Source organism: Megascapheus bottae, chromosome 32, assembly GCF_031878675.1.
Source record: "Megascapheus bottae isolate mThoBot1 chromosome 32, mThoBot2.hap1, whole genome shotgun sequence".
Lineage (NCBI taxonomy): Eukaryota > Metazoa > Chordata > Mammalia > Rodentia > Geomyidae > Megascapheus > Megascapheus bottae.
In genome coordinates, this window is record NC_143540.1 from 9,092,920 (window position 1) to 9,158,880 (window position 65,961).

Sequence of the window (65,961 nt, forward strand, 5' to 3'; positions counted from 1 at the left end):
AGGCATGAGTCACCGTGCCGGGCTGGAAACTTCTTAGATCTTCTCTAAACTTAATTCTGAATCTGCCCTTATAACACCTGGTAGAATCTCCCCTTTTGTATTTCCCATTTGTGTCCCCCCTTTTTTTTCCCCCAGGGGGCACACAGGAGACTTTACAGACCTGGCCCCTTTGCCAGGCCTCAAAGAATTCACATTTCCCTCCTCTTCCTGCCTTGCCCATGAAAAGGGAGGATTAAACTTGCTTAGAAAAGTGTGTGACCCCGTCCCTGCCCCAGCCTCACCTCTGCCCTCGCTTTTAATGGCGGGCAATGAAGTGTGACTTGCTGGATTGCCAAGAGGCCAGGGGACAAGACAGACTGGATTGCCGGGTCTTCCTTCTTAATCGGATGCTTGGCTTGAAACATGGGGTCCTGTTTGATTAAGAAAAAATAGAAAGGAAAAGAAAAAGCCAGTCAGTCCCCCTAAATCCCTCCCCAATCTGGGGCCACCTCTCCAAGGAAGGGGGACAAAATGGAAGCCAGATGGAAGGTAAGTGGTCGGAACCTCAGTTTTTTCCTTCGTCACTTTTTCCTCCCCATCTTTCTCCTGCCTTCTTGCAAGCCTGGAGCTCCTGAGTTCAAGTACAGGTGGCTGTTAGTGTATCCCTCAACCCCAGGCAGGCTGAATCTTTCTTCCCTCCCGCCTCGGCCTGCCCCTCTTTCCATCCATCCCACAGAGAGCAGGAGATCTATCCCCTCCCTTGAAATTTCAGCCACACTCATATCAGCTCTTATCACAGGAGAACCCTCACGATGGATGCCAGCCGGGCGTTGTAGCTCACGCCTGTAATCCCAGTTTCTGAGCTGGAGGCGCTGAGATCCATCTCTTGGGGATGCCAGTTTGGAGCCAGCCCCAAAGTTAGGGAAATTAGTGAGAGGCATAGGGAGGGGAGGGATTCTTCTTTTCTCTTTAATGATTCACCACCGCAAAGCTGGAAGGGAGGTATGATTCAAGTGGTAGAGCGCCAGTCTTGAGTGTGGGGGGGAGGGCAAAACTAAATTAAACTAAGGGATAGTGCCTGGGCCCTGAGTTCAAGTCTCAGTTCTGGCTTGCACACACACACATACTTGCAGAGGGATAAAATATACTTAAAACTATTGTCCCTGCCATTTGAAGTGTGTTATTTGGCCGTGAGTTTGAGGTTTTCCAGTGATGCTTTCTTTGAGCAGGCACCGCTTCCCTGTATCCATTTCCAGAACCTTCTCTTCCCCACATCCACCGTCCCCAGATGAAACTCTGGCCTTAGAGCTTCAGTCACCCCTTTTCTTTTTCCTCCAGCTCCTGGCAGCTGCCTTTCTTCCCCTCTCCGCCATTGTGAGAATGTGATCTGGTGACAAATCTCCTGGGAAAGTTGAATTGTGTGGCCTGTCCATCTGTCTATCCGTCAGTCTGTCTGTCGTTTTCTGGCATGGGGTCAAGTCAGGATTTCTTAGGTGTACCCCCCCCCCCGCCATGTCTTTCATTCTTTTATGCAGTACTAGGGCTTGAACTCAGGGCCTGGCCTCTAGCTTTGATCTTTTTCAGTCAAGGCTGGCGCTCTATTGCTTTCAGCCACAGCTCTCCCCTTCCAACTTTTTTTTTTTGGGGGGGGGGGTTGGGCTGCCTGAGGCTGGCTTTGAACCTGGATCTCCCAGATCTCAGCCTCCTGAGTAGCTGGCAGTCCCTAGCACCCCGGCTTTATCAAGTGAGCCCCCCAAGTTGTCTTCCACGTATCCAGAGCCTTATTCCTATCTTTACATCTTACCACGCCCTCCCCCCGTCCTTTCACCTGCCTCCCCCCCCTTCCAAGGGTAGCATGGCTCAGCTGTGTTTCCAGGGATTAAAGAAGCAGTCATCAAACAACCCTTTCAGACAAACCTGTGATTCAGGACAAGGCAGCGGTTTGTCACCAGGCCGGGAAGAGGAAAAGGAGCAATTTGCTGTGTGGGTGACTCATGGTGGCCGGGCGGGGCTGGGGTGTGTAAGCAGCAGGCAATGGCGGCCTCTTGGCACAGGCTTTTTCCTGCCTCTGGCACTAGAGAAATCAAAATGTCCCCACCTCTATCCTGTACTCTTGTGGCTCTCCCAGCTCCTCAGGAGGCTGAGAACTGGAGGATCGGAGTTCAGAGCCAGCCCTAGGCAGCAAAGTCTGTGAGACTCGCAAATCCAAGCAACTCCCTGAAAAATGGACGTGGAGGTGTGGTTCGACTGGGAGAGTGGCAGCCTTATTAGGGAAAAAAAGTTGAGGGTCAGATGCCCAGGCTTGCTGACTTCACACTCCAGGATTCACACACACACACACACATTCATTTTTCTTCTTTTTTTTTTTTTCTGCCCATCCTGGGCCTTGAACTCAGTGCCTGAGCACTGTCCTTGGGCTTTCTCAAGGCTAGAGCTCTACCACTTGAGCCACAGCACCACTTCCGGCTTTTTCTGTGTATGTAGTACCAAGGAATCGAACCTGGATCTTCATGCATGCTAAGCAAGGACTCTACCACTAGGCCAAACTCCTGGCCCCTCATTTTTCTTTTCTTTCTTTGTCTTCTTTCTTTTGACAACAGGTCTTGTCTAGACCTGCCTGGAACTCACCATATGACTCAGCTGCCCTCCAGCCACAGTTCTCTGGCCCCTACCTCATAAGCGCTGGATTCCAGGCATGTCCCCCTCAAGCCTGGCTTCCAAACCTTCCTGTTGAACTAACAGTCACATCTGGGTGGATGAAATGTTCTCAGCATCCTGTAGACATATGTGTGTGTGTGTGTGTGTGTGTGTGTGAGAGAGAGAGAGAGAGAAAGAACCATTTATTTTGTCAGTCCTGGGGTTTGAACCCAGGCCCTGGGCATTGTCCCTGAACTTCTTAGCTTCTTTGGCTCAAGGCTAGAGCTCCACCACTTGAGCCACAGCACCACTTTCAGCTTTTTCTGTGTATGTGGTGTACTGAGGAACCGAACCCAGGGCTTCATGCATGCTAGGCAAGCACTTTACCACTAAGTCAATACCCCCAGCTCCACGCCTACCCTTTTTAGATCATTTCTACTATAATTAATTATCCTGGATTGAGTTAATTTATCCAGCTGGTGGCGGGATGTGCTCATTAAAGCCCCTCTGAGCTGTAAGGAATGTGTGTCACCAGGCCGGGAAGGGGGGGGATTGGAATGTGGCCTTCTTTGTCTATTTTGTTTTTAATTTTAATTTATTCATTTATGTATTTTTTTTTTTTTTTTTTGTAAACACAGTCCCATGTTTCGCCTCCATCTGGTTCTTGCTGGCACTCAGATTGTGTGTTTCCTGGCTTGGGAGAGGAACAACCCCCCCCCTCCCGCCCTCTCTCCCTCCCTATCTCCCAGCTGGGCTTCCCGTTGCTATGGTGACAGCATCCTGCTTGCTGGGCGGGGCTTATTGCCATGGTGAGGGAGGGGGTGGGGCTGGGGGCTTTCCCCTGAGAAACCCCCAGTCCTTCTTCTTTTTCTTTTTTGAGGGGGGGAGGGGGGTGTCACTCCTGGGATTTGAACTCAGGGTTGGGTTGTGCTGTTCCCTGGAATTCCTGCTCCAGGTTGGTGTTATACTACTTGAGCCACAGCTCCACTTCTGGCTTTTTTTGGGCGTGGGGTGGGGAGGGAAGGGTGCTGGTGTATTGGAGATAAAGGACCTCTGGTATTTTCCTTCCCAGGGCTGGCCTCGAACCACGATCCTCCACATCTCAGCCTCCCTGAGCCAGCTAGGCTTGAACAGGATGTGGTTTTCTGCCAGCCAGCGGCAGCAGCCAGGGAAAGGGGTGCAGGTGGCTTCTGCAGGGCAAATTGGGGGCCTGGGAGGAGAGGGGAGGGCGGAGGGCGGGGTAGCCTCCTGTCCTCAGAGGAACTCAGCCGGAAGGGGAGGAAGGAGGAGGACGTGCTGGTCCCGTGAGTGGGGCACATCTGGCACCCCATTCAGCTGTACTATTCTTAGGGCCTGATGTTGGGGGTCCCCATTTCCTAAGTCCCTGCTCTCGACCCCCCCCCCTTCACTCTGTCTCTCTGCCATCTGTTCCTGGAGTCTGTCTGTCCATCTCTTGTCTTGTCTTTGTTTGTCTGCATTTCTCCGTTTCCATGCTTCCCCTCTCCCCCTATTCTCTGTGCCTCGGTTTCCCTGTCTCCTCCCCTCCCCCCTGCTGGGAAGTTGCAATCCAGAGTAGTGACGTTGTGAGGGATGGAGTCCTGGGATTTGAACTCTGGGCCTGGGCGCTGTCCCTGAGCTCTTCAGCTCAAGGCTACCACCCTACCCCCTGAGCCACAGCCCCACTTCCGGTTTTCTGGTGGTTCACTGGAGATAAGAGTCTCGCGGACTTTGATGCCCTGGGCTGGCTTTGAACCTCCGATCCTCAGCTCTCAGCCTCCCGATTAGCCCGGATGGCAGGCGGTGCCAGGCGTGGTGGTGGTGTGCCTTTTGGCTGTGGCTTGCACAAGTGTGGCTGTGGCTTGCACAAGTGTGTCTCTGGGAGAAACAACACCAGCTGTGTTGTTTGCCCTTGTGGGAAGGAAGCCATGTTTCCTGTTCCTCCATGGCAGAAAAATAGCAGTCCCGCTCGTCCACTCGCGTTTCTTTTCCCTTTCTGGTTTTTTTTTCCCCTCTTGACTTTCGCTCCACTCCCAGCTTTTTGGCTGTTTCATTGGAGATCAGAGCCTCCCAGATTTCTTCCCTTTTCCTGGCCCGGGCTGGCTTTGAACCACGATCCTCTGGATCTCAGCGTGCTGGGTCACCAGGAAGCCAGGCGGAGCCGCAGGCCCAGGGCTTCTGATTAAGACGATGATTGCCATGCACAAGCGCACACGCCCAGAGTGCTTGTTAACGCGCTCTCGGTAATTACCACGGGGTCTGATCAGGGGAAAGCATTCAGGAGGGGACCCCCCCCCTCACCCCACTTCCCCTGAGCTCATTACCCGACACCCCCAGCCGCTGCCCTGTGAGACACAATTAATTCTCTCTTGCATGGACTACATGCTTGCTGGACCATGAATAACGTAATCTACACTGCCTGTCTTCCTCCCTCTCTCTCTCTCCCCTCTCATTCTTTCTCCCTTTCTCCTTCCCCTCTTCCTCCCTCCCAACCTCCCCGCCCTCTGTTCAGGGACCCAAGGGACTTCAGTCAGAGACCCAGAGCTTTTCCAGGTAAGTATCCACAAAAGCTGGAAGTTTTCTTTTTTTCTTTTTGTCAGCGGTGGGATTTGAACTCAGGGCCTGGGTGCTGTCCCTGAACTCTTCAGCTCAAGGCTACCGCCCCACCCCTTGAGCCACAGCGCCACTTCTGGTTTTCTGATGGTTCATTGGACATAAAAGTCTCATGGTCTTTCGTGGCTGGGCTGGGTTTGAACCACGATCCTCCGATCTCAGCCTCCTGAGTAGCTAGGATGACAGACGTGAGCCACTGCATCTGGCTTGGAAGTTTCTTGTATGAACTACACACGGCTTGGCCGTGTGTGTGTGTGTGTGTGTGTGTGTGTGTGTGTGTGTGTGCGCGCGCGCGCGTGTGCATCCATGTGCCAGTCCTGGGGCTCGAACTCAGGGCCTAGGCACTATCCCTGGGCTTCTTTGGCTCAAGGCTAACGCTCTACCTCTGGAGCCACAGCTCTGCTTCCTGCTTTTTGTGTGGATGTGGCACTGAGGAATCGAACCCAGGGCTTTGTGCGTGCTAGGCAAGCAGTCTACCACTAGGGCACTTCTCCCTGTCCCTGGGCTCCATTTCTGGAGACAGTTTTGCCTGTCTCCCCCTCACTCCGCTTGCCTGCCTGAGCCTGACCTGAAAGTCAGCCAGTGGACATTGTCCTTGGCCTGGCGAATCCATGCGTGTCAGCAGTTTCCGTGGCTGCTATTTTTTGTCCGTGGCTCCTGGAGGATCCAAGAGAAGAAGCCTTGGTGTCACCAGCCAGGGAGTGGCAGGTGGCTGAGCTGGCCTCAGGCCCTTCTTGCTTCCCTTTCAGTGGAGAGATAAGGAGTCTCACAGACTTCTCCTGACATGGCCTGGCTTTGAACCTCCATCCTCTGGATTTTGCCCACCAGTTGGGGAGGGGGGGGAATTTGGGGCTGCGTGTTGGAGGGGGCAAAGGGCTGTCACTTGGGTGGTTAACATCTTAACCAGTGAGGCACCTGAGGGCATTTGCAGCCCTTTCTCTCCTATAGCGGGAAGTCCCCCCTGGTATCCTCCCACACTCCCTCATGCTGTATCATTGGAATTGGGCCCAGCGAGTCGGGTTGGGTGGGAGAGATCCCTCCCCCCGCCTTGCGTTCCCCCTTCCCCCAGGGTGTCTCCATTTCTAGCACATTCTCAAGGTCCTGCCAACTGGTATATTTATTTATGACGCTTAGAAACAAACCTCTAGGGGCCTCTGATCTCTTTCGCATCTAAGGGGTTCACCGCCCCCGACCCAGTGTCTGGAATGTGAAGGAATCCTTTATATGAATGGCTGGAAGTCTCTGAAATCCCATTTAACAGACAAAGCCAGTCAGGGGCTTTGTCCAGTTGCCTTATGATAATGATTGTCATTTGTCGCCAGGATTACAGGCGTGCACTTCGGCGCTCTTTGGATGAAGGGGGAGGGGGGGGAGAGGGGCCGTGCTGGGTCCCAGGCCTTGATTTTTTTTCCCCCTGCCCAGCGGCCCAGCTTGGACGAAGCCAGCTCCTGAGTTTCCTTCCTCACAATGGCTCTCTTTGTCTGCTGTTGCCTCTCCCCTCTCCGTCCTGGGGCTGCGGGGCCCCAGACACAATGAGAGCCTTTCTCCCTGCGCGTGTGCCAGCTTTCCAGCCATACACCCTCCGTCTGTCTGCTCCACTTTCAGTTCATGTTTGCTACTAGTTTGGGGGATCGGGGGTGCCATGGCTGAGCCATCAGCCACTGCTAAACCTCCTACCCCCGAAGTGGCCCTGTGGCTCAAGTGGTAGAGCGTCAGCCTTGTGCACAGAGAAACTCTGGGACAGCGCCCAGGCCCTGAGTTCAAGACCCATGACTGACCAAAAAAAAAAAAAAAAAAAAGGAATGTGTTTTCCATGTCATATATTCGCTGACCTTGTGAGTGATTATGATCACTTAGGAAATTTACAGTCTTTATGATCACTGTTATTGTTATTTTTCCTCTCGGTGTCTGGATGATCACTGATTTTTTTGTTTGTTTGTTTGTTTCCCATGGGTCAAGTTTGGACTTTTGATTTTTCTCTCTCCTGTTGCAGGACACTGGGGTTTTTAAAATGAACCACACGTGCGTGTAATACGCCACGTTAAGTAGTGCATTGCTTGAGGGAGAGAAGAAGGAGTTGGGGGAAGGTGGGTTGTCTGGATTTGAACCAATGTGTAAGCAGAGCTGGGCTCCTTGGCTATTCATAACCCTGGCTCAGGCAGGTGGCATGGTGCCCGGGGAAGGGCCCAGAAACTCAGGTCCCGCTGTGTCTCTCCGTGTGTATCTTTTGTGCCAGTCCTGGGATTTGAACTCAGGACCTGGTGACAGGCCTTGAGCGTTTATTTATTTATTTATTTCTCCCCCAGGCGGGTTCTCTCCGCCTTGAGCCACACACACACACCTCTGCTGCTTCTGAGCTTGCAGACTTCCTTTTTTACCCTCCCCTCTCCCCCAGGCGGGGGGCGGGGGGTGGCTTTGAACCACTATCCTCCAGATCTCAACCTCCTGAGTCATTAGAGTGACAGGCCAGAGCCACTGGCGTACATGATAGATTCAGCACAAACCCCCTCTCCCCCTCCCCCCCACCCCCGTGCCCTGCTCCTGCCAGGTCTCTGGGGACACTGTATCTGCCCTGTGACCCCAGAAGAACTTGCTGGAAGACGGGCGGTTGATGAAAGTCCCCCCCCAGCCAAGAAGGAAGAGGTGAATTTCACCCCGGCTCCCCCACTACCTCCCATTCCCCCTCCTTGTGCCTCAAGATAATTAGAGAAACTGAGGCATATCCCATATATAGAAATTCTATATGTATATATGTCTCAATTTCCATATGGCATATATAAATTTATATATATATATATTTATAATTTTATACCTGACTTATTTTTTTGCCTGGCTTATGCCCTGTCTTTTTATTTCCTCCTTTTCTCTGTCCTCAGCGATGCCCTTTGCCCATGTTGGTTTCTTTATTACTAATTTTGCTCCAGTCCTGGGACTTGAACTCACGACCTGGGCTCTCTCCCTGAGCTTTTCCACCTCAAGGCTGGCGCTCTGCCATCTGAGCCACAGCTCCAGGTCTTTTCTGGAGTTATTGATTGATTTGGTGGTTCATTGGAGATAAGAGTCTCCCAGGGTTGGGGAGGGGAGAGCTTTTCCTGCAGATTTTCAGATCTCAGCCTCCTGAGCAGCTGGGATTACAGGCGTCTGCTACAACCCCTCGCTCTTCATCCTTAGCTGTTATCAACAGTGATGTGCTACACACACACACACACACACACACACACACATATATATATATATAAAGGCAGAGTACATGCACACCTGCACGCAGGCGCAGAGTTCAAGGCCCTGGGGCAACCCTGTTCCCTGCTGGGGCTTTAATACTACTTCGAGATGATTGCTCTTGTTCCAAAGCAAGAGATACTAATAATTAGCTGCGGGGGTCATGTGAACTCCATGCACTTGAACTTTATTTAGGAAAAGAGATTCTTAATTTAGAGCGCCCGGCTCTCATGTGAGAATTCCAGCCTGCTCAAGAATACACGCCAGGAATCTGGGAGTTGCCTGGTTAGAGTATGCTAAGTTATTTTATTCTGTTTGACTTTTATTTATTGTTCTTTTCACTCTACCACTTGAGCCACAGCACCACTGCTGGTTTTTTTTTGGGGGGGGGGGGATTCGTTGGAGATGAGAGGATGAGAATCTCTCAGATTTTCCTGCCTCCTCCCTGGCTGGCTTGGAAGCAGAATCCAGCTCCTCAGCCTTCTGAGTAGCCGGGGTCCCTTCCACCCCTGGGGAGTAGACACAGAGTTACCGTTACTGGAGGATGATGTCATGGTGGAAACAGCTGGCCGTTATAAACACTTAGGGAATGTTGTGCAGTGACAGTCTCTCTGCTGGACTTCCTGGAAATATCAGCTTCAGCTTCCTCTTCTTTATTTCCACCCTCCTTACCCTTTTCAGGTGGGTGCTGGGGCTTGAACTCTGCTTTTACTCCTCCTTGCCCCCTGGGGGGGCAAGGAAAAGTCCCCGGAGACTCTTATCAACCATGAAACCACCAGAAAAACCGGAAGTGGCACTGTGGCCCAAGTGGTAGAGTGCCAGCCTTTGAGCACACAAGCTCAGGGATGGTGCCTGGGCCCTGAGTTCGAATCCGGGGATCTGGCGTGCATAGCTCTTCTCTGTGGCCCATTTGGCAACCACAGCCAGCGCCTTGCCTGCTTTCCATCTGTCCTGTCCAACTGTCCACTGGCTCAGCCATCCGTGCGGCTATTTAAGGCGCTGGGCCTGCTCAGCCTTGTGCCAGGGAGGTCACACAAGGCCAGAGAGGGTGATAAGGCGGAAGGGGAGACAGACAGGCTAAGCATCCCACACAGACGCCTGTTGCCCCCCCCCTCAAATATTTGGCATCTTAAGTCTGGCTGGGCTAATGTTAATTTTTTTAAAAATGTGTGTGTGTGTGTGTGTGTTGGCACTGGAGCTTGCATTCAGGATCTGACCACCATCCTGTTCCTTAGCTTTTATGTATTTATTTTTTCCCATCCCACTCCCACGTGGGCTCTCGACCACTTGAGCCATGCCTCCGCTCCTGACTTTTGCTGGCTTGCTTGGAGATGGAGAGTCTCGTGGACTTTCCCCATCCCCATGGCTAGCTGGCAACCACAATTCTCCAAACCTCAGCCTTTCCGAGCAGCCGGGATGCCAGGATGATTATTAATATGAATTATCTTGCCCTGCTTCCTCAAGTAACCTGTATGTGTGTGTGTCTCTCTCTCCCCCCTTCCCCGCAGACGTGCTGTGTGGCACCCCAGACCCCACCGACTGCCCCAGACCCTGGCCGCGGGGTTTCCCATGGCAGTGGGCGCCTCCACGTGAAACCTGCCAAGCTGGACACCACAGCTGCCCTGCGCCAGGATGCTGCGGCCGAGCCGGCTGCCTGTCACTATGAGGAGTGCTATATAAGCGAGGCGGTTGAGGACCCCAGCCCCAGATTCTACCAGGATGCCTGCACCATTACCGGTACGGGGGGGGGAGGGCAGGGGGGGCACTGGTGCTCTGAGCCACATATATATGGCGCCACTTCCGGTTTCCTGGTGATTTATTGGAGATCAGAGTCTCATGGACTTTCCTGCCCAGGGCTGGCTTTGAACCTTGATCCTCACATCTCAGCCTCCTGGGTAGCTAGGATGGCAGGCGTGAGCCACCGCACCCCGGTTTGGTTTTGTTTTGTTTTTCCCTCCCTTGACTTAACCATGGCCTGAATGAGAGTTCATTGACTGAACTTTCTACTATCCTTACATAGAATAGCTTCCTGTAACGCTCTCCCTCCCCCCCAAAAAAATGCACCCCAATCTGCTGGAGATGTAAATTTCCCCCTCTCTGGCGTGGATGGGGTGGAAGCTGTGCAATGTCAAGCCCTTTGGGTCAAATCCTCAAGATCTCAAGTCCCAAAGGAGTGAAGTGTGGGTTTTGGGGTGGGGGGGCCAGCATTCCTGGTTTCCATCCTGGGCTGGGTTTGAACCTGGATCCTCTTAAGATGATCTCAGGGTGCCGGGCTGGGCTTCCCTGAGCTGTCAGGATCAAGTTGATAATCTAGGGGATTGGAGTCCAGACAGGGGAGGAGGGAGGGAGGGAGGGCGGGGGAGGAGGAGGGAGTCACAAGAAGCAAGCATAAAATCGAGGGGGGTGGTTTCTTGGGGCAACCCTCACTTGTCCCCTCAAAAATGCATCTTGGGTGATATTCACCAAGGACAATGGCTGGCATCCAGCCTTCTCCTGAGAACACTCCAACCTCCCCTCCCCCCTCATTGCACCCTCTCCTCCCATCCCTCCCCCCAAAAAAAGTTCTTGGGTAGTTCTGACCCCAACAGGGAAAGTTTTGTTCTGCCTTCAAACTTGGAGAAGAATACACACACACACACACACACACACACAAATTGCCCCCCCCCCCAAACTGGCCTGCACAATGTTCTCCATCATGGGGTTTTATTTTTTGGTCTTTTTTTGGGGGGGGACTGTCGTGTTGGGTCGGGGTGCTTTAACAAGATGGGGTGACAGGGTTACGTAAGCAGCGTGGGGTGATTCTCCCCACCCCTGGCCGCCTTGCCCCAACTTGCACAGCACAGTGAAAGCAAGCCGGGCCAAAGGCTCCGCCTCACACACACCCCGCTCTCATATTTTGGGGTATAGGGTTTTAGTCTTCTAGCTTCTTCCAGCCTCTTTAGGGTCACCTCCCTCCCGCTCTCTCCCCCCCTTCCCTCCCTCCCTCCCTCTTCTTCCTTTTTCTTTCCCCTCCCTCCCTCTTCTTTTTCTTTCCCCTCCCTCCCTCTTCTTTTTCTTTCCCCTCTCTCCCTCTTCTTTCTTCTTTCCTTCCATATTTTTTTGTGGCCCTTCTTTCTTCCTGTTTCTTTTCCTTCTTCCACCCTCCTCTCCCTGCCCCTCCCCCTCTCTTCCCTCCCTCCCTCCTTCCCTTCCTCCCTCCCTCCTTCCCTTTCCCGGGTGTCTTTCGCCATGGCGTTGGTGTTGGCATGGGGGCCACCGCCTGTGGCTGGATTCTGCTGCTCAGGTGAATTCCTTGGAGTAAACTCGAGTGGTGAGTTGTGTCTGCCGGGGTGGGGTCATGCTCTGTGGAAAGCTGCAGGAGACAGACAGACAGACAGACAAGAGAAGGAGAGATGGAGGGAGAGAGAGGGACAAAGAGAGACATATAGACAGACGCCCAGAGGAGGGCGGGAGGGAGAGGGCCCTCCTTGCCCTCTCGGTGGGGGCCGCAGAGCACAGGGGTCTGGGGTCTGGGGGACCCCCATCCCCTCCTCCTGAGGTACAGGGCAAGCATGAGGAGCAGGGGTGACCTCCCTCTCCCCTCCCCCCCTCTTTATTTATTTTCAGTTTGTTTGATCTTTCCTGGAGTTGATTTGGATAAATACTATTTTTTTTGTTGTTGTTGCGCCTGGGATTTGAACTCAGGGCCTGGGCGCTGTCCCTGAGCTCTTCAGATCAAAGCCAGCACTCTACCACATGAGTCACAGCACCACCTCCGGCTTTCTCTATGGATGTGGTTCTGTGGAATCGAACCATGGTCTTCGTGCGTGCTAGGCGAGCACTCTACCCCTGAGCCCCCCTCCCAACCCCCCCACCCCTCTGCTCCCCCTCCAGTTTCTTGAATGATAGTTTATTTTATAGAGTTTTCCTGGAATTTGATCATTGCTGTTGGAGGGGTTGTTTTTGTTTGGGGTGTGCGTGCATGCGTGTGTGTGTGTGTGTGTGTGTGTGTGTGTGTGTGTGTGTAAGTGTGTAAGTGGGAAGGGCACATCGGAGTTGTCCTAAAGCCTAGAAGTTTCCGGGCTCTGCGAACCTGGAGACCCTGGCTTGCCCAGCTGGGGTGGGGCGGGTGAGAACCCAGCGCCACCTGGTGGCTGGGAGGAGCGGCCGCAGCTGGAGCCCAGCACCTGCCCGACAGGACGGCCCCTCTGCCAGCCGCCCAGCCGAGCGCCTGCCATTCCATTCCCCATGAGAGGAGAGAGCCTTGGCGGCTTTCCTGCCCCAGGGCCCAGCTGCGAACCGAGATCCTTCCGACCCGAGTGGCTGGGATGACAGACAGGCTTGAGCCATAATTTCAGGGGCTATCTGAGAGGAGTAAACCGTTGTCTTTTTTCTTTTCGGTCAGTCATGGGGCTTGAACTCTGGACCTGGACACTGTCCCTGAGCTCTTTCAGCTCAAGGCTACCACCCTACCCCTTGAGCCACAGCACCACTTCTGGTTTTCTGGTAGTTCATTGCAGATAAGAATCTCAGTGTCTTTCATGCCCCGGCTGGTTTTGAACCGTGATCCTCAGATCTGAGCCTCCTGAGTAGCTAGGGTGACAGGTGTGAGCCCCCACGCCTGGCTACTATTGTCTGTTTCAAAACACTGTTTCCTGTCTAGGCAGAAACCACTCCCAGCATAACCCCGGCTGGCATTGTGTTTTATGACAATAAGGATCTATTAATAAAACCTTGCGTTCCTCGCTGGCCATGGCACACCCTGGTTCTGTAGAGGTCTCTGGCTGGGCCTTCCATCCCCCCCCACCCCAGGAAGGGTCTGGGGTTAAAGGTGTGTGCGTGGTGGAGGGAGCCCCAATCTCTGGCAGCCACTCAGACAGCCCCCCCCTCGCAAGCTGAGAGAGCAACCAGCGTCTTAGCACTTCAAAGGCTGAGGTCTGGGAATCAAGGTTCAAAGCCAACCTGGGGCAGAAAACAGTAGGTAAAGCAGCAAAAAGCCGGAAGTGGAGCTGTGGCTCAAGTGGTAGAGTGCCAGCCTTGAGAGAAAATGATAAGGGATATATATATATTAGTATATTATACAGTATACTTTATACATTATATGTTACACATTTCTATGTGCCTAGAAAGGGATTTTTTTTTTTTGGTCAGTCGTGGGGCTTGAACTCAGGGCCTAGGTGTTATCCCTGAGCTCTTTCAGCTCGAGGCTAGCACTCTCCTGTTTCAGCCACAGAGCCACTTCTGGCTTTTTTTTTTTTTTTTTTTTTTGCTGGTTCATGGGAGATTAAGAATCTGCCAAGCTTTTTCTTCCCCAGGCTGGCTTTGAACCAGGGTTCTGAGATCCCAGCCTCCTGATTGGCTAGGATAACGGGGTGGAACCCACCAGCGCTAGCCCTGCCCTCCCTCCTTGCACAACAAGCGGGCTGCTGCACCAGCAATTGCACAAGCTTGCCCTTCCACCTCCTGCTGCAGACCTCGTCCTTAAATGTGACGAGCTGGGTGGATTGGTCACCTTATAACCTGCTGCTCCTTCAGGGTATGTATGTCTTGCAGTTTGTGTGTGTGTGTGTGTGTGTGTGTGTGTGTGTGTGTGTGTGTGTGTGTCCATGTGTTTGGTTGTGTGATAATGTAATAACATGGACAGAAGTGTACTTTGGAAGGAAATGAGCCAGTGTGGTTGTGCATTTATTTATTTGTCAACTTTTTATTTATTTACTTATTTTGGGGGGACAGTGCCAGGCCTGGGGCTTGAACTCAGGGCCTGGGGTGCAGTCTGTGAGGTATTGTTTTTACCCTTCACTTGATGCTCTATCACTTGAGTCATAGCTCCACATCTCACTTTTTTTTTTTTCTCCCCCTGCTTGTCTGGGCTGGTTTTGAACCACGATCTTCAGATCTTAACTTCTTGAGCGATTTGGATGTCAGGTGGCTCAGGCCTGAGGCCTTGAGTTTAAGCCTCCTGTCAGCATAAAGAAAGGGAGAAGGAAAGACAGACAGACAGACAGACAGACAGGAAGGAAGGAAGGAAGGAAGGAAGGAAGGAAGGAAGATGGAATCCCATGAACTCTGGTGCTAGGCTGGCTTTGAACTGTGATCCTCAGAATCTCAGCCTGCCAAGTAACTGGAATTAGTCTATGCCTTTAAATCTTTATCACTTGAGGACAACGGCAGGCCTGTCCAGCTCCGCCCAGTGTGTGTGTCCTGTGGGCCAAGTGGGTGAGGAGTGTGTGACCTCCTCGCTGGGGGCCATCTCTCTGTCCCGGTCCCTTTCGTGGCTAAAGGGGTATCTTAGTAGGTAAATAAAAATGGTCTCGTCCGGAAGCAGGGAGAAAGAATAAAGATAGGTCTTTTCTTTCCTCTGGTGACCAGTTTTTTTTTTTTTTTTTCTTTTGTGTCAGTACTGGGGCTTGAACTCAGGATCTTGTGCTGTGCTGGTTTGTTTTTTTTTTAAGCTTTTCCCCCCTAAGGCTGGTGTTCTACCACTTGAGCCACAGCTCTACTTCTGGCTTTTTGCTGCTTCATAGGAAATCAAGAGGAAGGAGGAAGAGGAGGAGGAGGAGGAGGAGGAGGAGGAGGAGGAAACTGAGGCCTAAATGGGATGGGTGTGTGACATGGCAGGCTGTCACCGAGCCATCTTCCAGCAGGGGGCAGTGTGGCTCTTTCTTTTTCCTCTACCTCCTCGAGTCTCTTTTTCTGGCTCTTTTTTTCTGCCATTCCCGGGGCTTGAACCCAGGGCCTGGGCTGTGTCCCTCAGTTTCTCTTGCTCAAGGCTGAGCAATCTACCAACAGCGCCACTTCCGGCTTCCCTCCCAGCCCCAGTGTCCAAGGAATGGAACCCAGCGCGAGCCCTCTGCCACTGAGCCACGGTGCCTGCCCGCTCCCTCACCCCTTCTTCTCCTTCTCATAGACGTGTGCAACAGCACGGACCTCCCCGAAGTGGAAATTATCAGCCTCCTGGAGGAGCAGCTCCCTCACTACAAGCTGAGAGCCGACACCATCTACGGCTATGACCATGACGACTGGCTGCACACCCCCCTTCTCTCCCCCGACGCCGCCCTCGACCTCACCACCGAGCAGATCGAAGAGACCCTGAAGTACTTCCGTGAGTTACCTCGGGGCCTCGAACCCACCAAGCTGGCCTGTCCCGGGTACCAGAGACTTTGTTTTGTCTTATTTACTGATTGATTTAGTTTAGTCAGTTGTGGGATTTGAACTCAGAGCCTGGGCTCTGTCTCTGAGCTGCTTGTTGCTCAAGGCTAGTGCTCTACCATCTTCGAGCCACAACCGCCACTCCTGGTTTACTGGTGGTTTATTGGAGATCAGAGTCTCTAGGACTTTTCCTGCCCCAGGGCTGGCCTCGAACCGCGATCCTCCAGATCTCAGCCTCTTGAGTAGCTGGGGTGACTGGTGTGTTTGTGTGCATGTGTTTACACACGTGCCAGCCTAGGGCCCAGAACTTTGGCCTTGCCTGCTCTCCCTTAACTTTTCTCATTCATGGGCGGCGCTCTACCACTTGAGCCACAACTCCACCCAGCGTCCTCAATTAAAGATGACCTCCCACGGACGTCTACTTTCCTTCCTGTATGGCTTGCTGTTCATCAGGCTGTGCCGTGTGTGTGTGTGTGTGTGTGTGTGTGTGTGTGTGTGTGTGCGCGTGTGTGTACGTGTGTGTGCGCGCGCGCGCGTCCAAAGCCAGCCCGGGCACAAAAGGCTATGAGACTCTCATCTCCAGTTAACCACCAGAAAACCGGAAGTGGGGCTGTGGCTCAAGGGGTAGGTCGGTAGTCTTGAGCTGAAGAGCTCAGGGGCAGCACCCAGGCCCTGAGTTCAAGTCCCAGGACCGGCAAAAAAAAGAAAAATAAATGCCAAGGGGCTGTATATTATCTTTGGACTTGTGTTCTGTCACCGGGTTCTTTTTCAGATATGCTCTTGTTCCTTGATGTCTGTGTCTGTGAGTTAAGAATGCTGGGGAAAATTATTATTATTATTATTTTGTTCAGTAGTGGGGCTTGAACTCAGGGCCTGGACGCTGTATCCCCTAAGTCTCTTCTGTTGCTCAAAGCTATCGTTCTGCCACTCAGAGCCCCAAAGTACCACTTCTGGTTTTTCTGGTGGTTTCCTTGGAAATGAGAGTCTTACAGACTTTCCTGCCCGGGGCTGGCCTCGAACCTCAATCCTCCAGATCTCAGCCTCCTGAAAGCAGCTAGGATGCCAGGCCAGAGCTACCGGCACCTGGCATTTTGTAGTTTTTCAATATAAAAAGGAAGAGAGGCAAGAAAACTCACCTCTTCCCAGGTGACGATGTATAAGATTTACAAAAGAGCAAATAATTCCAGGATGTGAGGGGGCAGAAAAATCACCTCCTGTCCTTCCCTCTTCTCTTCCCTTCTGTCTTCCTCAACCCTCCATCCACCTCTCAGTTTAGGGGAGAGGTTGAGGGGTGTGTGTGGCGGGGGAAGAAAATGACATTTCGAATCTTTTTTTTTCCCTGGCATCGCCCTCTCCGTTGCTGTGGCAACATTTAAGATTGACAGCTGAGCCTAGAGGGGGGCGGAGCCTGTCTGCCGCTGGTGGTGTGTGTCTCTGACGTCACCCTCTCCCGGCCTGCTGATTGGCCCCGTCTGGCTACTCCCATTCAAGGGCTTGGATGTCCAAGGCCCCTGTGGCTTTCCCGCAGGCCTGCCCCGCGTCTCCACGGGGTACCCCCACCCCATCCCTGCTAGATTTATTTTATTTTTCCCTCTTCTTCCCCTCCCTCCCTCTCCTCTGATCTGATTTCCCTTCCTTTTTTTTTTTTGTTATTAATCCATTTTTTTTTCATTCCGTGGGCTGCAGGCTTGTGTCAAATTCACAATGCCCACGAGATCCAGTCTGCTATGTATCTTCCTCGGGAATAGCCACGAGAGGCCCTCTCCCCCGCCGTCCACGGCGCTGTGAAACCCCTCCTGCATGTCTTTCATTTATTTTTTATTTGTGTTCTCCTCCCCTCCTCCTCCCCCTCCTTCCCCCCCTCCCGGGCCGAGAATACTGACTATGCAGAAATTTATTGAGGCTGATTATTATGAACTAGACTGGTATTATGAAGAATTCTCAGACGGTAATTATAGCCCGTGGAGAGGCCTTGGGGGAGGGAGGGATTGTCTTGCTGGGGTGTGGGGGGGCAGGTTGTCCTACAGATCTCCCTCTGGGAATCTGGGGAGGGAGGGTGGGGAGGGACTGACAGGCAGGCCCTCTCCTTCCCCTTGAGGTTTGCCCAGTGTGGGATCGGGACTGTGGAGGAATGGAGGCTCAGGAGCAGGCCGGGATTATAAGAGTGAGCTACTGCTCCCCCCTGGGGAAAAGCTGTGAATGGGGGTTTTGTTTGTTTTTCTTTTGGTGAGTGTGTGTGTGTGTTCTTGGTTTCTGGATCGGGTGGGGGGGGTGTTTTCTAGATGGGTGTGGGGGGGTCGCTGGGCTGGGCAGGGCCTGGGGATAAGGCGCCAGCGCATGCCAATGATTGCAGAAGGGCTTTGCTGGCCTGAGCCAGGGCTGTTGGCCTTGGGGCAGGGAGGGAGGGAGAGTACTTGTCTCCCTCTGGCCCTTGGGGTGGTGGGGAGAGGGGTGTGGCCCCTCAGCATGCAAAGCAGCCAGGGAGAGGCCCTGTGGTGGGTGTGTCAGGAGGTGGTGGGGCTGGGGAGAGGTGGTCTGAGGGGGGTCGCTGAAAAGGAACTCAAACCCTGAAATGTCAGATCTCAGCCTCCTGAGTAGCTAGGATTTCAGGTGGTGAGCCACCGTGCCTGGCCCACACTGTATATTTTAATATATATGAAATATAGTATATATTTCAAATTGTTATTATCTTATTCCATGTACCATTATATATTTCTGTACATATTGTAGCTATTATATATTATGCATATCATACGTTATGTACACCATACACTATACATAGTATATACATAATAGGTTATATAGCATATATATATCAAATACTGTAGGTATTATATGCTATATATTATATATACTGTATTTGGCATATATTATATATTATTATTATTCATACATGATATATAATATATATAGATAACTATATATACTATACATGCTATATGTATGATACAATGTATAATATGTAGTACACATTGAATGCTGTATGTTGTGTTGTATGTGTGACATGTAATGTATTGCATGTTATATGTTGTTTCACATATATATGCTATGCATATTACATAGATAATATATATATAATATGTACGATTTTTGATTTAAGGGTCATTTGAAATACATGTGTCATGATAATATATAATACAAAATTTATATATATCACATATGGAAAGTTTCTGGTTGAAGGGTCCCATGTAATGTACTGGGGTATTGGAAATGAGAGTTACACAGACTTTCCTGCCCTGGCTGGCTTTGAACTGCTGTCCTCCCGTCTCAGCCTCCTGAGTAGTTGGGACGATAGGCTGAGCCACTGGTGGTTTGAGCTAATTCTTACCCCGTTGCCAGGCTCCAGGAGGCATGATATGGGGGTGTTTCTTTGGAAAGCCACCAGTGATCCCCTCTTCTCATTTGCTTGCTGATGTTGACGCCGCTGTAACATTCGGGGTGGGGGTAGGGAAGACATGGGGGGGAGGGCTTAGGGCTTGAACTCAGGACCTAGCATACTCATTTAGCTTTTGCACTCAGGATGGCATTCTCCCATTTGAGCCACGCCATTCCTTCTGAATTGGTTTTTGTTTTTCTCCTGGCTAAATGGAGATAAGAAGTCCCTCAGATTTGTCTGTAGGGGCTAGCTTTGAACTGGGACCTTCAGATCTCTGTCTTCTGAGTAGGTAGATATATAGGTGTTTGGCCAAAAAAGAAAAAAAAAACCTAAAATTCTGTGTGTGTGTGTGTGTGTGTGTGTTGGTCAGTCCTAGGGCTTGAACTCAGGGCTTGGGCACTATGTCTGAGCTTTTTGTTGTTATTGCTTGCACTCTACCACCTGAGCCACAGCACCACTTCTGGCCTTTTTTCTGAGTAGTCGATTGGAGATAATATTCTCATAGACTGCCTGGGCTGGCTTTGAACCGAGATCTTCCAGGTCTCATCTTAGGATGGCATGGGGGAGCTGCTGGCGCCCGCTCCAGTGTAAACTTCATTCATTCATTTATTTTTTTTTCAAGTAAGAGAAGCAGGAATGTGGGGTACCCCTGAGTTGGGGTGTGTGGATTCCAGCAGAAGATGGGCTCACACCGTAGAAGCCTTCCCACAGTCTTGTGCACTGGTGTGTCTGTCCCCTCCCCTCAGGAGTCCTTCCCTGTGGTCGAGATTGAAAGGATCGCAGTTCAAAGCCAGCCCTGGAGGCAGGAAATCCCATGAGGCTCTCATGGCCAATGAACCCCCAGAAAAGCAGAGGCTTCAGCGGTAGAGTAGAAAAAGAAACTCAGGGACAGTGGCCCAGCCCCTTCCCCTCCCCAAGTTCAAGCCCCAGGACTGGCTAACAACCCCACCCTCACCCCAACTCCCCACCTGGGAGTCTCTTTATCTGAAGTTGTGGGTTTAATAGTTTACCTAGGAGCTGCAGCCTCACCTGTGCACAGCCATGGGCGTGCCTGGCTGTGTTTTCTGTGTGCTGTTGCTAGGACACGGTTGGGGGGGCCACTCCCATCCTACCTGAGTCCCCAGGCCACCTACCTGACATTCCTGCAGGTGCACGGCCCCGCCCCCCGGGCCAGCCTGGCCCCACCCCCTGGAGCCCCGCCCCTCAGCCAAGTCCCTTGGGAGATGCTGTCTGTGCCTTTTGCACACCCAAGAACTCTTAGCCTTGGTCCTGCGTGCGCACTGCCTCCCTTTCCCCCAGCCCTGAGCACCCACACACACCCCATGGCTCCCCCAGTCTAGGGGCCAGCAGCTTCCTGGAGAATGGCCCCTTAAGGCCAGTGTCTCAGGTTTGGGGGGGAGGACTGGACCTGAGTCATGTCCCTTCAAGACACAGGAAGGCTAGAAGTGTGTTTTGAATATGACTCCCACGAGGAGGAAAAGCCAGCCAGCCCAGAGCCACCCGGCAGCCTCGACATCGTGGAAGAGGGTAAAGGCTGAATTTGGGGTCCATATTTGATTTTTTAAAAAAGTATATACTTATTTGATGTTTATTTTTTCTACTTTATGTATGTTATTTTATATAACTATATTTTTGATTATACATATATTTATCTCATCTGTATTTTATTTTTTATAACTATTTTCTATGTCATACAGCTATATATTTTATGTGTACCTTGTTTTTTAAAAATTGTATTTTATTATTGGGGTAATATATAGAGGGGTTACAGTTACATTCGTTATAACTATGTTTTTAAGCTTTATGTACTTATACTTTTTGTATATTTTATTTTACATGACTATATTTTTTTATTTTATTTATTTATTTTGCCAGTCCTGGGGCTTGAACTCAAGGCCGGGACACTGTCCTTGTGCTTTCTCAAGGCTAGAATTCTATCATAGTGCCACTTCTGATTTTTCTATGTAAGTGGTACTGAGGAATGGAACCCAGGTCTTCATGCATGCTAGGCAAGAACTCTACCACTAGGACACACTCCAGGCCTATATAAAAATAAAAAAATATATATATATACAATTAAATATAATAACTTATTTTAAAATTTGTTTTTTATTTTAGCCAATCCTGGGGCTTGAACTCAGAACCCAGGCACTGTCCCTGGGCTTCTTTTGCTCAAGGCTAGCACGCTACCACTTGAGCCACGGCGCCACTTCATATTTGATTTTTAAATTGTTTTTTCTTTTTCCTTCTGCTCTCTGAACAGGCTTGACTGGTCTGGGCTCCTGAGTGACTGCACTTTTTTTTTTTTTTTGGGCTCAAGTCCGGGGGTGGTGTTGTACTCTGCTCAGAGCCACAAGTGCACTTCCGGTTTCCCGGTGGTTGATTGGAGATAAGATGCTCAAGGATTTTTCTTGCCGGGACTCACTTTGAACCTTGATCCTCAGATCTCAGCCTCCTACGTAGCTAGGATGACAGGCGTGAGCCATTGGCGCCCAAGTTTTTCCTCTTAATTTTTCTCTCTTAGAAGTATTTCAAACAGAAAAGCCTCAGAGTTTTGTTTTCCAGTAGAAGACACACTGGGGGATTTCTTGGTAGAGAAAGAAGGGGGTAGGGGCTGGAACTGAGCCCATACAGCTGGGAGTCTCCTACTTAACACTTCTGGGTTCAAGTTTTGGGGGGAACCAAGGTGGTGATCCTGTACAAATGACCTTGAGAAGTGTCGGAGGCTCCGTAGATGAAAACAATCGGAGTAATCTTTTTTAAAAGTGCTGCTTTAAGAACCTTTTATTTTCCTGGCTCAGAATCACTTCCTTTCTAGAATTATTTATGACCCAGATATCGTCAACTGCTTTCTTTTTCTTTTTCTTTCTTGCTTACACCTCCTTTTCAGTTACATTCCATAAGAACAGTTTATTGGAAGCCTAGTACTGGTGGCTCACTTTTTGTCATTCTAGCTACTCAGGAGACTGAGATCTGAGGATCATGGTTCAAAACCAGCCTCGGCAGGATAGTCCCTGAGATTCTTACCTCCAGTGAACCACCAGAAAATGGGAAGTGGCACTGTGGCTTAAGTGGTAGAGTCTTAGCCTTGAGCAAAAGAGCTCAGAGACAGTGCTCAGGCCCTGAGTTCAAGTCCTACAACTGACCTCCCCCCAAAAAGCTCAGGAAAGCAACCCCCCTAGTTTTGGGGGGTCAGAAACATTGGAGGTGATAGCCCCAGTTATCTGGGTTCAGCAACCACCTCTAGTCTATTTCATTGGCGACAGTCCTGTCTCACCACACCAGAGTGTGCAGCTTGTCTAGAATTCAAGACAAAAAGGGAGAATTTGGGGGGTGACATTTCCACTTTCTTTCCTTCCTTCTGTTATTTCTCCCCACTAATCCTCCTACTTTTCCCTGATTAAATCTCTGCTCCCCAGTCAGAAGTTTGTATTATTATGGTGGTAATTATGGTCTACATCATTTGTTTTCTTTGTGCAAGCAAAACTAACATTTGAGGTTTTCTCACCCCCCTCCCCCCCAAGAAAGAATGTGCTAGACCTCAAGGAGATAAGCCAGAGGGTTGAGTTTCAGGGTAAAACCTGTGATCCTCAATAAACAAGCCCAGCAAGCAGGCAGGATATCACAGTTTTCCCTGGTCACAGTTTGTTCAAGCCAAGTGTTTTGGTTAGAAAGTTCTAGACCAGCTGGGCACAGCTGGCTCATGTCTGTTTGTCCTAACTCCTCGGGAGGCTGAGATCTGGAGGATTGCAGTTCAAAGCCAGCCTGGGAAAGAGAGTCCATGAGACTCTCATCTCCAGTGAGCCATCAGAAAGTGGTAGAGTGCTAACCTGGAGTGAAAGAGCTCAGTCCCTGAGTTCAAGCCCCAGGTCTGGCATAAAAATGCAACATCCCAAAGAACAGATGAGAGTATCTGGGTTGCTGACAAGGTGAGTTTGACTCAGTGCCCTGCACTTCCAAAGGTCATCTGCTTAATCACCCAATCCCAGGTAGGGTAAATATTCCAGTTTTTACAAACAAAACCCCTGAGACACAGCTAAGTTGACCTTGTCTGGCATTCCCCAGCTGTAAATTCCAATCTGGGCCTTTGTCCTGCCTTGCACAGCCCCTGCCACACATTCAGGCTTTTTTTGTTGTTGTTATTGTTCAGTTCCTGGGCTTGAACTCATGGCCGCAGGCGCTGTCCCTGAGCTCTTTTGCCTAAGGCTGGTACTCTACCACTTGAGCCGTAGCACCACTTCTGGTTTTCCTGGTGGTGGACTTTCTTGCCCTAGGGCTGGCTTTGAACCATGATCCTCAGATCTCAATCTCCTGGGTAGCTAGCATGACAGGCGTGAGCCAGAAGGGCTGGGGGGGGGGGGTCCCTCAGAACCCATCACTCTGGAGCCCCACTGGCTAGAACTCTTTGGCACTAGGCTAGGGACCTTGTGTGGAGGGAGCTGGTTTGGTTTGCCAGAATTGATTCTCACAGTGAGTTGGGGGCGTGGCTCTATTTGCATAACAGTCCTGCGATTGGCTTTCGGAGGGAAGCACCTGTCAGAGCTGTCAGGAGGGACAGCCAATCAGTGTCTCCCTTCCTCTGATCTCATTTGAACTTGACCCCCGTAGTGTGCCCGGTCCCCACCCCCATTAACACATTAACACCTGGTTTTCCCTTCTTGTCCCAATTCTAGATTGTTCCAACAACTTTGCTTTCTGAAATGCAGATCTCAGCGACTCTCCACTGCCTGGGGTGAGGGGGGTGGGGCCTTGAACTCACGGTCTGGGTACCTATCTGTCCCCCTTAGTTTTTTTTCTCCCTCAAGACTAGTAGCATTTACCATCTGAGCCACAGCTCCACTTCTGGCATCAAGTTGTTTATTTATTTTTGGTGGTTCATTGGAGATAAATGTCTCCCAGACGAAAGTCTGCCTGGTTTTGAACCTTGGTCCTTTGGATCTCAGCCTCCTGAGTGATCCACAGCACATTGATCCCTTCGTCTTTGTCGTCTTGTGGGCAGGCTGGGGCTCCATCCAGAAGCTTCGCTCACTCTGCCCATTTCCTGATTGGCCAGAAAGTGACCAGGGGACACAGTGGAGTTCAGCGGGTGTGAGTCTGCCCAGGAGTTGCCAGGTAGAAGGGAAGGCCTGGCTTCTGAATCGGAGGCTTCTGAGGCCCTGGAAGGTTTCAGATTTTAGAACCAGATTTCCAGCCTCCTCTGTGAGCTCAGAAAATCATTCCAACAGATTGGATTTCGCTGAGCTTCTTCGTCGAGATGCTCTTTACTTTCATTTAATGAAATATTTAAAGGCTGATTGAATTATATCTCAGGTTACCTCTCTCTCTTTTTTTTCTTCTTTTGTTTGCCTAGTACTGGGGCTTGAACTCAGGGCCTTGTGACCACAAGGCTAGCACTTTACCGCTTTGAGCCACAGTGCCACTTCTGCTTTTCTAATGGTTCCTTGGAGATAGAGTCTCCCTGACTTTTCCCACCTGGGGCTGGCTTTGAACTGCTATTCTCCAGATCTCAGCCCCCTGAGGAGCTGGGATGATAGGCGTGAGCCTTTGGCACCAGGCTGGGGATGACATTTTGTCTTGACAAGCTTGGGGTATCTGTGATCTCACTGGGGTTCTCTGTGTCTCATAGTTTTATGCGCCGAAAGAGTTGGCCAGATGACTAAAACATACAGCGACTTAGATGCAGTCACTCGGCTTCTGGAAGAGGTGAGTGTATGGGGACCGAGGAAAAGAGAGTTTCTTGACCCTTCGAATCAGCTGAGCCCCAAAAGACTTGCATTTTGTCATGGTTTTTTATTACACAGAGTTTTGGCGGATTAAAAAAAATCCAGAGCAATTTCTCAAAACAAACTTTTTTCTTGGTGCCAGTCCTGGGTCTTGAACTCAGGGCTTGGGTGTTGTCCTTGAACTTCTTTCCCTCAAGGCTAGCACTCCACCATTTGAGTCACAGTTCTACTTCTGGTTATTGTGGTGGTTCCTTGGAGATGAGTCTCATGGATTTTCCTGCCCAGGCTGGCTTTGAACCATGATCCTCCAGATCTCAGCCTCCCAAAGTACCTGCAATGACAGGTGTGAGCCATAACAAAACATTTGCACTTGTAGCTGCAGGTGGGTTTGCTCACGCCTGTTATCCTGACGACTCAGGAAGCTGAGATCCAAGGGTAGCAGTTCAAAGCCAACTAACTCCAGGCAGGAAAAAGTCTGTGAGGCTCTTTTTATCTCCAGTGAACCAGTGAACTCCCAGCAGTGGAGGTGTGACTCAAGTCGTAGACATCCAAGCTTGATCAAAACAAAAAAGCCAAGCACGTTGCATGTGGTCCTAAGTTTAAGCCCCAAATACAGGCACAATTTTGTGTGTATGTGGTGAGGGCTGGGGTGGGGGGGGGTGGGTCAGTGGTGAGGCTTGAACTCAGGGCCTGGGTGCTGTCTCTGAACTTCTTTTGCTCATGGCTTAAGCCACAGCACCATGTCTGGCTTTTTCGGTGTATGTGGTATGGAGGCATTGAACCCAGGATTTCATGCATGCACTCTACCACTAAGCCACACAATCTTACCTTCCTCCTCCTTTGGGGGGGGTGTGGGGGGTTCCTTTATCTGTGGCTGTGTTTTTACAGTCACAGCATTCGGCCTTGCCCTGATAAGACAGAAGGCTCCCCGCCTTTCTTGGTAATTTGGTCTGGTTTCCTGGTTAAAGTCTAGCTGTCCAGGCTTCGGGCACCTGTCCGGGCTTTCCCTGGCTTTGGCTTTTCCGTTCTTCTGCCACTATATTTGCCCTTCTGATACCTGCATAGGGTGCTTTCCAGGACCCGGCCTTCTGGAACTTTTGCTTCTGTTTTGTTTTGTTCTGTTTGTTTTGGCAGTTGTAGGGCTTGAACTCAGGGCTTGGGCACTGTCCCTGGAGCTAAAGAATCTCACAGAGACTTTCCCTCCAGAGGCTAGTTTCGAACTGTGATCCTCTCAATCTTAGCCTCCCTGAGCAGCTGGGATTGCAGGCGTGAGTTGCCGTGCCCGGCGTGCTTGTGAATTTTACATAGGGCACCATCCCTCCGAGTATTGTTGTGGCTGGCAGCTGTGTGGGGGTGCACAGTACCTCTGGGTAGAGCCTGCTGCCACCCCCTCTTTTTTTTGACAGGGCTTCCCTTCCTCCCGCCAGGCCCTGAGTCACCAGTGGAAGCAGAAATGGGTGAATGAGACGGTGACTCAGCCGGCTTCAACAGGAAGAGGGCAAGCTAGGCCACCATGGCAGAGCTGTGCCATGTCACCTGAGGGGCGGCTCCCCAGGAGACACGGCCCAGGCCATAGGGCCACCCTTCAAAGGCAAGGCCAACCCAGCCAGAAGAGGGAAATGGCCAGCCAGGCTGGGCCCGTGCCTGCCTCAGTTTCCCCAGTTCAGAAGAGTTTCATAACCTTGTCTCTTAGCAGCTGCAGTGTTAATAAATCCCCGTTCCCTCCCTCTTTCCCTCCCTCCCTCTCTCTTTTCATTCTTCCCTTCCCTCTCTCCCTCCCTCCTTTCCTGTCTGTTGTTGTTGTTGGTTGTGGGGCTTGAACTCTGTGCCTGGGCGCTGCCCATGAGCTCTCATGTCAAGGCTACCGCCCTACCCCTTGAGCCACAGGGCCACTTCCGGTTTTCTGGTGGTTAATTGGAGATAAGAGTCTCATGGTCTTTCCTCTCGGGGCTGGCTTTGAACTCTGATCCTCAGATCTCAGCCTTCTGAGCAGTTAGCATGGCAGGCGTGAGCCACCGTGCCTGGCTTGAAATTGTTTTTGTTTTGGGGTTTGTTGGTTTTTTTTTCTCCTTAACTGGAGCTAGAAGTCTCAGATTTGTCTGCCCAGGCTGGCTTTGAACCTGGATCCTTCAGATCTCAGCCTCTGAGCAGCTGGGATGCCAGGCGTGAGCCACCAGTGTCATTCTGCACAGGATTGTTGTTGTTCAAAACCTGTCGTCCCTCTTCCCTCTGGTAGAAAGAGCGGGACTTGGAGCTGGCCGCCCGGATTGGCCAGTCCTTGCTGAAGAAGAACAAGTCGCTGACAGAGCGCAATGAGCTGCTGGAGGAGCAGGTGGAGCATATCCGAGAGGAGGTGAGGAGTGCGCGGATACCGGGAGGGCCGGGGGAGGGGGAGGGCTAGGAACAAGCCCCCCACTTTAGATGCTGCCTGGCTGCCGTCAGTCCATCCTGCAGCTCCCGACGGCTCACGGAGCCGCTCAGGCCCAGCCCTGTCATTCTGCCCACCATCTCTGCCCTCTCCTGGCAGTCCAGACTCTTAACTGGACCCTCCATGCTTTGCCAGAAGTGCCGGGGTCTGGGTAGCTCGCTCATCAGGCCTGGCAACCCAGCTACTCAGGGAAGCTGAGATCTGAGGATCCAGGTTCAAAGCCAGCCTGGGCAGGAAAGTCTGGGAGACTCCAAGGAACTACCAGGAAACCGGAAGTGGAGCTATGGCTCAAGTGGTAGAGCACCAGCATTGAGCTGAAGAGCTCAGAGACAGCACTCAAGCCCAGAGTTCAAGTCCCACGACCAACCAAAAATGAATGAATGAAGTTCAGGGCCAGGCGCTGTGCCTCTCACCTGTCATCCTAGCTACTCAGGAGGCTGAGATCGGGAGGATCACAGTTCAAAGCCAGCCTAGGCACAGAAGTCCATGAGGCTTATCTCCAAAAACAGAAAAAAGAAAAGCCAGTTGGGAGTGGTGGCATGACTCAAGTGGTCAAGCAGAGTGAAAAATCTGGCCCTGAGTTCAAGCTCCAGGACGCACACTTACTCAGGCAGAGCTAACTGCGGGCCCCGCCCGGTCTCTCCGGGGCAGGTCTCCCAGCTCCGCCATGAGCTTTCCATGAAGGATGAGCTGCTGCAGTTTTACACCAGCGCCGCAGAGGAGAGCGAGCCCGAGTCCGTCTGTTCCACACCGTGAGTTTCTGCAGGCCCCGTGGTCGGGCGGGAATGGAGTGTTTTCAGAGTGGGGTTGCCCACATTACAGAGCCACCTGCTTCAACATGGCCTCAGTGACTCCAGTCCTGCCAGGCCCTGGGAGACCGTCCCCTCCCCTTCTCTCCCCTCCTCTCCCTTCCCCTCCCTTCCCCTCTCCTCTCCTTTCCTTTTCCTCTTCCTGGCTCTTCTGCATCTTGATCAGGTCATTTGATCCCATCTGACATTTTCCCTCCATGGCATGTGAGTGGGTTTTGTGCTGCTGTAGAAATAAAAGACAGGTTTGGAAGCATTAATTCCATTTTCTTTTTCCTTTTTCTTTAGTTTTTGGTGCCAGGCCTGGGGCTTGAACTCAGGGCCTGGGCCCTGTCCCTAAGCTTTTTTCGCTCAAGGCTAACGCTCTTTAACTCGTTGGCACGTTAGAGGCATTCTCAGAATTAAATACACGTCCAGGGAAGCAAGGTACCCAGTGGCTCCCGCCTGTCATCCCAGCTACTCAAGAGGCTGAGATCTAGAGGATGGAAGTTCAAAGCCAGCCCAGGAGACTCTTATCTTCAGTGAAGGAACAAAAAGCTGAAAGTGGAGTTGTGGCTCAGGTGGTATACCACCAGCTTTGAGTGAAAAAGCTAAGGAACAGTGCTCAGGCCTTGAGTTCAAGCCCAGTACCTGCAAGATCACAAAATCATAATAATATAATAAATATAAAACCATGTAGAAAAAAATAGTAATGAGCACAGAATAATAGTTATCATTATATAACCATAAATGGTTATAATTGTAATACATTATTAATTATTATAATATAATAAATTATATCATGTTTGCCTAGCATGCATGAAGCCCTGGCTTCGATTCCTCAGCACTATATACATAGAAAAACCCAGAAGTGGTGCTGTGGCTCAAGTGGTAGAGCACCAGCCTTGAGCAGAAAGAAGCTCAGGGACACAAGTGCCCAGGCCTGAGTTTAAGACCTAGCACTGGCAAAAAGAAAAAGAAAAACCAGCCAGATGCGGTGGCTCACGCCTGTCATCCTAGCTACTCAGGAGACTGAGATCTGAGGATCAAGGTTCAAAGCCAGCCGGGCACCAAAGTCCGTGAGACTCCTATCTCCAATTAACCATTAGAAAAGCGGAAGTGGTGCTGTGGCTCCAGGGGTAGGGCAGTAGCCTTGAGCTGAAGAGCTCAGGGACAGCGCCCAGGCCCAGAGTTCAAGTCCCAGGACTGACAAAAACAAAACGTTTTTCTAATGTGAGGCTATTTTCTCCCCCTGCAGGCTGAAGAGGAATGAATCTTCCTCCTCTGTCCAGAACTATTTCCACCTAGACTCACTTCAGAAGAAGCTGAAGGATCTAGAAGACGAGAATGTGCTGCTCCGGTCTGAGGTGGGACACCCCTTTGCTCCTGGACCCCCACCCAGGCGCCACCCTGGTGGCAGAGCCATCCTGGAAGACAGGTTTTGAGCTCTCAAGACTCTACTTGTGGTTTGCTTTCATTCAGTCAGTCACTCATTCATTTATTGCCAGTCTTGAGGCTTGAACTCAGGGCCTGAGCACTGTCCTTGAGCTTTCTCAAGCCTTGAGCTCTACCACTTGAGCCACAGCACCACTTGTGGCTTTTTCTATGTATATGGTACGGAGGAATTGCACCCGGGGCTTCGTGCATGCTAGGCAAGCACTCTACCACTAGGCCAAACTCCTGGCCCTTTCATTATTTATTTATTGCTGGCTCATTGGTGGGAAGAGTCTCACAGACTTGTTCTGCTCAGGCCGGCTTTGAACCAGGATCTTCAGATCTCAGCTTCCTGAATCACTAAGATGACCCACAGGCATAAGCCAGCAGACAGCTGAGTCTCTGGCTTTTTTTTTTTTTTTCCTTAATTTTTAACAGTTTGTTATGATAAAAGGGATGTATCAGAAGGGTGACACTTCCATAAGTCAGGTACAAAGCATATTTCTTTTTTGGACTGCAGGTTAATATGTATATAGTATATAAGATAATACGTGCAACATAAAACATGTATAATATAATATATAATGTATGATAATACATGTAACAGTATAGAATACATAGTAATATCTGTACTGTAATAATATAAAATATACTAATGTCATATAATGTAATAAGATATATATACACACACGCGTGTGTGTGTGTGTGGTTATTTCACCATGGGTTTAACTCTCTTCCTCACAGCCTAGCCTGTAATACCTGGCACAGTAAAACTAGCTAATTCATATGGCATGACTAGCCTTCCTCACAAGGCTTTATTCTCCCTGTAAGCTGGGCAAGACAGACATGCAACTAAATAAATAAATACCAGCAGCGAAGGCTGGAGTTCCCTGGCAGCGCCCCCTGGTGGTCAGGGAAGGGAGTGAAATTTCCCCCTGTGAGGGGCAGGCGGGAAGGCAGGACTGAAGGGGCAGGAACTGGATAGGTTTGGGCCACATCCCATGTCTCTGCCTCATCCGTGCTCTCCTCCCCTCCCCAGGCCTGCCAGCTAAAGACAGAAACCATCACCTATGAAGAAAAAGAACAGCAGCTAGTCAGCGACTGCGTGAAGGAGCTGAGTATGTGTCTTTTGTCTCCCTCCCCCCTTTTATTTCATTTATTTTGGAGCCGATATCAACCAGTGCTTTGAACTCAGAGAGAATTCAGGTGGTGCTCTACCATTTGAGCCACACCTCCACTTCTGGCTTTTACTTTTTTTTTTTTTTTTTGCTGGCTCACTGGAAATAAAAAGTATCTGGGATAGCTTGCAAAAAATAGGTAAAAATTGCTGGGTACCGGAAGCTCACGCCGATCATGGGTTCAAAACTCACCCATTTTTGTGATTTTTTTTTTTCCCCCTCCCTCTCTGGTGGCAGGGGATGCGAACGTGCAAATTGCCAGCATTTCTGAGGAGCTGGCCAAGAAGACCGAAGATGCAGTCCGGCAACAGGAAGAGATCACGCATCTCCTCTCTCAAATCGTGGACTTGCAGAAGAAGGCCAAAGCGGTAAGGCCTCCCTTCCTTGGGTCAGCTCTGGGGCTTGAACTCAGGGCCTGGGCTCTGTCTCTGGGCTCTTTCACTCAAGGCTAGCTCTCTACCACTTTGAACCAGCACCATGTTTTTCTGATGGTTCCTAGAGGATCAGAGTCTCATGGACTTTTCTGCTCTGGGCTGGCTTTGAACTGCAGTCCTCCAGATCTCAGCTTCCCGAGTAGCTGGGATGACAGGCGTGAGCCACTCGCGACATGCTGTCCTAAGGGCGAGCCGAGGGAAAGTTCTGGGGCTCAGGGGCAGAACTTGGTGTGGCCTGAGGCAGGAAAGACCTTCTCAGGTCCTAGGCCCAATGGATAAGAGCCGCTGAGTGGAGGAGAAAGCACAGGAAGCAGGGGGGCCTTGAACTTTGATCCTGAGCGTTCCAGGGTTGCTTTTTACTTGGGATTTATCAGGCAGAGGTGGAGAGCTTTTGGAAAAACAGTAAAGAAGGGATGAGGAGAGGAGATAGGGAGGAAGGAAAAGGAGAAGGAAGGGAAAAAGAGGGAGGGGAGAGGAGGGAGGGTGGAAGAGGAAGGAAGACGAGAAGGTGGGGAAAACTGGGGGACAACAAAGGAAGAGGTGATTTTTGCCCTTCCCCCGAAAATGTACTCATTCCCTTCACTTTTGAAATGGTTAACCCCTCTGTTCATCATTACAATAACAAGAACATTCTAGTTGAAACAAAAAGGAAGAGAGGGACGGCGAAAGTGGGGGAAGGCGAGGGGGGAGGAAAGGAAAGAAGAAAGAGAAAGGGACGAGCAGGGAAGACTTGGGCCTTCCAAACCCCACCAGTGAGAGAGCGGGAGGCGAACACTTCCTGGGAGGCAAGGTCCACGCAGGCTCCGGCCACCAGAGGCCCACAAGCATCTCGCTCCAGAACACGGCCTGTCTTTGCCACGTTGTAGTGTGCCGTGGAGAACGAGGAGCTGGTCCAGCATCTGGGGGCCGCCAAAGACGCCCAGAGACAGCTCACAGCCGAGGTGGGTGTACGATCCTCCAGATCTCAGCCTGCCCGAGTAGCTGGGATGTGGGGGGGAGTGGCCAGCCAGTGCCAGGCCTCTCACAGGCGTGCATGTGTGCGCGCGCACGCGTGTTTCCCTGTGTCGGGCAGCTTCGGGAGCTGGAGGACAAGTATGCCGAGTGCATGGAGATGCTGCACGAAGCCCAGGAGGAGCTAAAGAACCTGAGGAACAAGACCATGCCCAACACCACGTCCAGGCGCTACCACTCGCTCGGCCTCTTCCCCATGGTGAGCTGAGGCTCTCCTCCCAGCATCCTCCCGTCCCCCCGGACCTCCTGATCGGTGCCTTGAACTTGGGACCTGGGGAGGGGGGGGGCGCTGTCTCTGAGCCTGCTCAAGGCTAGCACTCTACCACGCCATATATATGGCACCACTTCCGGTTTCCTGGTGGTTCCTTGGAGATGAGAGTCTCAGGGACTTTCCTGCCCCAGGCTGGCTTTGAACCTTGATCCTTAGATCTCAGCCTCGTGGGTTAGCTAGGGTAACATGCGTGAGCCACCGTGCCCAGCTACCTGGTGCTCTACCATTTGAACCACTCCTCCACTTCCGGCTTTTTCTTTTTTACAACTTCCTTGGGAGATAAGGATTTTTTTTTTTTAATTTTTCTATTGGGTGGGGGAGTTGACCTCCAATCTCCATCCTCCAGTCTCAGCCTCCTGAGTAGCTGGGATGGACAGGTATGACAGGAATTCGTTCTGATTCCGGGGTCTTCAAGGAAGCCTTGTCGCTTACTCTGAGGGAATAGTTTATGTTTGATCCACATGAATCCTGGAACCACATGGGGGCGGGGGGCGAGTGGGACCCCAGATTTTTGTCACGGGTAGAAAAAGCATTTCACAGCCGCTTAACACACACTTGCCGCTAAACTCCATCTCCAAACCACTGCTGTGGCACACACCCATAGCTCACGCCTGTAATCCCAGCTGAGATCTGAGGATCGCAATTTGAAGCCAGCAAAATAAAAGGCCCAGGAGAGAGTACAAGGTTTTACCCTTTGGGTGGGGGGGGGCTCCTGGCTGCACCCCTCTTTTAGACACGACGTCCGATCCGCTGGGTGTGTCTGGCTCACCGGCCCCTGCCTTCCGCCTCCCCAGGACTCGCTGGCGGCTGAGATCGAGGGGACCATGCGGAAGGAACTGCAGCTGGAGGACCCGGAGTCTCTGGACATCACGTAGGGACCCCCACCTCCCATCCCCGTGGGTTTTGGGGGGTTTTTTTGGTCATGGGGCGCTGTCCTTGAGCTTTTATGTTGGAGGCTGGCAGCGCCCCAGCACGTTGAGCCACAGCCGCCACTCTTGCTGGTTCATCTGGAGACAAAGCCTTCTCCTGGCCACGTGGGCCTCGAACCCGCGATCCTCCAGCTCTCAGCCTCGGCCCGAGGAGCCGGGCTGTGATTCCCCCCACACTCACCGGGATTGCTTTAGCCTGCCCCCCCCCTTCCCCTCCCCAGTCACCAGAAGCGAGTGTTCGAGGCAGTGAGGAGCATGAACCAGGTGGTGAAGCAGCGGTCCCTCACCCCGTCACCCATGAACATCCCCGGTTCCAACCAGTCCTCGGCCATGAGCTCTCTGCTGTCCAGCTGCGTCAGCACCCCGAGGTCCAGCTTCTACGGCAGCGACGCGGGCAGCGTGCTCCTCGACAACCGGACCAACAGCCTCATCCTGGAAACCGAGGCGGCCGAGCTGGGGTGAGCGAGCCAGAGCCACGGGGCAGGGGGTGGGAGCTGGTTTCGAACCTGGGTCCTCAGGTTCCCAGCCGCCCTTGCCGGCCACGCCCCAGTGCCGGCCACGCCCACACAGTCCTACCAGAGGCCACGCCCCCACGCCACCGTCCCGCCCATCACCCCCATGCTGGCCACACCCCTCCAGCCAGAGCCACGCCCCCTCCGGCCCCGCCCCTCACGGCAGCCTCCCCCGCAGGGCCGAGGGGTGCGGGAAGAAGCCGGGCACGCCGGGCACGCCGGGCTCGCACGACCTGGAGACGGCGCTGCGGCGGCTGTCGCTGCGGCGGGAGAACTTCCTGTCGGAGCGGCGGTTCTTCGAGGAGGAGCAGGAGCGGAAGCTGCGGCGGCTGGCGGAGGGACCGCCGTCGCCCACCGGGAGCCTGGCGTCGCTGGGCGCACTCACCGCCGGCTCCGCCATGTCCTTCGGCAGCCGAGGTTTCCTGCCCGAGAAACTGCAGATCGTCAAGCCGCTGGAAGGTGAGCGCCGCGGGCCGTGGGTGCACGGGGAACCCGAGCGCGCAGCGCGGCCCGGCGCAGCACGCGGCGGGGGCCGGCCCTTTCCGGGCGCTCGAGGCGGGCGCGTGTCCTGATTGGAGGAGCGCGGGCAGGGGGCGGGGCCTCTCCCACCGTGGGAACCAGGGGCGGGACCAGCCGGGCGCCCTCTATTTTTTCCCCTCCCTCCCTCCCTCCCTCCTTCCCTCCCTGTTTTTCCTTTTTTCTTTGTTCATTCCTTCCCTCCTTTCTGTTTGCTTCCTTCTTTTCTTTCTTTCCTTCCTTTTTTCCTTCCTTCCTTTCTTTCTCCTTTCTTTTCTTCTTCTTTTTTTCTTTTCCCCTTTTTTCTTTCTCTTTCTTCCTATCTTTCTCCCTCTTTCTTTCCCTTCCCTTTCTTATTCATTTTTAGTTCTTCTTTTCTGTCTATACCTACTACCAACGCTGCTAAGAGCTCCCAGCTCTCTCATCTTCACGATTCTGTTCTTCAGCCTGAAACCCACATGAATTTGGGACGGTGCATGGCATTTTTTATATGCAAAAGAAAGTCAAGGGGCCGGGAATTTGGCCTAGTGGTAGAGTGCTTGCCTAGCATGCACAGAGACCTGGGTTTGATTCCTTGGTACCACATACATAAAAAAAAGCCAGAAATGGTGCTGTGGCTCAAGTGGTAGAGTTCTACCATTGAGAAAGCTCAAGGACAGTGCTCAGACCCTGAGTTCAAGCCCCAGGACTGGCAAAAAAAAAAAAAAAAGTCAAGACTACTGCAGGCCAGCAGTGTGAGTGTGTGTGTGTCCTAGTAATGGTGCCTGAGGTCAGGTCCCGGGAGAGTGTAAGCTGTGGCACCATGGGAAAAGCCCATGGGCACCCTTGCCTGGCATGTGCCTCACCGGCTTCATTAATTTTGCTGTCTGCTAATGTGTGTCAGCCAAATGAGCTTTTGTTGGGCATTTCAAGAATGTTGCCACCCCTGTGTCTCCATCTAACCTTACAAGATTTCAGCAGGAAAAAGACATTCAAATTAGAGAGATGCTTATCTTTTTAAAAAAAAAAAAAGAAGAAGAAGAAGACGGGAGATCCAGGTGCCCATAACTCGCGCCTGTCGAGGCTGAGATCTAGAGGATCGCAGTTTGAGGCTAATCTGGGCCATGAGACTTTTATCTCTCAATGAATCACTCAAAAACTAGAAGTGGAATTGTGGCTCAAGTGGAAGAGTGCTAGCCTTGAGCAAAAGAAGCTCAGGGACAATGCCCAGGCCCTGAGTTCAAGCACTGGCACTCTCTCATGTGTGCGCATGCGCACACACACACATACACACACACACACACACACACACACACACACAGTCAAACCCAAACCTGAGGAGATGATAGCAATGCTAGAGTTGCAATTTTCCCAAATACATTTGCCCTTGGAACACTTTCAGATGTCCAAGGTCAGACTGCGATGCTATTACAAACCTTGCACGTTGTCACCTGAGCCCCCTGGGATCTGGTGTCAGAGGAGAGATCATCTTCTCCGCATTAGATCTGTGTGGCCTGCCCACATGCCTCAATCACACCTCCGTCTGCCGCCAACTCTGTCGCCTTCTCAAGTTGTTTGCTGGCAGAGTACAGGGTGCGTCAACAGAGGTGGTTAAAGCGAGAGCTAGTATTCATTGCTTTATTTATGTATATATTTATTTTTTATTTATTCCAGTTCTGGGTTTTGAACTCGGGGCCTGGGCACTGTCTTTTCCTCAAGGCTAATGCTCTACCACTTGAGCCACAGCGCCATGTCAGGCTTTTTCTGTGTTATGTGGTGCTGAGGAGTCGAACCCAGGGCTTTGTGTATGCTAGGTGAGCACTCTACCACCAGGCCATGCTCCCAGCCTGACAGCTAGTATTTATGCCTCGTCCTTGCATTTCTCTTTGGCTGGGTCCCCAGGAAGATTTTGTCAGACTTCATCTTATTGCACTTACCTGTATTGAGGGCTTCCTGTTTGTGGTAGTCTGTCCTGTACAACACTCCTTCCTGTCTCCCGTGTTTTCTCTCGCGCGTGGACTGGAGGGATTGGTGTTAGTTGATTTGAATAAACAGCTTGGCCAGGTGAGGCGGTGCCTGCTTGTAATCCAGTCACTTGGGAGGGAAGTCCAAATGAAATTGTCTTCGGTGAGCCAGGGCCGGAGTATGAGCAGGATGTTGTATCTCAAGAGTAAATAATATGGGGGCCGGGAATTTGGTCTAGTGGTAGAGTGCTTGCCTAACAGGCACAAAGACCCGGGTTCCATTCCTCTGTACCACCTACATAGAAAAGTGCCAGAAATGGTGCTGGGTGGCTCAAGTGGTAAAGCTCTAGTCTTGAGAAAGTCCAAGGGCCCTGAGTTTAAGCCCCAGGACTGGCAAAAAGAAAAAGAAGAAACACTATGACAGGCGCAGGTGTCTCAGGCCTGTCATCCTAGCTACTCAGGAGGCTGAGATCTGAGGATCACAGTTGAAAGCCAGCCGGGGCACTAAAGAAGCTGAGACTCTTATCTCCAATTAGTCACTAGAAAACGGGACGTGGGGCTAAGGTTCCAGAGTAGAGTGGTAGCCTTGAGTTGAGCTCAGGGACAGTGCCCAGGCCTAGAGTTCAAGCCCCATGACCACCACCACCACCACCAACAACAACAACAACAGAAATAAGGAGTCTGAGATCAGAGGATCTGGATTCAAAGCCAGCAGAAAGGTCCATGAGACTCTGATCTCCAATTAAACACCAGGAAACCAGAAATGGCGCTGTGACTCAAAGTGGTAGAGTGCCAGCCTTGAGCAAATGAAGCTCAAGGACCAGGCTTTTTGAGCTCAAGGCCAAGGTATTCTGTCTGTCTGTCTCTGTCTTTCTCTATCTCTGTCTGTCTCTGTCTCTCACACACACACACACCATAGAACTATGAAAGCAGACCGGTTCCTCTGGCGCCCCCTCCTGGCAGGGTCGGGTATATCAACATCTTTGCAGAAGGGAAGGTCAGATGACCCCCTCCACCTTCCTGGTGAATGCAATGTTGGGGTTCCCCATGGCATGCTCTCAAGGGGCTCAGTAAACAGTCCATCATCCTGGACGCCATGTTCACCCCCCCACTTCTCCCCTTCTCCTCTTTTTCTTCCGCAAGGTTCCGCCACCCTGCACCACTGGCAGCAGCTGGCCCAGCCTCACCTCGGGGGGATCCTTGACCCCCGGCCTGGGGTGGTGACCAAGGGTTTCCGGACCCTGGACGTGGACCTGGACGAGGTGTACTGCCTCAACGACCTGGAGGAAGATGACACAGGTGACCACGCGTCCCTCCGGGGCCTGGCGACCTCCACGCCCGTCCAGCACCCCGAGGCCCCAGGTGAGGGGACGCCCGCGCCACCTCTGTCCGGCAGCCGACAGGACCCCAGCCGGCCTCAGGAGATGCGGGAGCCGCCAGCCATGCAGGAGGAGGAGGAGGAGGGGTCTGGTGAGGGTACCCCAACAAGTCCTGTCCACTTAGCACCACTCCCGGGACCAGAGTCCTGGGCCATTCTCACGTCCACGCCCTCCCCCCCACCCCCCTCCTCGGCCGGCACTCTTGTCCCGTAGCTTCTGTCCGTCCTGCGTGGGTCGTGATCGCATTTCCATCGTGCAGTCCTCGTGTTTCGGTTTCATTTGTTTGCTGTTCTTTGGTTTTGTTTTCTTTTGTTTTTCTTAATGTTCTTAGGCCGCTTCCTACACCGTGAACACAGCCCCATTTTCTTCTTTTTTTTTTCTCCTCTTGGAGGGGTGTGGTCCAGCAGAGTTCCTTAAGTGGGGGACAGGAGAGGCTGCTAATAAAAGAAAAGAAAAGAAAAAGACAAGTGCTGGGGCCTGAGGCTCACGCCTGTCCTCCTAGCTACTCGGGAGGCTGAGATCTGGAGGATCACAATTCAAAGCCAGCCCGGGCCCGAAAGTCCATGAGATTCTTTTATCACTAGCAAACTACTCAGAAAAGGTAGAAGTGGTGCTGTGGCTAAAGTGGCATAGTGCTAGCCTTGAGTACAAACTGTCTAAGGACAGTGTCCAGGCCCTGAGTTCAAGCCCCAGGACTGACAAAAAAGAAAAAGAGAGAACGAAGTAGCAGCAGCACTGAGATGGAATGAAAATGCTTTATTTTGTGAGGGGCCAGATGGACAGCCAGCCCCGTTTATCCTCAGCCTTGTGGGATCATCAAACGCTGCTGTCATCCTAGCTACTCAAGAGTCTGAGATTGTGAGGATGGAGGTTCAAAGGCAACCCCAGGGCAGGAAACAAACACTAAAAAAAAAATAAAATAAAATTTGGGAGATGATCTCTCCATTTTAACCACCACCATAATGGCAGCAAAAAGCTGGACTGGAGGAGTGATTCTAGTGGTAAGAGTACCAGGCCTACCTTTTACAAACGAGAGAGCCAGAGATCCCGGGGTTCAAACCCCAGCCTCTGCAGGAGGAGTGGGGAGCGAGCGACAGAGAAGGCCAGAGCCGGGGGTGCGAGGACTCTGGGTGGGAGCACTGAGGGGTGGCTGAGGTGTTGGGGTGCTAAAGGCCCACTGTCTCTCCCTCAACTTACAATGTCCCTGGTTATATCTCTCCTAAGGGAGACCAGCGTGGCGGCCACCCGGCCGCTGCCCGAGGTGACACCGGAGGGCCTGGCACAGGCCTGCATCCCGTCCCCTCCCGCCCCCCTCAAAGTGGTATTTTGGGGAGGTGGGGCCAAAATCTCTCAGCTTCCCTACTTTCTGACTGACGTTGATTGATCTTCTTAAAATGACTAAAGCTAAATCTACCTTGGGGAAATTGGGATTTAGGGGGGAACGGTTGTGATTTTTTTTTTTAGCAGCTCCCCCCCCCCCCCCGCCCCACACCTTGCCTCCAGCTCACTGGTGTCAGTGGGCTTTGCATATGCAGATGCCATATTGAATGTTGGTAAATTGGGGAGACAGTGGGGTTTGGGGGGGACACAGGTGCCTGCTGGCTTGGAAATCCTGATCCTGGGTTTCAATGAGGGAACGCTTTTGATTTTTATTTTTTTTTTATTTTATTTTATTTTTTTACAAATCCAGCCTGGCTTTGGCTGATTTTTTTTTCTTTTAATTTTTCATGTTAGCTTCTCTCTTCTAACCATCTTGTGTCTTTGTGATTTCTGTTTGATTAATCTTGCGGGTCCATGCCATCTCTTTCTCTTTCTCTCTCTTCCTCACCCCCTGCATTCCAAATTGACCCCTTGATTCCTTGTTTATTTGTGGTGGGGAGGGAACCTGGGGTGGAGGGGTGCTTTGTCGAGGACTCTCCTGCAGTTACTTTGGTTTCTGGATCCTTCCTGCAGTCAGAGCATGTTGTGTGGTTTGCTTTTACTTCATAGATTTTTCTTTGTTTTGTTTTTTGAAATTCCCTATTTTCTTAAGGCATTTTCTTCTGTTGGGTATCCATGTCCCTAAAGCCATTGAATTCTTGTCTGGGAAACGCCAAGATTCATAAAGGCTGGTTTGTTGTTGTTTGTTTTCCTTTTTCCCACATCAACCCCCCCCCAGCCCCAATGGCTGTATGTCCCTCTCATTGCTGATAATAATAATATTATCATTATTACTTTTTTATGCTCTGGTTTGTCTCCCCTGCCTTCAATTTGTGTGTCCCTCAATGTTTATTATTATTGTTATTATTATTATTATCATTAAGTAGTTATACAAAGGGATTACAATCCCACAAATCAAGTTATTTCCTTTTTTGTCATTGTCCCTTGCTTCCTTCCTCTGTCCATTTCCCCTCCCCCCTCACTTTCAAGTTTTAACCAAGTTGTTTGTTTGTCTGTTTGTTTGTTGTATCACTTAGTTCTTGGTTTGGTTTGCACTTGTTTTTTAAATTGAACCCAAGAGGGAAAATTCGCCACTGAAGAGCTAAAGGCTCTACATCTCAGCCTTTGGATCTCCTGGCCTGTGGGTGGGGGAAAAAAAAAATCCTCACTGGCTTCCAGATCTTTCTGGAAAGTCTCGCTGGGAGTTGAATTTGCTTCCAGGGCAGGAAAAAGGCAGGGCCAGCTCATCTCTGCCTTTCCTTGTGCATGCTTTTAGATGCTATGCAGTTGTGTTTTTTGGGGGGGTTGTGTTGTGTTTTTTTTCCCCCTACCCCATGATAATGCTTGAGTTATGAATGAAATGGCTCCCCAAACCCCTCTTACCCACCAATCATGCTTCCTGCAGATTCTCGTGCTCTGCTCCCCACGCATGTCCTAACACATGCCTGTGTGGCTTCACTCAGCCTCTGCCCTCAGCTGCCTTAACAACAATGAAAACCCGCCAGGGTATTTAAAAGAAAGTAAATGGGCCCCGGGGTGAGTGGTAGTGATAACTGCACATTCAACTCCTCTCATTCTAGCTAACTCACGAAGCTGAGATCTGCTCACACTTCCAAGCCAGAGTCCAGAGCTGGCATGTCCTCAAGACTCTCTAAACCAGTCACCAAAAATTAAAAAAAAAAACAAAACTGGAAGTGGAGGAGGTGTGGTTCAGTGGTAAAGGTGCTGGGCTTGAACTCCCCCCCCCCAAAAAAAAAAAAAGTATTTGAAGAATGGCTAAGGGAGAGCTTGAGTTTAAGCCTCAGAACTTGCACCCAAAGATGGATGGATAGATGGATAGATAGATAGGTACGTGGATGGGTGGATGGATGGATAGGTAATTTTTAAAACTGAGGATTCTGTGCTGTAGAAATCAGGTATTCTGGAAATAAGCAGCAGCTGGGAAAGCAGAGTCTGGTATGGGGGAGGTTTGGGGGAGCAGACCTGATTCTGGTCCTGGGCCATGGCATGCAAGGGGGGCTCCCCCCACACACACACAGTCTAAACTCTTGTGGGGTTGTTGTTGTTGAGGCACCTGAGTTTACTGGCCCTTTGTCTTGGTAAAATGGGGGTACAGTAGTGGAACCAGCTACCTCACAGAACCAGCCCCCCTTTTTTTCCTGGTATGAGTTTGAGTCCTGCCCTGCCTTCCAGGATCCCCACACCCCTCTGGTGCAGAGCTACATTTTGGCAACATTTGCCAATGGAAAAAAAATAATAATAATGCAAAACAAGCCAGGCATCCACCACAGTGCCTCCTGTCAACCTAGAGACTCAGGACAGAGGCAGAAGATGTGAGGGTGCAGGTTCAAAGCCAACCCCAGTGGAGGGATGCTGGGAAATTAAATTTACCCAGAATGATAGATTTGCTTTACCTCTGTAATCTCCTGAGCTGGATCCACTATCAGACCCCCCACACCCCCCAAAAAGTTACTAATGAGCAATGCCTTTCTGGATTGGGTGGGAAGCTGAGCACCCAGTGTGTGGAATGGGTTTTATTTCTCTCAAAATGTGTTTTATTTCCAGCCTGACCACTGGTGGCTCAACACCTGTCCTCTCAGCTACTCAGGAGGCTGAGATCTGGAGGATCACGGTTCAAAGCCAGCCTGCGGCAGGAAAGTCCCCGAGACTCTTACCTCCAATGAACTACTTAAAAAAAAAAAACAACCCAGAAGTGGTGCCGTGGCTCAAGTGGTAGAGCGCCAGCCTCAGGCCCTGAGTTTAAATCCCACAACCAATGACGATAAGAAAAAAAAAAAATGTTCCCCCAAAGTGTTTATTTTTGAGGGAGCATCTTTTATCCAGAACATTCCTTGTCTCAGCTTGCATACCCACCTCCTGCTAACCAAGCTCGACCTGTCGCCTCTTGCATCTGTGGCGGGCTGGAAACCTCGGGGGTCGTTTTGATGGTGGTTGACTCGGATGCAAGGAATATGTTTTATTTCCTCTCCCCTTCCCCTCCCCTCCTCTCCCCTGCCCTCCCCTCCCCGAATCTAGCACACCACCCCGGGAAATGCATGTGTCAGACCAACTCCACCTTTACCTTCACTACCTGTCGAATCCTGCACCCCTTAGATGAGCTCACACGCGTCACGCCAAGGTAAGAGGCGCTCCTGGCGCTGGGGGGTGGGGGTGGGGCGTGGACATTTTCCTGGAAGTGTGTTCTGAGTCCAAGAGGTTCATTCGGGCGGGTTAAAAAACAAAACAAAACAAAAACCAGCTCAAAGCCTGACACTGATGGTTCATACTCATCCCAGCTGCTCAGGTCGCTGAGATCTGGACGATCACGGGTTCAAAGCCAGCCCCAGGGCAGAAAAAGTCCAGACTCTTAGCGCTAGTGAACCACCAGGAAACCGGAAGTGGCGCCATAGATGGCTCAAAGTGGTAGAGAGCCAAGCCTTGAGAACAAAGAACTCGGGGACAACCCCCAGGTCCTGAGTTCAAGTCCCATGACCAAAAAAAAAAAAAAGCCCCAAAGCCACTTTGTGGGAGGGGGGGCCGCTGTCCTGCACCTGGTGAGGTCAGAATAATTCTTGGGGGTGAGAGACACAAAGATATTTGGCACCTGGAGACAGGGCAGGACTCAAACTAAGGGTCCCTTCTTAGAGCCCCCTCACCAGGCTGAACCCGAGGCCCATGGCTCTTGGATTTATTCCCCCCCCCCAACTAAACAAAACTTGCCAGTGTGGAGCTGAGCTCTGTTGAGATTTTTGTGCCTCTGCTCAGATCCCCGGAACCATAGTTGAAGAACAGCAAGATGTCATGGTTAAGTGAATAATACGAAAAAACCCCTCCAGGATGAAGCCATGCTGCTCAGGACAGGGTGCCAGTGGCGCGTCTCCTCTAGAGGCTGTGTCAGGCGTGGGTTGTAGACTAGTGGCAGGAAAATAATCCCCCCACAGATGTAACTCTGCAGGACCCCAGGGCGCTGGTGGCTCACACCTGTCATCCCAGCTACTCAGGAAGCTGAGATCTGTTTGAGGATGGCTGGTTCAAAGGCAACCCAGGCAGGAAAATCCGTGAGACCCTGACCTTCCAGTGAACCACTGGAGAACCGGAAGTGGCGCCATATATATGGCTCCAAGTGGGAGGGTGCCAGCATTGAGCAGAAATTTAAAAAAAAAAAAGGGCTCAGAAGCCAGGAGTTTGCCTAGTATTAGAATGCTGCCTAGCATGCACAAAGACCCTGTACCACATACGTAGAAAACGCCGGAAGTGGTGCTGTGGCTCAAGTGGTAGGGCTCTAGCCTTGAGAAAACCCAAGGACAGTGCTCAGACCCTGAGCTCAAGCCCAGGACTAGCAAAATAATAATAATAATACAAAGGAAAAAAGAGCTCAGACAGCACCCAGGCCCTGAGTTCAAACCCCAGGACTAGCAAAATAATAATAATAATAATAATAATAATAAATAAAAAGGAAAAAAGAGCTCAAAGACATCAACCCAAGCCCTGAGTTCAAGCCCCAGCAGAACCGCCGCCAACAAAAATGCAGACCCTCGTGAGAATGGAGGTAACACAGTCCAGGGAAGTACACCCCTAACACCCCACACCTCCACCCCGGTGCCCCTTAAACTATGAAATGATTCTCCGCAGGTCATGTGAGGAGGTTGGACGAAGCAGCCATATGCCCCCGTTGAGCTGAGAGGACACGTAGGGCAGAAAGTCTAAAACCCACAGGCAAGGCAGTGAGCAGGGGCGGGAGGTGGGGTGAGCCAGCCAGCCTGCTGCCAGCCCTGGCTTCTAGAAGGATCTGTGTGTGTGGCACTAATCCGGGGACTCTGGCTTTTATGTGTCTCTGTGGCCGTGCCTTAGACCCTCCCCCCAACTTACCTATTGAAACCCCGCCACGCAACCCCGGGGAAAGCCAAGAGCGGGCGCCCATGCCCGCCTAAAAACCCAACGTGGGTGCATCTGCAGTGGGGTGCCCGGCCCCCCACCCCGCTTGTACTTGGGCAGGGCATGAAGTTTCTATTTTATTCTTGTAAACCATGGGCCCAGCGCCTCTTATTTTGAGGAGAAACAACCCCAAGTCACACAGGGCCCCCCCCCCCATCTGCCTGCCTGGGGACCGGAAAACTAAAGGAAGTCAGAACCAGAGTTTTCAGCCAAAGGAAAGAGAAGAGAAATGGGAGGTGGGGGGGAAGTGGGGGGGGGGTCAGGCAGGATGGGTGACGGAGCCGCGTGGGGTGGGGTTTGAACCTGGCCTGGTTGCTGTGATGTCTAATCGATCGCAGTTGTGTCGGAGCTTGGCTGGGCTGGGTCCCCCATCCTGGGGGGGTGGAGCCCGGCCCCTACGCGCCCCCCTCCTTGACCTTCTCCTCCCCCTCCCCCTTTCCCTTTCTTTTTGGGGGGTGGTGGGGAGGGCTCTCCCCGGGCCTCGAACTCAGGGCCTGGGCGCTGTCCCTGAAACCTTTCGCTCCACCACTTGGGGCCCAGCCCCCCACTCCCCGCTTCCCGGTGAGAGGTGAGGGCTTGGCTTTGAACCCCGACCCTCCGTCTGACTCGCAGGCTTCTCCCGCGGGAAGCCCCGCGTGCTGGGGGGACGCCGTCCCCGGGGTGGGAGGAGGGAGGGAGGGAGGGAGGCGCCCCCCCCCCCTAACCTCCGCCTCCGCCCTCGCAGCCTCCGCCCGGCCCCCGGCCCCGCCGCGTCCCCGCTGCCCGCCGCCCCGCGCCGGCCGCCCCGCCTGGCCGAGTCGTCCACCAACGCCCGCGAGGCCACCACCACGCTGAGCACGTCGCGGGGGCTGGCGTGGCTGCTGCAGGAGCGGGGCATCTCGGCGGCCGTGTACCCCGACCCCCGGCGGCGGGGCCGCGGCCCCGGGGCGGAGCGCGGGCCGCGCGGGGAGCGCGACGCCCTGGCGCTGCTGCTCCCGCCGCCGCCCCTGCCGCCCACGCCCCCCAACTCTCCCGCCCAGACCCCGCCGCCCGGCCCGGGCCCCGGCCCCGGCCCCGGCCCCGGCCCGCCTTTCCACGACGCCGCCTTCCTGGCCTCCCGGCCCGCCAGCTCCATCCTGAGGGACGTGGGCGCCCAGCCGCGCACGCGCAGCCGCCACTGCCAGACCAGCCTCAACCTGGTGGACAAGCTGCGGCGGCTGGGCCTGGCCGCCCCGGGCCCCGCCCCCGGCCCGGGCCACGCCCCCGGAGCAAGTCACGCCCCCGACGCCGGGCCCGGCCACGCCCTCGGAGCCGGCCACGCCCCCGGCCTCGCCACGCCCCCCGACGCCGGCCTCCGCCGGAACCGCAGCCTCCCCGCCCTGGCCGGCTGCGGCCTGCCCCGGAAGCCGCCGCCCGCCGCGGGCGTGCTCATGGGGGCCGCGCTGCCCGCGCGCCCCGGCCCGCGCTGAGGACCCGCGCCGCGGACGGCGCCCCGGAACCCCGGAACCCCGGCCGTTCTGTGTTGAAAGAAGCCGAAGTCCTGGTGTTTTCCAGAGGACTGGGAGGAGCCCCGCGTCCAGACCCCGCCCCCGCTCCGCCCCTCCGCCCCTCCCTCCCTCCCCTCTCACTGTTTTATGTGCAAGGAGGTCACAGTAGCAGCCATCACTGTTTCCCCGTTTGCACGTTACAGTCACCCAGCCACTTACCGATGAGGAATTCATCCATTGCTGGACCCCCCCCCCACTCCATTGTTTAAGACGAGGGGCGGGGAAGGGGCCTCCAGCTCACACCCCCTAGATCAAGGTTGGCCAGACTGGGGGTGCTGCTGCCTCCCCCCCTCCTCGCGCTCCTCCTCCCCCCCTCGGTCCTCACTGCGGAAAGAGACAGTAGCCATCCAACTTCCTGTCTGACCTGGCAGCCACTCACACTCGAGTCAGAACAAGGGGATGGTCACCACGAGGTAAAACCTTTTCTCCCAAAGCCTTGTGTCTTCCCCCAGTCACCTCCCTGATCGATCCACAGGAGAAGAGATCAGGGGTGTGTAACACTTGTGCAAACACACAAAACAAACCGCGAGAGCCCGGTACTGATGACTGGCTTCCCCAATTCAGCTGTGTGAGAGGGGGAAAAAATAATACTGTATTTTTTTTCTTAATTTATTATTGGTGTGTATCATACCTGTAAACCTATAAGCTTCCTTCCCTCCAGTTTTAGTCTCTCTGTCTGGCATATTTCCCTCCCCTGCCCCAGCAGATTATTTATTCTAATCTGAGGGCTGTTTCCAGACGTTTCTGGAAAGCTGAGAAGCCCACCTGATGTATCCGTTCAAGGAAGCCACCCAGGCCTTTGCCATTCGACATTTTCTTCTCCCAGGACCCGGAGAATTGCGCGTCGCAAGTGACCTCGAACCCCTAACTGCGCTGTGCAAAGGGATTTGCTGCCTTCTATTTGAATGTATTCCCCCCTCCCCACATAAAGCAAGAAGGCAGGAAAAAAAAAAACAACAACAGAGGAACTTAAACTCTGCGCACAAAACGGACCATTTTCTGGCAGGCAAAGAGTGGGGAACCCGAGTCCACCCCCCCCACCAGCCATCACCCCCCAGAACATCCAATGGGGGGGGGGGGAAGAGAGAAACCGAGAGATTCGCAGTATTTCTTGTGGAAACTGGACTGCATCATTATCCACAAAGAGAAAAGAAAATGAACAATACAATCTCACCCGCTAACGAATATCAATAAAACTGCAATGATGGATAAACCACGCGGCCATTCAGAGTCACATCTTGTCTCTCGTGGAGGAGGAGTCAGGCCTCTCGGTGAGAAGAGGGGGTGTCTTTAGCTCTTGGGGTGGGGAGGGGGATAAAGGGAAGCCACACAGGTGACATTGTACTGCGGGACCCCCCCACACACACATACACTCCTTTCCTCCTCCCTCAGTCAGCATGGGATACACTTAAGACACAAAAGCTCAGGCCTGTCATCCTAGCTACTCAAGTTCAAAACCAGCCTGGGAGCAAGAGAAAAAGTCCAAGTGGTGCCGTGGTTCAAGCAGTAGAGCGCCAACCTTGAGCTGAAGAAGCTCAGAGACAGCGCCCAGGAGTCGTGGAGTTCATTGTCCATGCCATCCAGGGAGGACTGTGGCCGTGTGTGGTCACCCTGTGCCTCCCCTTAAACCTCACAGAGATACACGAACGCGCGGGGCCAAGAGAAAAGCCACAGAGAAAGAAACCCGCTTCTTGATTCTATTCCCCAGAGTTCACGTGGATAAATATTAGTGTATGCCATTACAGACGCATAGCCCTGCACTTTGTGGTTCCTCAGAGCCGCCGCCTCTCTCCCTGGGTGCCAAGGCCCTGGGCCCTAGATAATCCATCTTGTACAGTTTATTATTTTTTTCCTTGCCAGTCCTGGGGCTTGAACTCAAGACCTGAGCACTGTCCTTGGGCTTTCTCAAGGCTAGAGCTCCACCACTTGAGTCACAGCACCACATCTGGCTTTTCTTGTGTGTGTGGTACTGAGGAATCAAACCCGGGTCTTCCTGAATGCTAGCATGCATGAAGACCCGGGTTCGATTCCTCAGTACCATATACATAGAAAAAAGCTGGAAGTGGTGCTGAGGCTCAAGTGGTAGAGCTCTAGCCTTGAGAAAGTCCAAGGACAGTGCTCAGGCCCTGAGTTCAAGCCCCAGGACTGGTAAAAACAACAATAACAAAAAACCACCTAAAGGTTGTGAGACTCTTATCTCCAATTAACCCAGAAAACCAGGGGTGGCCCTGTGGCTCAAGCAATAGGGCGGTAGCCTTGAGCTGAAGAGCTCAGGGACAGTGCCGAGGTCCAGAGTTCAAGTCCCACAACTGACCAAAAAAAGAGAAACCATGTAACATACACATATATATTTATGTGTATGTATATTTATTTATTTTTGCCAGTCCTGGCCTTGAATTCAGAGCCGGAGCACTGTCCTTGGACTTTCTCAAGGCTAGAGCTCTACCACTTGAGCCTCAGCACCACTTCTGGCTTTTTCTATGTATGTGGTACCGAGGAATCGAACCCGGGTCTTCGTGCATGCTAGGCAAGCACTCTACCACTAGGCCAAACTCCCAGCCCAAATGTCTATTTTTTGTTCACCCACACTTTAGATGCCACTGGCTTCACCCTGAGTTTCTAGTGGAGGTGAGAGACGGGCGGGTGGACTGAGCGCCTCCTGCCTGCCATGGCCAGCAGAGGGCGCATGAGGACCAGAGGAAGAACCCACAGCCGGGGCCTTGAGCCTTGGCTTCTCCCAGCGCCAGGGCCTGGCTGAGCCCCTGGGCCTCACCTGCAAGGTAAGAGCTGATCCAGGTGCAAGGTGCAGCTGTCTGAGAGAATCTGACACACACACACCCCCACCGCCACCATTCCAGACCCCAGCCTGGTGTGTGTGTGTGTGTGTGTGTGTGTGTCTAATAGGAGGTAAACATCTCACACACTTCCTGCCCACCAATCCTAATCCTGGCCTCCAATCCCAATCCTCCAATCTCAGCCTCCTGAAGTAGCCAAGGCAGTGGGGGTGTGAGCCGCTGGGATAAGTTTCAGGCCAATTTTGAAAGCCTTGGGGTTGGTGTGTGAGCGTGTCTGTGGGGAGAGATTAAAGATAAGCTCAGGATAGTGACAGCCTCCCCCTCCCCCCCAGATTGATCAAGGATTCTAGTGGCCTCCCCTGCCCACCTCAAGCAGTGGAATCCACCTCACTGTACCCCCAAGCCCCAAAACCTCAAAGTGAACGCTAGGCTGCCCCCGCCTGCGGTTCTCACACTCACCACTACGGGGCGCTCACAGACACAAAGACTCAGGATGGTTCTTTGAACCAGTGGAAGGCAGAAGAACCATCACCACAGAATAATAAGGACAAGGATAAAAGCCTGCTGAAATAAATATATAGATAATATACACTATCTGTCATAAAACGTACATTATATTATGAAACTTCTGTATATTATACATGTATAATAAAACTTCTATATGCTATACATATACATTCTACAGTATATTTAATACATCTGTGTATTATAGAAATTATATATCTGTTATATACTATGCATATATATAATAGGACTTTTATATAGTCTACGTGTATGATATATATTGTAAAACATACTACACATGTAGTATAGTATAAAATGTTTATAGTACATATTATATATTATAAATATATTTTTTAAATATTACTAAGGCTGAAGCCAGGTGCATTGGCTCAAGCCTGTCACCCTAGCTACTCAGGAGGCTGAGATCTCAGGATCAAATTCAAAGCCAGCCCGAGACTCTTATTTCCAATTAACCACTAGAAAACTAGTAAGTGGTGCTGTGGCTCAAGGGGTAGGGCGGTAGCCTTGAGCTAAGAGCTCAGGGACAGAGCCCAGGCCCAGAGTTCAAGCCCCAGGACCGATTGACAAAAAACAAAACAAAACAAAGAGATTTATCTGAGCTTGAGTGTATCTAGTTTATCTTAAGCTGATATCAAAGAATCAGAGAATGTCAGACACGGATGAACAGAGAAGTTTGTTTTTTTGTTTAGACATTGTGGTTTGGGCTGGGAGTTTGGCCTAGTGGTAGAGTGCTTGCCTAGCATGCAGGAAGACCCGGGTTCGGTTCCTCAGTACCACATACATAGAAAAAGCCGAGGAGGTGCTGAGGCTCAAGTGGTAGAGCTCTAGTCTTGAGAAAACCCATGGACAGTGGTCAGGCCCTGAGTTCAAGCTACAGGACTGGCATAAATAAAAAATTTTAAAAAAGCAAAACAACAAGTAGTCTGAGCAGTCTCTTTAGAGTGGCTAAGTTTGGGATGGAGGCATCTCAGAGGCCCAGTTCTGCTTTTTTCCCTGGCGTGCAGAGGCAGTAGCATGAACAAAGGTCCTGGGGTAGGAGATAGAAGTGGCTTTTCCAGAGGTTAGCGGAGAAGGCCTCGAGGTAGTGGTGTTAGAGTGAGGGAGTTGAATAGTAAGAGAAAAAATTCAAATGAGACTGGAGGGGGGCAGTGGGCCCTGGGATTTGGGGGGGCAGTGTTTGTCTAGAGGCTGACACTCTGTTCTCCAGAATACTTAAGTCTTGGTACTGCGGACAAACATCACTTTTATCCCTGGTAAAGAGATGTTTGGTTTGGTTTTTTTTTCAGGGGTCCTACCTCGACTTTGAGGGTTCATCCTTGACTACCGTGTGCCCCAGGCCCCAGTGAGACACCACCAGCAGCAACAGGCAGGATGCAATGACTTTTATTCACGCGTGGGGATGCAGGAGGCCAGGCTGGGGGTGTCAGGCTGCCCCCCTCCCGCCACGTGCTGAGCACTGACATTTACAGTGATTCTGTTGTTCTTGTTTTGGGGTACACGGCCGACTTGATGAACGGATGCTTGGTGATGAGAAGCCCCCCCCCCCCCCGTGGATCATCCCCCTCCCCGGGTATTCTCCCTCCCCTCTGGAGGGGGGAAGGCGTCTAAGAGGCCATGTCGTAGTCCTGGTCCTCGGCGCTGCGCCGGCCGAAATCCATCCAGCCCACGTAGTCTCGGTCAATGATTCTGTGGCTGGGGTCCAGGCCCTGCAGGGACTTGAGGAGGGAGGCCCGGCCCGAGGGTGCTGGGGGGAGGAGGGAGGGGAGGACGGAGAGCGGGGGGAGGAGGGAGGGGAGGACGGGGAGCAGGGGGAGGAGGGAGGGGAGGACGCTAATGTCAGTTCCATGGCCTGATCTCCAGATGAACATGCAGGGTGATCCCAACTTCCCTCCCTCCTCCCTCCTCCTCCTCCTCCTCCTCCTCCTCCTCTCCTCCCTCCCTCCCTCTCCCTCCCTCCCCCCATCTCTCTTCCCTCCCTCATGGACTTGTTGCTCAAGAGATGGAGCCACTTCAAATCCTAGTGCAGACAGGAAAAAAAGGAAGGAAGGAAAAAAGGAGGGGAAGAGGGGGGGAGGAGGAAGAGAAAGAGGAGGGGAGGAGGACGGGGAGGAGGGAGGAGGAGGAGGGGAGGGGCAGGAGGACTGGAGAAGGTGAGAGAGGATGAAGAGGGGAAGGAGTGGGGAGGAGCAGGGGGAGGGGAGGGGGAGGAGGGGGGACCCGGGCTCCTCACCTCTCCGGGCCTGTTGGATGTACCGGGCCAGCACAGCCCCCAGGCGTGCCCGGGCCTCCCCGTCCGGCCTGGCCAGGGCCCGGGGCTGTCTTGGTGGCGCCTCCCGGGGTCCGGGGCCCCCGGCATTGTCGGGGGGCAGCTGGGGCACGGGCTGGGCCGGGGCACCGGCCGTCAGGGCGGTCAGGGCGGCCAGCAGCAGACACAGGGGCAGCGCCGCCTTCATGACTGAGGGGAGAAGGGGACGGAGCCCACACTCAGCCCACCGTGTGTGTGTGTGTGTGTGTGTGTGTGTGTGTGTGTGTGTGTGTGTGTGTGCGTGTGTGCGCGGGGTCGGGGCGTTCCCACACCCTGCACCCCGGGCAGAGCAGAGGAGGGGAAGCTCTTGGCTCTCCTGAAGTTTGAGGGAAGACAGGAAAAGCCAGAGACTGAAGGGTGTATGGGAAAAAAAAATGTAAAGGTGGGGGAGAGACAGACACACAGACAGAGACAGGCAAACAGAGACAGACAGGCAGACACAGACACAGAGAGACAGACAGAGACAGATGGGCAGAGAGAGACGCACACACACAGACAGACAGACAGATGGAGGGAGAGACAGACAGACACAAGACAGAGACAGAGAGAGCGACAAATAGAGACAGAGACAGACCAATGGAGAGACAGACAGACAGACAGAGATGGAGGAACAGTCGGAAACAGAGAGGCAGAAAGAGGGAGGGAGAGACGGGGAGGAGAGGGAAGGAGAGGGACGGAGGGAGAGGGTCGGAGGGAGGGAGACTCAGGAGCAGACAGGTGGAGAGAAGCAGCGATGAATGGATAGATGGACGGACAGAGGGACAGACAGACAAATGGAGGGATGATGGATGAGTAAGGTTGGTAAATAAAGATGATGGATGGATGGACGGACACATGGATGGATAGAGGCAGACAGAAGGGTGGACGGACAGATGGATGGATAACAAGATCCGTACGTGACTGGTAGATTAGCTAGATGGACAGGCACATAGACAGATGGACAGACAGACAGAGGAACAGATTCTGGGAGAGAGCTTCCTCCCCCCCCAGCCCAGAACTGCTTCGCACCCCCAAATAAAAGACGTGGGACCGGTTTCAAATGCAGAGATCAACACTGGAGCCCCAGACCCCCCCATGCCACCCTCACCCACCCCCCAAGAGTGCGGGTAAAGTTGGCTCAGAGGCGCCAGCCACCCTGCACCCCACACGCGTCCAGCATTTAAAACACCCCCCAAACTCCATCCCAAGCCCCCTCCCCGGCCTCCCTCTCCCCCCAGCACCCCATTTTTCCCACCCCCCCCTCCCCGGCCCCGGGGCTCTGTCTGGGAGAACCCCCATCTTTTTCAGTGCAATCAATTCACATTTCCAAACCCCAGGCATGCATTTTCTTTGCTTGAGAAGCCTGGTCACCCCCAAAAAAGTGCCCAGAATGGACCCCCCCAATTCCTGTGGGCAAATCCTCCCAGCCGGGACTAAGAAAAAAAAAACGGACCAGGTGAACCCCTAAAGCTGAGGCGAACCCCCATTACATTATAGATCACGTTAGAAGGCAAATGGAGAAAGTGGGGTGCAGACAGGGGATCCCCCAAATGGAAGCAAGACTGTGAGACAGGCATGAGCCCCTTTCCCCCGTGGCCGGCCACCCCTCTCTCCCCAGCACTCACCTCTGTGATTTGGGGGGCAGCCGGCTCTAATTCCCTGCCTGTCCAGCAGCCGCAGCAGCCCCCGGCCAGCCCAGCGAGCGGAGTTGGGGTGCTGGAGTTGGGGTGGGAGCGCGTTTGCATCTTAAATAGCGCTGGCAGGGGGGGGCAGGGGGGGCTGTCGCTCAGTCATTTGTTTACCCAGTGCTGACGTCGCCCCAAAGTCACTTGGGGTGTGCGGGACATCCAATTGAACTGGCTCCTGGGAGACAGGGAGGGAGAGCGGAGGGGGGAAGGAGGGAGGGAGGGAGGGTCTGGGGAAGCGGGGTTCACCCATCGGAAGTGGGGTGTCCTGTGTATTGGCCCTTCCCCCACTTTGTCCAAGGCGCTTCCTCCCCCTCCCCCCTCCCCCCATGTCCAGCTGAAAGAAAGGAAGGAGGAAGAGAGGGGGGGGGAAGAAAGAAGAGATCCTGGGATTTGGGGGCAGACCAAGCATAGAAATCAGAACCCCCTCTTCCCCTCTCCCTCCTCCTCCTCCTCCTCCTCTCCCTCCTCTCCCTTTCCTTCTCTTCTCCCCTTCCCCCTCCTCTCCCCATCCTGCTCTCCTCTCCCCCTCCTCCTCCCCCTCCTCTCCTCTCCTCCCCTCCTCTCCTCCTCTCCCCTCCTCCTCTCCCCTCCTCCTCTCCCCTCCTCCTCCCCCTCCTCTCTTCCTCCTCCTGTCCTCCTCTCCCCCTCCTCTTTCTCTTTTTCCTCCTCCTCCTTGTCCTCCTTCCCTCCTTCTTCATCTTCCTCCTACTCCTCCCTCCCTGAGCTCCATACCAACCTCGAGACCCCCTCAAATCTGCTCTCATATTCCAAGTCCTGGGGACCCTGACACCCCCTCCCCCTACCACAGGCAGCCCCCACATTTCAGCAGGGGGGGGGCAGAGCATTGGAAACCCAGGCTCCTGAGGTGTGGATGTGAACTTGTTCCAGACCACACACACACACACACACACACACACACACACACACACACACACACACACACGCCTATGGCTCCCGCCTGTCATCCCAGCTACTCCAGAGGCTGAGGTCTGAGGATCGTGGTTCAAAGCCAGCCCCAGGCAGGAAAGTCCAGGAGCCTCTGATCTCCAAGGAACCCCCAGAAAACAGGAAGTGGAGCTGTGGCTCAAGCATTAGAGCAGCCAGCCTTGAGCTGAAGAGCTCAGGGACAGTGCCCAGGCGCTGAGTTCGAGTCCCACCACAGACCCCAAACCCCAACAGCCTGGGAAGGAGGTGGGGTGGGGCGGGACTTGAGGGAATTCTGTTGATGGCTCTGGAGCCTTCTGAGGCCCTCTGGCACCAGGCAGGTTGCAGACGTGCAAAGATGACGACGTGGCCTGTAAACTCTGGAGCTTGGCATTGGTGGGGGGAGACAGGGTGGAAGGGGGGAGGAAAATTCCGGGTCTCCTGCCTACTGTTGTGCAACCCTGAAGAAGCCACTGGGGTGTGCGTGCAAGAGTTACAGCCCCGAGTGTGCACAGTTTGGCCAAAACTGTGGGTAGAGCCCCTGGGAGGAGGCAGGAGGAGGGCATGTGAGACATTGATCCTTTGGGATGTTTGGCAATTTGGGGGTGTGGGGCTGTGGGGGAGTGAGGCACCGGGATTTGAACTCAGAATCTTCTTGCTACAACTTGACTCACATTGTGAGTCGCATTAGTTAGATGTGTGAGGAAAGGAGGAGGAGAGGGAAGAGGAGGAGGAGGAGGAGGAGGGAAGAGGAAGAGGGGGAGAGGAGGAGGAGGGGGGAGAGGAAGAGGGAGAAAGGGGGAGAGGAGGGGGAAAGAGGGAGGAGGAGGAGGGAGAGTAGAAGAGGAGGAGAAGGAGAGGAGGGGGAGGAGGGAGAGAAGAAGGGGAGGAGGGGGAAGAGGAGGGGAGGAGGAGGGGAGGAGGGGGGAGGAGGGGGGAGAAGGGGAGGGAAGCTAGCCCAAATCAGTGGAAGCGGCGTTTTTTCTGGGATTTCAGCCCTTGTATAACAAGATGCTAATTTTACAGAGCCAGGGTGGGTGCCGACAGCAGAAGGAACTGCATAGCTCGTTCTTGGCAAACCCAGGCCCTGCGAAGTGAGCCAGGCTGCTAAAGGCACACACGCGTGCACACACACACACACACACACACACACACACACACACATGCACGCACACAAGCTGTGCCCAACTGAGAAACATCAGGAGCCAAGAACTGTGTGTATTCAGAATGGAAGCCCTAGGATTTCCAGAACAATCTACCTACCTCTGGAATATCAGAGTTGAGACCCCCCCCCCAAGAAAGCAGCTCTAGATGCTGGGTGCTGGGGGCTCACGCCTGGTACCCCAGCAACCTCAGGAGGCTGAGAGCTGGAGGATTGAGCTTCAAAGCCAACCTGAGGCAAGAAAGTCTGTGAGACTCTTATCTCCCACGAACCATCAGGAAACCGGAAGTGGCGCCATATGTATATGGCTCAAAATAGTAGAGCCACAGCCTTGAGCTGAAGAGCTCAGGGACAGCGCCCAGGCCCTGAGTTCAAGCCCCACCACCAGCCAAAAGGAAAGAAAATAATAAACCTTCTTCATGTATATTCATCCTAGTTCACAGGAAATCAGTTTCCACATTGGAGCATCCATCAGAAGGAAGCTGGAGTCTCTCCTCCAGGGAACTTGGGTTTTTCTGTAAGAACCCTCTCAGCTTCCAGGACCAGTGGAGGGTGTGTGTGTGTGTAGCCATCCACAGTGCTGAACATAGTTGACTACTATGTCTACCTCTATCCACCCATCCATCTGCCCCCCTCTCTCTATCCATCCATCTACCTATCCATTGATCTGTCTACCTATCCATCCATCCATCCATCCATTCATCCATCCATCCATCCATCCATCCATCCATCCATCCATCCATCCATCCATCCATCCATCTACCTATCTGTCTACCAATCTCTCTGTCTGTCTACCTACCCTATCCATCCATCCATCCATCCATCCATCCATCCATCCATCCATCCATCCACTTATCTGTCTGTCTACCTATCCATTCATCTACTCATCTATCTATCCACCTACATATCTGTCTGCTTGTTTATTTGTCCATCCATCTAGCTACCATTCATCTATCTACCTATCTATTCTTCTATCCAATCTACCAATCTATGTATGTATGTACATATATGTATGTATCTATCCATTCATCCATCCATCCATCTCTATCTATGTATCCATTCATCCTTCCATTCACCCATCTACCCATCTATCTATCTATCTATCTATCTATCTATCTATCTATCTATCTATCTATCTATCTGTCTATCTACCCATCTATCTATCTATCTTTAGTGGTTCATCAGAAATAAGAGTCTCATGGATTTTTCTGCCCAGGGCTGGCTTTGAACCATAATTCTCCTATCTCAGCCTCCTAAAATAGCTAAGATTTGTCAGCCTACTTGCAAAAAAAAAAAAAAGTAAATAAAAAGCACCCCAAATGGGCGCATCTTTTCCTTTTATTCTTGGGGGGGGGTAAAGACAATGAATCTCAGCTCATGTCCCCCACACCCCAGCCAAGGCTGGCTAGCCACTGAAGATGATTTGACAGGTACAGAGTGGGAGAGAAACAGGGGGTGGGGTGGGGGAAAGGCACCCTCCGGGCAACCCACACTGCAATTACGTCTCTTTTGTGAGAAATGTGCTTTCCTGGGCAAGTCCAGTCTGCCAAGCTGGGTCAGCTGGCTCATCAATAGAGCTGCAATTTTGAAGTGCGCTTGAAGATGTCAGACTGGGCACAGCAATTAAAAGAGCTGTGTGAGTGTGGGGGGGACGGGAGGTGGGGGGGTGTCCATCTGTAGCTCCCTGGACCTATAGCTTCCATAATCAAGGCAAAAATGATGTGATCTTCTCCTCCAGTCACTCTCCCCGTGCCACAGTGGTTTCCTGGAAAGGTCTTGTGAGGAAATGACCAGATGATTCTGTTGATTTTTCTCTTTCTTTCTGTGAGTTAGCAGCAAGCTAGACAACAGATGCTGATCCAAGCTCCATGGCTGACCATAGCTGTCTCGTCCCCCGAAGGCAAGAGCCAGACAATAAATGGGTGAGGATGTAAAAATAATATATATATATATATATATTTTTTAATTTCCAATTGCAGCCTCTATGGCTGCAGAGGCCTGGTTTTTTTTTTTTTCTCTTCCTCTTCACCAAGGATTGTGGCAATTTCCCAGAAATGCATTTATTTGATTGTCTTTTCCAGAATGAAAAAAAAAAAAAAAACAAAACCAACCAACAATTAACTAAAAATAAATAAATAAAAATCCAGTGGCGGTGGCTCACACCTATAAAATCCTAGTTACTCAGGAGGCTGACATCTGAGGATGGAAGCTCAAAACCAGCCTTCAGGGGGTCAGGCAGGTCTGTGAAATTCTTCCTATCTCCAAATGAACCAGCAATTAAAAAAAAAAAAGCCAGAAGTGGTTCAGTTGGTAAAGCACCAGATAAATATTTATTTATTTGAGAAAATAAATAAATAAGCAAATAAATGCCAAGCAGGAATTCATAGTTTGCTCGGGAATCGCTCTACTTAGCAATAGCAAAATACCTTGCTAGGTAGGGTAGCCAATCAGAGAGTCTTATTCTTCCCCACGGCAGTGATTGGCTCTCCCAGCAGTACTTCACCCAAGCAGAGCCAATCAGAGTCTCCCTCCATGATATGCTAGATGAACCTTGGAAGAGAGACTACCTCTGTCTCTAGAATAAAATAGGGGCTTTTAGTAACCATGTTTGCACCCCATCCTCAATGATAATAATATAATAATTATTATTATTATTAAATCCTTGGCCACCATTACCTTCTCTTTTCTTCTTCTTCTTTTTTTTTTTTTTGGTCAGTCCTGGGCTTGAACTCAGAGCCTGAGCACTGTCCTTGGGCTTTCTCAATGTTAGAACTCTACCACTTGAGCCACAGCACCACTTCCAGCTTTCCTGTGTATGTGGAACCAAGGAACCGAACCCAGGTCTTTGTGCATGCTAGGCAAGCACTCTACCACTAGGCCACACTCCCAGCTCCCATTATAGTCTTAAATTCTCAGCCTGGCGCCGGGGCAGCTCACACCTGACATCCTGGCTCCTCAGGAGACTGAGATCTGAAGATCGCAGTGCAAAGCCAGCCTGGGTCTAATAAGGAGAATCCACAAGATTCTGACCTCCAATCAAGGACCAAAATAAAAAACCCTGCAAGTGGATGGAGCTGTGGCTCAAGCGGTAAAACACCAGCCTTGAGTTCAGAGCAGTGCCTAAGCTCTGAGTTCAAGTCCTAGGACTGGCATACACACACACACACACACACACACACACACACACACACACCACAGCCAAAAGCAAGACTGGAGGCATAACTCAGGTAGTAGAGCACCACCTGAGCAATCAAAGCAAGCCGAGCCAGCTCCAGTCTCTGAGTTCAAACTCTGGGTGTAACAAAACCAAGAGGGGGGGAAAAATCAAAGAAACAAGAAACTTTGTGGGATCACTCCTCTTGTAGAGATTCTAGGGTATACTTCAACCTCACTGGAGAAGCTGCAGGGGTTTTTTTTTTGGGGGGGGGAGGCCAGCTCTAAGTGGTGAGCATTTGTGTTGGGGAGGAGAGAGAAGCCATGGCAGTGGTGAGAACCCCCATATCCTGCCACATAGTCTAACACACCCGCCCAGCAGAAATGTGGGTGCAGAAGGGGGACTCACATATTGTCACAGAATCAATACACTCTGGGCTGCCATATTCCACTTAGAGAGATGGGGAGAGGGCCCCCCATTGATTTACAAAGGACAAATAAACCCTGGCCCCTACCCACCCCCCTCTCCGCCTCCTGTGTCTCCATTCCAGGCAATAAAATTGGGATTCTCGTATTGAATAAACAGCCATTTTCCCCTATCTGGAATCTCTCTGATAGTTCCCGAGTCACAAGAGGTCATGGAAGGGGGGGGGGGGTAGTTAAATAAATAAGTAAATAAAAGAAGAAATAAAACCAATCATTCTGTTTATCCTGGAGAGAGAGAGAGAAAAGAGCCATGCCTGGGGTTCTAGCAGGAATGAATGTCAAAAGTCAAATTGGATGTCAATTGCTGGGTGTAGAGGTGTGGGGTGGGGTTGGGGAGGGAAACACAGGGAAATGGTTAAAGTGGGGGTGCCAGGGGCCAGGCTGTGTATGTGTCTTTCTTTATATTATAATTCATTAATTTTATTTATTTATTGCCTGAACTCTGGATCTGAGTACTGTCTGAGCTTTCTCAAGGCTAGAGCTCTACCACGAGAGCCACAGCACCACTTCTGGCTTGTTCTGTGGTGGGAAGAGTCTCACAGACGTTTCCTGTGCCAGGCTTGGGTTTCGAACCTCCATTCTCACATGTCAACCTTGTGAGGAGATAATACAGCCAGTGAGAGCCACCAGGGCCCAGCCAGTGTGTCTTTACCTTCCCAGTATCCAACCCAGCTCCACCACACGGTGAGAGCTAAAGAAATGCTTGCTGGGTAAAAGAATAAAGGAATAAAAGCTACAGGGACTGAGGATGTGGCCTAGTGGTAGAGTGCTTGCCTAGCATGCATGAAGCCCTGGGTTCGATTCCTCGGTACTGCATACATAGAAAAAGCCAGAAGTGGTGCTGAGGCTCAAGTGGTAGAGCTGTAGCCTCGAGAAAGCCCAAGGACAGTGCTCAGGCCCTGAGTTCAAGCCCCAGGACACACATCTAAATAAATAAATAAATAGATCACATAAAAAAGAATTATAATTATTCAATGATCTTAGGGGGTTTCTTTCTTTCTTTTCTCCTTCCTTCATTCCTTCCTTCTTTGCTTTCGGCTCTGCTTGGTGATATTGCATTTGAAATCAGGACTTTTGGTTTTTTTCTTTTGCTGGCCATTTTGAAGATGGAATCTCCCAAACTGAGCTTTTCCTTCCCAGAGCTGGCTTGGAACTTTGATCCTCAGATCTCAGCCTGATATGACAGGGGCCAGCTACCAAGTTATTATTATTATTATTATTATTATTATTATTTAAAAAATAGAATCTTTGCCTTTTTGCCATTTTCCTCCCTCTGTTTCCCATATAGCTAGAATTACAGGCTGGGATGAGTAGAAATGACATCTGACTCTATCATCTATTTATTTATCTATTTATTTATTGCCCATATTTAACCTTCCAAAGACCAGCTGCGCCATCTCCAGTTCCTGAATAGCCAGGATTATAGGCATTAAACCACCACACCCAGGGAAGTCTTATTGATATTTAATTTTTTCTGTGGTCCATTGGATTGGGGGGGGAGGGGTCCCGGGGGTGGTGGAGGGAGAAAAATGGCAGCTTCACTTTTCAAACTTTCCCTACAAATCTGTAATCATTTCAGGATTCGAAAAATAAAAGTGATGGACAACCTTTTTCTCTGACATTTCATTTTATTTTATTTTTGCTATTTCCACAGCCAAAGTTCTAGAAAAATAATTGGTCATTAGAGAATGAGATTTTTCATCCCTAGAGCAATTTTAGTTCAGGCGTCAGTCAGGCGGGGAGAGACCTCTATGCCCTCTTCTCTCTACTTTTCTGGGCCACGTTATTTTAGTGACCAAATTAGGGCCTCCTCTCTGGGCGCTAGCTGCTAATTTAGAAATGGGAAAAGAGACAGAAAGCCCAAGGCAGAAAGTAAGAGAACTGTGACCTGGCTTTCAGTACCTAAGGTGTTTCAAAAACAATCCTAGGTGAAGCTGGGTTGAGATTGGTGGCTCAAGCCTGTAATCTTAGCCACTCAGGAGGCTGAGATCTGAGGATCAGAGTTCAAAGCCAGCCTGGGACAGGAAAAGTCCTGTGAGACTCTCATCTCTAATGAACCACCAGAAAACCGGAAGTGGCGCCATATACATATGTGTGTGTGTGTGTGTGTGACTTCAAGTAGTCCCAGGCCCTGAGTTCAAGCCCCACCACCAACCAAGAAAATAAACAAACAAAAATGCATTTCTATCTGTTCTCATTCTCCTTGGACTAGAGTCAGTCTGTGGTTCATGGCTAAAGTTCCTGATATGCATAAATTCATTTTCCTGTGTCTCACCTTTCTTTTCTTACCTATGGCTAGCTGTTGCTTGCAGGCAAAATGTGGGCTCCCTCCCTCCCCCCACCACTGTTGCTGTCCCATAAGGCTACAACCTGTTTGCAAACTGTCCTGAACCATCAATTCTGAGATCCCGGATTTTCTCCAGGGCATTCATTATTTTATTTTTCACTGTGGATTTGGGTTGCACGAGGGCTCCCTTGAGCATTCATTTTTGTCCACAGCCTTCAGAGCCATTGCTAATGTGCAGACGCTGAGGAACAGCTTGTTAGCAAAAAAAGTTTTTCCTCCAGAGAGGCCTGGGGGGTGGGGGGGAGAGGGTGGAAAATAAATGGTTGCTCAATGAAAGCGTGGGAATTAGAAATGTCAGCCATGATGCTACCAACCTGGCCTCTGGGCCAATCTGATGTTAAATTTCCCCCACAAATCTCATCTAAAAAAAATCAAATTTTTAGGGGCCGGGAGTGTGGCCTAGTGGTAGAGTGCTTGCCTAGCATGCACCCAGACCCGGGTTCGATTCCTCAGTACCACATACATAGAAAAAGCTGGAAATGGTGCTGTGGCTCAAGTGGTAGAGCTCTAGCCTTGGGCTCAAGAGCTCAAGGATAATGCCCAGGCCCAGTGCCTAACCAAAAAATAAAAAATAAAAGAAATTCATTTCATTATTTTTTTGCCAGTCGTGGGGCTTGAACTCAGGGCCTGAGCACTGTCCTTGAGTTTTTTTTGTTGTTATTATTTTTTTTACTCAAGGCTGGGACTCTACCACTTGAGCCACAGTACCACTTCCAGCTTTTTGGTGGTTCACTGGAGATAAAGAGTCTTATGCATTTTTCTACCTAGCCTGGCTTTGATATTTGGTTCAATGTTACCAATAATATTTCATGGATATCTTTCTAAATAGAGGCAACCCATTTCCGGACCAAAAAGAATAATATATATTTCAGATCCTCTATTTCAGTCTTTCTTAGCTACATTCGAACTGAGAGAATCCCCCAAATAAAATAAGAATAACATATTTTTCCATCCTCCATTTTACTATTATTTTTTAATATTTGCTGCTCAATTCAAACTTTCTCAATGATTGTCTTAATGCATTTCTCCCTTTGTTAATGACTGTGGAGTTTTATTATTATTATTATTATTATTATTAATTTCACTTGTTCCCTGGCCTGTTTTTGGCTCCCTGGTAAATTGTGGATTCTGATTTTTTGCTTGCCTGTTCCCTTCACGCATTCATCTATTTTTCCTTTTTCTTTTCTTTTTTTCTTATTGATTTGCAAAGCCTCCAATCCAATTGTAACAGGAAGTTCCCATCCTCAACACAGCTGTCAGAATCTGCTGGCGGCTGCAGAATTAGTTGTTTTAATAAGTTCTGCTAATGGCTCAAGGGCTAATGAAGGTATAAAAGAACAAAGCTCAGAAAAGCCAGTAATTACAATTTCCTTCTCTCCTTCAAAAAAGAAAAAATAGCCCCTACATACACACCGAAAAACACAGCCAACTTGCTAAGTCCCAGTGACTCACACCTACTCACATCCGAGCTACTCGGGGCTGAGATCTGAGGATCATGGTTCAAAGCCAGCCCAGGCAAGGAAGTCTATGAGACTCTGATGTTCAAGGAACCAGCGAAAATCTGGACATGGAGGTATGGCTCAAGTGGTAGAATGCTAGTCTTTGAATGAAAAAGCAGGGCCAGGAATGTGACCTCGTGGTAGAGTGCTCGCCTAGCATGCACAAAGACCCGGGTTCGATTCCTCAGTACCACATCTACAGAAAAAGCTGAAAGTGGTGCTGTGGCTCAAGTGGTAGAGCTCCAGCCTTGTGTATGAAAGCTAAGGGACAGTGCTCAGGCCTTTGAGTTCAAGCCCTATTACTAGCACAACAACAAAATAACCAACTGTATTTATCAGTTGGATTTCCTATTTTTTTTTCCTCCCACTTAAAAAAAAAAAATAGACATTCGAATTGGACACTGGTGGCTCATGCCTGACATCCCAGCTTCTCGGGAGACTGAGATCTGGGGAATTACAGTTCAAAGCCAGCCCAGGCAGAAAAGTTCGTGAGACTCTTATCTCCAGTGAACCACCAGGAAACCGGAACTGGCGCCATATATATATATAATCTCACAAGGTTAGAACCCAAGGACAGCATCCAGGCCCTGAGTTCAAACCCCACACCTGACAATTGTTTTTTAAATGGTGGTGCAGGGAAGAAGTGACCCTGAGATTTTTTTTTTTTTTGCCACTTCTCCTTGAGCTGTCCTTCCTTAGAGTCCAGAGGGAAGAGATTTCAGAGATTTTCTCCTCTCCCCCCAAAAAAGCTTGACAGAGTCAAGTAACACAAGTTTTCTGCTGAGCTCAGATTTGAATGGATTGTTGGAGTTCTCCGAATGTTTTCCAGCCAAAATAAATAAAATAAAGGAAGTATCAGGCTTTGGGACTTTTTCCAAGGGCAAATCATTCAGGAGAAAGGCTTAACCTTCTGGTGAAAAAAATAAATAAATGAAGCACTCTAGAAAATAACTTTTTTGGGGGGGTGAGGCGGGGGGAGAGAGGGTAGACAGTTCCTAACCCAAGCTTTCCTGAGGATTATAATGTTCACGACAGCAGTCATTATTGTGATGATTAAGAATAGCTATTGTGGGCCGGGAGTTTGGCCTAGTAGTTACAGTGCTTGCTTAGCATGCATGAAGACCCGGGTTCAATTCCTCAGTACCACATACATAGAAAAAAGCTGGAAGTGGTGCTGAGGCTCAAGTGGTAGAGCTCTAGCCTTGAGAAAGTCCAAGGACAGTGTTCAAGCCCTGAGCTCAAGCCCAGGACTGGCCAAAAATAAATCTTCCTGGGCTCAGATACACCATGGGCTTTTTATTTTTGTTTTCTGTAAAGCAAATCAAAGATAAAGATTGCCATTTTCCCACAACAGAAAGACCCTCTCCTTGCATTGCCTTATTTATTTTTTAACAAGTATGGAAACTTTCTAGAACTATTCATGATAGCCAAACAGAGCTGGGCCAATTCAATAATTTGAGAGAAAAAGATGACAGCCTTACATATATATAATTTATTCACACCACAATTATATTACATGAATATATTGAGTACAATGAACACAATGTATATTATTTATATTTTAATATCCATTGAAATATACTAATTATAGTAATACAATCAATAATTAATATTATGTTATATACTATATATTAATTATATCTGATCTATACGGCCTGTGTGACAAGCTCACGCCTGTCATCCCAGCTACTCAGGAGGCTGTGGTCCTGAGGATGGTGGTTCAAAGCCAGCCCAGAGCAGAAAAATCTGTGAGACTCTTGATCTCCAAGGAACCAGCTGGGGGTGGAGGTGACAGAAACAAACAAACCCAGATTCAAACTGAAAAAGTAAAAATGAATAATACAGATTCAATGTCCCGTGAATCACGATTCCCACAGAGAGATCCCCTACTGTGCACTCCATGACACAATGATAATAATAATTCATAATAATAATGACTGCTAACGAGCTCGTAAGGAGACATAATAGAAAGTGTGCGCGCGTGCGTGTGTGTGCGTGTGTGTGCGTGCGTGCGTGTGTGTGTGTGTGTGTGTGTGTGTGTGTATCATGGACTTTACCTGGCTTTCGTTCCGTCCCACATGGACTGAGAAATATTTATAACAGCTCGTGGCATTTGCTGTCTCCTATTACTGGTGTGATCGCTAAGAAGGTTCTATGAGCTGGACGTGGTGATTCCTGGCTACCCAGAAGGCTGAGAGCCAAGGACTATAGTTCAAAGCCAGCCCTGACAGACAAATCTGATATGAGGGAGACAGAGACAGAGACAGGGAGACATACATATATTGAGAGAGAGATGAATGGTGGGTGGATGGATGGGTGGGTGGGTATATGTATGGATGTATGGATGGGTGGATGAGTAGATGGATGGATGGATGGATGGGTGGTGGGTGGATGTATGGATGGATGGGTGGTGGTGGGTGGATGGATGGGTGGGTGGTGGGTGGATGGATGGGTGGGTGGGTATATGTATGGATGTATGGATGGGTGGATGAGTAGATGGATGGATGGATGGATGGGTGGTGGGTGGATGTATGGATGGATGGGTGGTGGTGGGTGGATGGATGGGTGGGTGGTGGGTGGATGGATGGGTGGGTGGGTATATGTATGGATGTATGGATGGGTGGATGAGTAGATGGATGGATGGATGAATGGGTGGTGGTGGTTGTATGGATGGATGGGTGGGTGGATGGATGGGTGGGTGGTGGGTGGGTGGATGGATGGATGGATGGGTGGGTGAGTGGATGGATGGTTGGGTGGATGAATGGATGGGTGGTGGGTAGATGGATGGATAAATAGGTGGGTGGGTGGATGGATGGATGGATAAATGGGTGGGTAGGTGGGTGGATGGATGGATGGGTGGGTGGGTGGATGGATGGATGGGTGGGTGGGTGGGTGAGTGGATGGATGGTTGGGTGGATGAATGGATGGGTGGTGGATGGATGGATGGATGGGTGGGTGGGTGGATGGATGGATGGGTGGTGGATGGATGGCTGGGTGGGTGGGTGTGGATGGGTGGTGGATAGATGGGTGGTGGGTGGGTGGATGGATAAATGGGTGGATGGGTGGGTGGATGGATGGGTGAGTGGATAGATAGATGGGTGGTAGGTGGGTGGATGGATAGATGGGTGGTAGGTGGGTGGATGGATAGATGGGTGGATGAATGGATGGGTGGTGGATGGATGGATGGATGGGTGGGTGGGTGGATGGATGGATGGGTGGTGGAAGGATGGATGGATGGATGGATGGCTGGGTGGGTGGGTGTGGATGGGTGGTGGATAGATGGGTGGTGGGTGGGTGGATGGATAAATGGGTGGATGGGTGGGTGGATGGATGGGTGGTGGATAGATGGGTGGTGGGTGGGTGGATGGATAGATGGGTGGTGGATGGGTGGGTGAGTGGGTGGTGGGTATGTAGTTACTATTACCTCTGTCTTTAAGTAACTGTACAAAGGCTCTGCTATCGGCCATGGGGTTTATAAACTCCATGGCCTCTTGCGCGGTATTCCTATCCTCATCGCTCTGAGGTGACTCATCTCAGAGGGACCAGCACAAAGCTGGACAGGAGCAGTGGCTCCAGTGGTAGAAGGCCAATCTCCAGCGGAAAAGCGAAAGGAAGGAAAGAACCTTCCTCAGACCTCTGGCTTTTTGCTAATTCCTTGAAGGGTCTCACAGACTTTCCTTCCCTGGGCTGGCTTTGAACCACGATCCTCAGATCTCAGCCTCCTGA

The 65,961-nt window shown here is 51.3% G+C and overlaps 2 protein-coding genes across 2 annotated transcripts; one reads left to right on the forward strand and one right to left on the reverse strand.

The window, feature by feature from the left end:
• Positions 1–362: 362 nt before the first annotated feature.
• Trak1 (trafficking kinesin protein 1) lies at positions 363–43,621 on the forward strand. The gene is given in 19 exon segments (XM_090323398.1): positions 363–528; positions 9,954–10,182; positions 15,332–15,526; positions 24,576–24,652; positions 26,909–27,025; positions 27,752–27,852; positions 29,144–29,252; positions 30,359–30,437; positions 30,735–30,865; positions 31,798–31,872; positions 32,004–32,141; positions 33,008–33,084; positions 33,364–33,600; positions 33,833–34,113; positions 37,257–37,475; positions 41,948–42,050; positions 43,544–43,559; positions 43,561–43,578; positions 43,580–43,621. Coding segments are annotated over 19 exon segments (2,259 nt in total). The 5' UTR covers positions 363–510; the 3' UTR covers positions 43,619–43,621.
• A 6,438-nt stretch (positions 43,622–50,059) lies between these two features.
• Positions 50,060–52,730, reverse strand: Cck (cholecystokinin). The gene is made up of 3 exons (XM_090323730.1): positions 52,602–52,730; positions 50,923–51,147; positions 50,060–50,436 (listed from the first exon to the last, which is right to left on the reverse strand). The coding sequence occupies exons 2-3, from the start codon at positions 51,143–51,145 to the stop codon at positions 50,297–50,299; spliced, it is 363 nt and encodes a 120-aa protein (XP_090179856.1). The 5' UTR covers positions 51,146–51,147; positions 52,602–52,730; the 3' UTR covers positions 50,060–50,296.
• Positions 52,731–65,961: the final 13,231 nt, after the last annotated feature.

Bases quoted from the DNA above. Each gene is read 5' to 3' on its own strand.
- Cck (XM_090323730.1), bottom strand. From the start codon at position 51,145: ATGAAGGCGGCGCTGCCCCTGTGTCTGCTGCTGGCCGCCCTGACCGCC. The intron at 50,437-50,922 runs GTGAGGAGCCCG...TCCTCCCCCCAG, and splicing joins CATCCAACAGGCCCGGAGAG to CACCCTCGGGCCGGGCCTCC.